We start from the raw sequence: 72,089 nt of genomic DNA, 5'->3' as shown, positions 1-72,089 counted from the left end.
CTTGGGAAAGTTTTGCTTTTTTATTAATAAGGGAAAAAATTCCACTAATTAACCCTGACAAGGCACAACTGTGAAGTGAAAACCATTTCAGGTGACTACCTCATGAAGCTCATTGAGAGAACACCAAGGGTTTGCAGAGTTATCAAAAAAAGCAAAGGGTGGCTACTTTGAAGAATCTAAAATATTAGACATGTTTTCAGTTATTTCACACTTTTTTGTTAAGTACATAATTCCATATGTGTTCATTCATAGTTGTGATGCCTTCAGTGAGAATCTACAATGTAAATAGTCATGAAAATAAAGAAACACATTGAATGAGAAGGTGTGTCCAAACTTTTGGCCTGTACTGTACAACATAAAAAAGTTGACACAATTTCCAACCTCAACGTCTGTGCGTCATTAAGAAATACCCAACACATTGACAGCAGCCTTTATGCAGTATGTCATTGTGTGAAACTCTTATGTTCAGCATGAAGCAGCTTCCTCAGATGACTTAAAGATAGCACTTACCTCATGTGGGATAATTTTCAGCTTTGAGCATGTGTGCTTGTGCTCGGCTTATTTTTATATCTTGCTCTTAAACTTCTCTCACAGATCGCGTGAGGGGAAACTTCCTGATTCTTTTTGGAGGTCAGACTGACAGAGCTCCATCTCCCTGTCTGTTGAAAGAAGTGATAAATGGCCATTCAACCCTGGCATGAAGAGACTTTATAATGCATAAACAGATTATTGAAAAGGGAATAAGGTGATGAAATAGAGAACAAAAGTAAAAGTAAGCAGTTGTAAAGTGAGCGCTGAGTTTAACAAGTACACTTGAACACATCTGCTCTTTGGTACAAGAGTCACCACAAACATGTGCATTGCAGGTCGTGATGTGTGATGATGTTCCCAAAAGCACACACGAAGGCTCACTTAATCCAAAAATGTATCTCTAGTTTACAGTTTCAAACCACAAAAACCCTTTCAGTTTGGAGCTTGTACTGTCATAAACTACACAGAATTATATTTAAAAGCTTTTTAAAAATAAACTTCCCATACATCCAAAACCTGCTGCAAGAAGAAATTGAAAATTTCAGTTGTTTCCACTTAGACAAAATAAAGAAATATGGGAGAAAACACCCTAAAAATAATTATAGTACACAATTCTTGTGATATACAGATGGTATTTTGAAAAGATGAAAGTCAAGTAAATTTTATTTATGAAGCCCAATGCCACAAACCACAAATTTGCCTCATGGGGTTTTACAGTCTGTACAGCGTATGAATCCCTCTATCCTTAGACCCTTGGTTCGGATTAGAAAAACTCCTTTAATGGGCAAAAACATGCAGGAAACTTCAGGAAGAGCAACGGAGGAGAGATCTCTCCTCGAGGACAGATCTCTCCTCGAGGACAGACATGTGATAGATGTTGTTTGTACAGAATAGGCCAAAATAGCAAACTTTCAATACGACAAAAGATTGTAAACATAATATAGCAAACAATATAATAGAAATGAAAAATATGATCCAGGAGGACGTCGAACGACTTCCTGGTACCGCCAAAAAGATGAGCCACACGACCTCTGATCCACCAATTCTGAAGTGCTTTTTTTATATAAAATCTGAAAAAGAAGGACTCCCAAATGTTTATGAGCTAAGTCAAAAGAAAGATGGCCACTGCTCAATGCTGGGTATTCAGCTGAGGGATCATTGTGATGTTGGTGAAGTGATTTGGGGTCCAAACCTGCAGGGGTTTCTGTGGTCCGTTCTCCACATCTGTTTGAATAAAAGCAAATGGAATACAGTAGGCTGCATGTAAAATGACCCCGCCTTCATGCTCTATTCAGTTTGAGCTACTGTATAAGTGTGTTAACTTACACCACCATCAGTTCAATATCTATTTTTAGCAGCCATCTCAAACAAATACAAAATAGACAAACAAAGGCTTCTCTGGCACTGTGGTTGGTCTGTAAAGAGAGCGAGCGAGAGGGAGAGGTTATTCTAACACGCTGTTTGGCCTTTCATAAAGAGAGTGATTCCTGTTCCCTTTTATAGGCATCACAGTAGCTCGTCCCAACAAGCGGGGGGTCGGATACATACGTATCAAGCAGTAGTTTGGTCTATTCTCTCCGTTTGTGCTCTCATACTTTCTCCTCTCCATATTTCAGGAAGGAATGCTTGCTTTGCACAGCTTTTGTTTATATATCTTGAATTTGCCTTTGTCCTTGAATGGCCCTCACAGTGTACAGTTTTTTTTTCTTCGTTTCTTTCCTGTAAAAGACACGATCATTACTTTTAGTAATAATCAAAAATGTGCTAGAAAACACATCTCACTCTATACAAACTAGTACTTCATGCTGCACCATTAAGGCATTAAGGCATTATTTTACAGTAACAATGAAAGGGATCCTATTTTATCTGCAATGAAAAATAACTTCTTAATACGTCTTGATATCTTCTCTTGATACTTTGTGTGATGTTCTGTGAGCTATGTGAGTAAATGGGAAGTTACAGATTGTTGATCATTCTGTGATGTCCCTCCATAGATACAAACTGTCCAGACACACCCGCAAACATGTTAACGACTCTCTGTCTTTCTCTCTCTCTCTCACTCTCTCTCTCTCTCTCTCTCTCTCCCTCTCTCTCGTCTTAGAGTCTGGTTTTACTGCAGAGGAAGTAACCCATTAGAGGTGGTGGTTTGATTTGAAATCGTTTGGGAATGTTTGTGTGGCTCTGCACAGTTTTGTGTAATGTTGAAGATATTGTGTGTGTGTGTGTGTGTGTGTGTGTGTGTGTGTGTGTGTGTGTGTGTGTGTGTGTGTGTGAAAAAATAAAAAATCCGTAGTCATCATGACTATCTATGTCGAATAACGACTGTGGTTTATTGTATTTCCATATAGTTTTTATGATACTTTTACATTTGAACTTTTCCACGCTTATGAAATCACTGTACCGTGTGCGTGCGTGCTCTCAGTGTGTATACGGTGTTTGCCTGTAGCTCTGTTGTGTTGGCTCTTGACAAAAGGACCTTGATGTTGTTCCAGCGGTGTTCAAGCTGAGGTCCAGTCGAGCTGCTCCTCTCATCTCTACCTCTAATCTCTAAAACACAATCTGACTGTTCTGTTTCTGCTCTGATTAGACTGCCTGGCTCCTCGCTGTGTGTCGCTGGTAGAGCCACAAAGTCTGGGCCAACACATGATCAAACTGGGCGCTTATTAATCTGTCGCCACACAGTACGTCTATGCTGCCTGGCTTGTGACATCTTGTGTTTACTGGCCATCAGGAACAATATTGTTAAATGTATTAGACAAGCGGTGCTGTTGTTGCTCCAACTATTTCCTATCTGCTTTTAAATGTGTTTTTAAGTAGATTTGCTCTTAATCATGTAAGTACCATTAAAGGGTCAGTTAACCCAATTAACTGAAAACTCACAGCAAGTGGTATTTAGCCATACAGGTTTAAAGTGCTTATATTATGCTCATTTTCAGGTACATAATTGTATTTTGAGGTTGTACCAGAATAGGTTTACATGGTTTAATTTTCAAAAAACACCATATTTTTGTTGTACTGCACATTGCTACAGCTCCTCTTTTCACCCTGTGCATTGAGCTCTCTGTTTTAGCTACAGAGTGAGGCATCTCACTTCTATTCCATCTTTGTTGGGAGTCACACATGCGCAGTAGCTAGGTAAGGACTACTAGCTAGAAGCTGGCGCTGCTAGCGGTTACCAACCTCGTTCTCAATGGCAAAACACTGCTACAACACTATAGAACTACTTGCATGTCCCTTGTCTGCAGGTATTCCACGCAAAGTTGGAAGTGCGCCCCCTGTTTTAAAGAAGTCTCCTAATCCTGCTTTGTACTGACCGAAGTTGGAGAAAGAGCTAGCTGATGTGGTATTAGCTAAAGTGGTTAACACACACCAAATGTTTGATGACATACATGACATAGACAGCCCTGCCGATTTTGACCAGCTCACCCGGAGACTGAAGGCAGGATACATTCAGAAGCCCGTATCTCACTCAAAACAGCATGGATGTGTTCTTTTCCAAGTTTGTATGTGTGGAAGCACCAGAGACACAACAAAAAACACCCCAAGAATATGGGCACTTTAACACTCGGGTTAAGGTTTGGTTAGGTTTAGGCACAAAAATGATTGGGTTAGGTTTTTGGGAAAGATCACGGTTTGGGTCAACATTAATACTTTGTTAAGATTAGGAAAACATCCTTTGTGTGAAATGACTACCAATGCAAGGGGACCTGTCAATATGGTTACAATAATAAACACATGGTTAAGGTTTGGGAACAAACGTGATCATGCTTTAAAGAAATCAATTTTCGCAGTTTAAAATTGAATACAAGCTGCCAACTCCTGTGTAAAAGTCCGGAGTTTTGTTGGAGTACAATTTAACATCATAGTGAAAGAATAAATGTACTTATCAATGGCTTCTTCTTCCCTATTTTCTTTTTTTTTTTTACAGTAGCAGCTGCTTTAAACGGATGCATGATGTATGTACTGTATGAAACAGATTTTGCATGTCATAAGCAGAAATAATTCACCAACCACAAAACAGCCTTTATCTTGTGCATTTTACTGCACTTATTACAGTTCACAGGGACACTAAAGACAAGAAAAAAGTAAGCAAAAGATGTACAACCTCAAGGCAACAGACTTAAGAATTTACTGTAACTGAAATTTCGTTTCTGAGTTAAAACAATTGAAAGCAAACTTTCAAAACGGAAAGGGTTTAACTTCACTGCGTCTCTTCCTGTGGTGAGTCACTTTTTCAACTGCCAGCAGTTAATCAGCGAACCCTTTACTCTATAATTGGGGTGATTTCAGGGAAACAGAGAATACGTTAATTGTCCTCTTTAAACACAAACAGTGAGGAAGTACAGTACTGCACAGGCAAACTTATTTTTAGTCACATATGTTATGACACCTGTGTTGCAACCTATGTTATGTATTTAATGGAAAAGTGCTGGTTTCATGTCTCACTGGATTTGCACTAGCATTTGCACTCAGGAGGCCTGTTTATGGGAAAATGTGTAAATGTGTTTGTTTAGCATGAAAATACTAAATACATACCACAGTGTCTGCTCCACTCAAGGAATGTATCAAGAACATTTCAGGACTGAAATAAATAGGAACCAATGAGCTGCAAATATTGAGACAAACAAACCTTAGCAAAGCTTGTCCAAGGTGCAGCGTAGATTTGTCAATGCATGGAAAAAGTTTGCAACTAAAACCACTTTACTATGGGCACAACATTTTTTGTAATTTTTTTTTAGCTGCCAATCATAAATATGTGTGCTGAAAGAGACCTTGCCCACTGAGTGGGATCCGTTTTCTCCTTGATTGTTTAGTCCCCAGGATTGGTCCTTGCTGAGGCAGCACTTGCTTTAAGCTAAATGCTAACATTGGCATGCGAAAATGCTTAACTGCTGATGTTACTCAATCACTCTCCTCCAGGCTTTTCTTGGGATTCAACTAGTCAACTTTCCAGGTCAATGTCCACCTGTGTGCCTGCAGGCTACAGCCACGTTAGCCTCCATGAACTCCATGTATGCATATCAGAGTAAATGGATTAAGGTCGAGGACAGGCAGCAGGAAACATTAGCAAGCCAACAAACGTTTTACTACACAGCATTATGGCAAGCAAGAAAGAAGCCCGGCTTCTCTCTACCATTATGTATGTTCCCCAGAGTCAGCATTTTCTTGAAAAGCATGCCTCGCCTTCTGTACTGTCATGCCCGGGGCAGTTTCATATTTCTGATTGATATCAGGCAGATTAATTGCAAAACGACACCAAGAGGGCATGTGGACCAGGTGGTAACTACATTTGATTTAGCCTTTTTTTATATACTAGTCCATTTATTTCTTGCTCTCTGCTTTGTCTTCTCCTTTTAAATAACACGTTCCTGTGTGATTACCAAACTTTCCTCTCCCTTACTCTTCTCCTGTTCTTTTTTCCACAAGTGTCTCTGCTTGACATATCATCTCTAAAAACAGTAGGCTAATATTACCACCTCTTCCCTGTTGTGTTCCAATTTCTATTTTTATCTAAGGCCAATGTTTCTCAGCACACTATTTGGAGCACCATGGTATAGCCACTAACTAGCAGCATTAGTCACATGACAGGAATATATTACCAGGAAACGTTTTGGAAACTTTCAGGACTTTCAGGGAAACTTTTGATAGTATTTTTCATGAGCTGTGTTGCATCACATTACATCCACTGTGTGATTAGAGCTGTCATGCAAACATATAGTCATGCATGCATCAGTTGACATGGTAGGCTAAATCAACTCTCTGTGTGCACTTTTTGGTTGAGTGGATGCGTCCTTTAGCAGCTGAAATGTTTGTGCTTTTTTGGCTGCGTTGAAAAAATGAAAATGAAATTTTAAAATTAAACTGAATGGCTCTGGAAGATTTATATAAGTCAAAATCCACACACTTTGTCCCCTGAGAGAGAGCAAGAGCGAGAGAGAGAGAACCCACATCTCTACATGTTTGTGTTCTTGTATTTCTGTGCTATGCCAGGCCTGCACAATTGGAACCAAATGTTCTCACAAGGAGAGAAAGATTAGAATCCAACAATTTTAGAGTTAAATGGGTGATAGAATGATTATATAGGGTATTTCACACTGTTCCTTTAAGTCTCCTAATAGGGTATGTAACATTGATTGGGAGGTCCACACAGTCTGACGAGATTTCGCTCCATACCCAGGGCAAAGTCCTGGACTACAGGGGCTCAGGGCTCCACGGAACTGTCCGGCTGCCGGCATAACTATAGTATATTTAGAATTTGAATTTCGTCACGCCACTTATATTACAGCTACTATAAGGTCTTACAAAGCTAACGCTTGTGTCCGATTTCAATTTAATGCATTTTTGTAAACGTGAGGGGTTTCGTTAGCTGCTAGTGTCCATTCAATCCTATGGGTAGCTAAAGATCGCGGCTAGCTAGCTAGCTACACTTTCGGCATAACTATAATATATTTACACTCTAAATTTTGTCACGCCACTTATATTACAGCTACCATAAGGTCTTACAAAGCTAACACTTGTGTCCGATTTCAATTTAATGCATTTTGTGAACGTGAGGGGTTTCGTTAGCTGCTAGTGTCCCTTCAATCCTATGGGTAAAGTTTGCGGCTACCTGCAGGCCCTGGAGCTCCTTCAGGGCCTCTGCATTTGGTAGTCCAGTAACCCAGAAACGGTGACTTTGCGTGGGTATGTGACGGAGATCCATCTAGCTCATAGCGGGCCTGTGAAGGATGACACGCCGGGCGGCGAGGCAGCACCAGCCGCTGTCACGTTAGCCTGCTGAGCTCCTGCTGAACTGCGACCATATTTGACCTCTACATAGTCAATTTTTTCGCATAAAAAAAGTCTCAGAAGCAGTGACCGACTGGTAATCTGGCATTTGGGCAGATTTCAGAGGGGACGCGGGCCCTCGTGGGCCATTTGGGCCAGCCGGCCAATCAGAGAGCCACATAAATTGTCAAAGCCATGCGGCCACTTAATTGTAAACAGCAGCCCATATGATTTCTCTCGGCCCCCTTTCAAGCGTCAATAATAGTGTTCGTTGGCCAACCGATAGGAATATGAGGAAGAGGAAGAACAAAACAAGCAAGAGGAGGATGAAGAGATAGACATGGATAACGAATCTATGGAACTAACCAACACAGAACAACAAGCCTGCTGTGGATTACCAGAAGCAACAGAAATGGAGACCAATGCTGCAGGAGGGAGTGTAGGTACAGTAAATTCAGGCTACAGAATATAATATTATTATGGAGCGGCTGGCTCTGATGATTTACTGTATTCATTTATTTTTTGATATGTCTATGCTTTGGTGCAGTTGTGTATAGCATGGGAGTTTACGTTCACCATCACCTGGGCTATCAAAAGTGCGTGTTCTTTCCGTACGTCAAAAGAAATCTGTGAGTTGCGCATATTTTCAAAGTTGAGTTTAGTTTGTAGGATTAAGTAGGTAGTGTGGTAAGTGGTAAATATAGGGTGACCAGATTTACGGGAGCTGAAATCGGGACACTTTGCGTGTGACCGTAGTGCTTGTGCATGCGCACACGCTTTTTAACGTGAACATGTGCCAGCCGAGGTCAGACATAGACAGTAACTTCATTATTTTGATCATAGGCTCCTCATCTAATAATAAATGTTTTTGTTTTTTTTCGGTAAAATTAACAAAATTGCAGCAACAGCCTTTTTCAGTTCAGAATGAGATTTATGTTGAGACTTTTCTAAAAAAGATTTTTGAAGTGTTATTTATTCCAATAACACCAAAAGAATTAAAATGATTGAAACTTTTGAGCATTAAACATTTCATTTCCTGCATTCTGGTGAATTTTTATGCACCTATTTCTACCTTTTTCTGAATCAATGTATGCTGCAAATATCGTTATGTAAAGAGAAAAATAGATTACAATCCAAATATAAAAACATAATGGAATATATTGAAGTAAGGCTAACAGGCATTATGTATTGCTTTCAAATATGTATTCTCCTTTGGATGGACTTTTCTAATTATAGCTGAGTCAGCACACATGTAGCCTAGGCATCATTTACTCCTCCCTCCTGTTTTGCTCTTTTGTTGTTAATGTAGGCCTATTAATAAACCCCTGGACTGTAATATTTCAGATGTGTTTGAGCAATGTCCAAAACTTTGTGCACATTCAAAATACAGTATATCTGTGTTCTCTGTGATTTGGAGGAGTCGTGATTTTGAGAAAAATAAAGTTATAATAGGCTATTACAAGAATAAAGTCACTATTTCAGAAATCTACCTGCACCATAGTCTGGTTTTACGTGATTGCTGTAGCTCTCAGACCTCCTGACAGACACAGAGCCCTGTGTGGGTGTCTGAATGAGACAAAGAGTTTAGCTAGGGAAGTGGCCGTACGCTGCTCTACATCGGAGGTGGAAACCGAATCTACTGCAGAAATACACGGAGCACAAACGCAACACATCTATCTACCGCAGCATGTCGACAGCAGAGCGCATCTGTTATAACCTGAGGCTGCGCTGCATTTTACAGAGAGAGTGGACACTAAGAGACGCACAGGTCTTCTTCAGAGCTCCGTGGGGTTGAGTCTGAACAATAGACTGTAAACATCACTTCACAGGAACTTCAAACTAAATCATTAGTATTGCGCTCCTTAACTTTGTGTTGATGGCATCAATGTATTATACTGATTTGGCTAGGATTCCTCCAAAAACTTCACCCGGCTTTCACAGCTTTTCCTCCACGTAGAGACGGTTGCTAGGGGAAAGCAACAAACACAACATGGTCGGACCCTGCATGTAGCTGCCCGTTCTATTCGCCTCGGAAGAATAATCTGGAAAAAGTTACATTTGGGACTACACTCAAAACATTCGGGGCTCAAGCCCCAGAAAAATCGTCTGACGTCGCTCCTCCTAAAACCGGGACATTTTAGCGTCCCGACAGGCTTTTGTCGGGACTCGGGGTTAGGGTTGCATGCATTGTCTTCATGTGTTTTGATTCTCTGGGTTAAAATACACATACAAAATGCAGTTTGATTAGTGGAAATGTAAATTCTAAATAACACTGATCCGTTTTTTTCACTATAACAATGTGATAAATGAAGTCAAGTTGAAAATGGTTGAGTTTTACCAAACAGGATGATACATACTTAAAAGGTCACAGTTCTTAGGTCTACAATGAATTGGAAGATATGAAAACCTTCTCCATTTGCCTCCCTCTTGATCTCCGAATTATATCCCAAAAACATATGTGATAACCACGGTGGAAGGCCCATCATGGATAATTACATAGCTTTCCAGAGAGTGGGAAGACCACAGATGCAAACAGTGACGTTCACTTAGTGGTTTGGTAGGTGGTGTCCCTGGCATTTCCTGCATGCGGGGGAATTCTAATGGCAGCAACGCGTTACAGTATGTACTTGTTTGCTTTTTTTCCTTAAAGAAACAGCACAGACTGTATGTCAATACGTTGAATGACATAAAAGAAAATGAATACATTTTTTTTAAATGGGGTTTGATTTCATGTAAATCTGATTTTATCTGACCTTATCATGTCAGTAGATCTTGTGCTTTAGTAGCGCATATTTCCAAAGGAAATTATAATTAACCAAATTACCACAAACGAATTGAGAAACTGGGTCTAGGGCCCCTGGGAATCTGGGGCCGCTGGGCACTGTGGGTGTTGCTGGTTTTGCTCGACAAATAAACCAGCCTTAAGTAAAAAAGAAGATTGTTGTATGCTTCATATGCTTGTACTTTTTTTTGTAATTCTTTAATGCACAACTGAAATACAGCTGTCTAACCTACCAAATCCATACACTAACATTTCATTCAGGCAGAAGTGTTTCATCACTGTTACCATAACCTCAACGGTGCTACAGCACAGCTAAAATAAAGGGTAACAAATGTCTGTCTGCTCAATAACAAAAAACAATTCGTTGTCTGAAGCTGATACAGTAACCAACCCTCCCTCATATATATAAAATCTCTATGAAAACTGTTACCAGTACACAAAACAGAAAGTAGGGCAAACACTCAAATCTTTTTACCTGCTTAAAGCTGGGTACTGAAATAATAATAATAATAATAATAATAATAATAATAATAATAATTAAAGCTGCGAGCAGCGATGGACGCTGGGGGTGCGCGCGTCGGGGTTACCGGCGGACGCCGCTCCTTGCGACCGCGCATTATTCAAAAGGGCGTGGCTTCAACATAGGGGGCAGGCCAAACCATCACCAATGAAGAAGGAAGTCTCTGCTGAGTTCATTGATACCTCACACAAGGGTCTAACTTAAATGGTTCAAATTTTAAGAAAGGGGGCGGGGCTTAAGCATAGGGGGCGGGTCAAACCATCACCAATGAAGAAAGAAGGCTATGCTGAGTTCAATGACACCTCACACAAGACTCTACTTTAAACGGTTCAAATGGTATGAAAGGGGGCGTGGCCTGAGTAAGTGGGCGTGGTCATATTATAGGGGGCGGCTCAGTATCACACGTAGACCACACATTCTGAGTTTCATGCAAATCGGATGATGTTTGTCATATAAGGCAGATTTCCTGTTGCCAGCGGGGGGCGCTATGACCAAAAGTCAATTTTGGCCTGTAGGTGTCCTCAGGCATGGACCCTTGTCCATTGTGAGAAATTTTGGAAAGACACGACAACGTACACTCAAGTTACAACAACTTCTTTGTTCATCGCTAAACACTCAAAATGGCCGCCACGCCCACACCTTCTGACGAAAAGTTTTTCTTTTAATAACTTTTCATCGTTAAGGTGTTGGGATGGTACAGACCAAGTTTGAAGTCCATCGGATGAAATCTCTAGGAGGAGTTCGTTAAAGTATAGCACCTTGACTTTTAGGCCTACTTCCTGTTGCCACTAGGGGGCGCTATGACTTTAAGTAAATATCGGCCTTTATTTGTCCTCAGGGTTGGACTCTTATGAATCCTGAAAAGTTTTGAGGTAATCGGACAACGTACACTCGAGTTACACCCACTTCCTGTTTCAGCGGCGAAACGCACAAAATGGCCACCCCGCCACGGCCACACCCTATGACGAAAAGTTTTTCTTTTAACAACTTTTCATCTTTAACTTCTTAAGATGGCACAGACCGAGTTTGAAATTGATCGGATGAAATCTCTAGGAGGAGTTCCTTAAAATACGTAAATTTTCACCAGACTTGATGCGACCGCCAAATTTGGTGAGTTTTTGAATATATTAAGCCCCTCAAAAACGGGAAAATAATAATAATTCCTTCAGTTTCAATAGGGCCTTCGCCGCTGTCGGCGCTCGGGCCCTAATTAATAAGATCCAGAACTTAAGATATAACAATACACAATAATATAAATAGTTACAGCATGTTTACCATTGACTAAGAAAAAAAGTCTTAAGAAGACCTTTAAAGTAAGAATCTGAGTTTGTCAGTCTGAGATCCTCAGCAGACCTTACACACGCAGACACACACACACACACACACACACACACACACATATTTTCCTATCCAAACGAAGGACATTTGTTGGCTCTACATTGGCACACTTGACTGGGAGAAAAAGTTCAAGGTAATTTGCATGTGATATACATATCAATGTGGTCTTCTACAAAATGAACATGGTTCAAGTTGCTTTGCATATAAATCGTGATGTTTATTTAACTTCAATAATGTACCAGATTGGTGTTGTGTTAAAGGCTTTTCATTTCTAGATAGTATCAGATACATTTTTAAGGATTTAAAGGATATCGAATTCATATTCACAAATTTGGTGGTAACACTTTACAGTAAGGGTACATTAATTAGCATTACTTAATGCATTAATCATTATTAATTATCTAGTAATTACAGTTAAATAAGGTGTCTAATAAACATTTATAAACAATGTTTATGTTTGTTCATGGTAACTAAGGTATTAATTGATGCATTAGTTACCATTAGTTAATGTCTTAACTAATTGTTAATTACAGTTGTAATTAATATAACTGTTTGATTATGGTTTCGTAATGCTTATTCAGTATTATTATACATTAATGAAGTGACCAGTTATGGTTAAGTAATGCTTATATAGAATGCACAATAATTTATATAGGTTGGGCTTTAAGTGAATGTCTACATGAAGACAAAGTAACAAGCAAAATGCATGGAGACTATGGAGTCTAATCATTGATCTCACCCTCTAACAAAAGTAAGTCATACATTGGAGGATGGACAAATTTTGTGGATAAAAGTATGTGGACAACCATATCCCATAAATAAAAAATAAAAACTGTTTTCTCATAATGAGATGGCTTGGCTGTGAACCTTAAGACATACATGCTATCAAACATCTTTATCAACCACCTAGTAATATTAGGAAATACCTTAATTAACAAGTAAACCCTTAGTTGATGTTATCAAGAGAGGTTTGTCAACATTTACCTAATGTTTAATATTGTATGATTAACTGTTAAGTGATTCTTATTATTGTAATAACTAATGTAAATAGCATATTACAAACCATTAAACAATTAATCAATCAATACCTTAATTAAAATTAACAACATTTGTAAATGCTAATTTAGTTAGCTTTTATTTCCAGTTTAGGCTTATTAGTACATTAACTAATGCTAAAATAAACACCTTAGTTTTATTGTAAAGTGTTACCAATTTGGCTTTGATTTCTGCATATACCCCAGTCCTCATCAGCAATAAACCTATACAATTTAAGTAAATACAGCTATTATATTGTTGCAAGCCTGACATCACAACAGGCTAAATTAAATTATGAAAGCATGAGATACTGCTGTTCAATGCACGATGCACCGAATTGTCTCTTCTAATCTCTTCATCTTTGTCTGCGTCAGTTATATGAGAACAAGTATCGTTTACATCATCAGATTCACTGAATTATCTTATTTCAATGCTTCTACCATCTTATCTGGTATTATAAAGGATCTGAGAGGATTAGTCACTAATGGCTGCAAGTGTAATGAGGGGTTTTGTCAGCTTTGTTTGTTTTTTCTCTCTTTTCTGACACATATAGAGTAAGCTTTATGGAAAGACACCACAGTATTGATACGGAAGAGAGAGAAAGAGAAGCAGAAATACAGTATGATAAGTCACAGAACATGCATGCTGCATTAACGAAATAGTCTATATAAAATGTGTTGTGAGGCATGATTCCTCCATTTGTCTGAATGTAAAATAAAAACTTCCTGCTGACTTGATTTTTCTCTTTGATTTCTACCATCCCTTTGCTTCACCCCACCTGACCAAATCATTAAAAAGGATGCATGCACCAAAGTGGAGGAAGGAGACAGACACATATACTTACACATGCACTTCAAAACTAAAGTCATGAGATGTTCCACATATCAGGGCATCCGATCATGTCCCATGACACTGTGGGTCAAATGTTAAGGATACAATCAGCAGTTTTTCCCTTGCAGTTTGGGATTTAAGCTCAGCATTAAGGAGATCTGAAACTGAGCTCACAAACACAGGAAACATAGCTTTGTTCTCTGTTTGGTCTGTGGCAAAAACATGGGGTGCTGAAATGGTTAAAAAATGGAGGTGAAGAAACATCACAGTGAGATTTCTGTCTCTACCAAATACGATAATACTTGCCCAGCAAGCAGAACACCACGTGTAGCTACTGTCATAGCTAATGATTAACAATTTGACCAGTTTTGGCAACGCAATTCTGCCTAACATATTGGCCTTGGGTAAATCTCCTCACTGTCATGCACACAGTCCAGCTGAAATACACCTTACTTCCTATTACAGCATACATTGATAGATACTGACCTGGAAAAGCCCTTATTACAATGATGCATAACACAATTAGCCTAATATGATTCATATTGATGTAAGATATGGTGCATTTTGTCATTATTTAAAGAAATATTGTCAAGGAAAATTCAATCCTGATCTACTTCTCCTTTTGTGTTAATAACAGTAAAGTTTAGTTCCCCAGCTTGAACTGAAGTACTGAAGCAATTTAAGCTCTTTACAGTTATAAAATGCAGAACATTTTGGCATTTCTCAGTTGTGTCAGGGTTTTATAGCCAGAAAATGTATAAATTTCTACTGTCCAGAACCTTTTCTCACTGACAACACACACGTGAAAATCTGTGCCAGCGTGTTGCTGGTCAAACTTTGATGAAGGCACAAATGTGAAAGTGTGTCACGGTTGCAGAACGGCAGGGCAGCAGGAGTAGAACCCAAATGCAGACGAAGGACTGGTGCTTTAAAATAATGTAATTACTTAGGGTTTACAGAGTCCAAAAACAAGCAGGACATAAACAAAACGCCAAAAATCAATGATGGTGACAAGTAGAAAGAACCAAAAAGGCAGTAAAAAACAGTAACACTGAAAACCAGCATACCATACCGTCCGTCTTGGCTCAGGGGAGATAACAAACTGACAACAGATAAAGGGAGCACACAGTCTAGGCCTAAATACACAAGGCAACAAAGGTGGTAACAAGGGACATGTGACATGAGGCTGATGAAAAGGTAAAACACATCAGGATGGGGCAGACAATCACAAAGGCAAGAAAACACACAAGGCAGGCACTCAAACAAGACACGACATATGAGAAGTGAACCAACAAAATTAACAGGAAACTTAAAGTGCTCATATTATGCTAATTTTCAGGTTCATGTTTGTATTTAGAGGTTGTACCAAAATAGGTTTATCTGGTTTCATTAAAAAAATATATATATATTTTTTTGTTGTACTGAACATTGCTGCTGCTCCTCTTTTCACCCTGTGTGTTGAGCTCTCTTTTTTAGCTACAGAGTGAGGTATGGCGCTTTTGTTCCATCTTTGTTGGGAGTCGCACATGCGCAGTACCTAGGTAAGGACTACTAGCCAGTCAGAAGCAGGGTATCAAGCTGTGATAGGCTTGCGACAAATGGCCGACCCTGATTGGTTTAACTAACAACGACACAGCTGCTCTGATTACTACTGACAAGTGACGTACCATGAAACAGCTGATCATTATGAGTGATGGAAAAGGTATATGAAGTCTTCCTTTAAGAATTTATGCTGAGCTTCATATAACACAATAAAGGAAAGTGAAAAATTCAAAAAGCATAATATGAGTACTTTAAAACCACAAGCTAGATAAAGTTGAGTGAATATGTCTGCCGTTTCTCAGCAACACATCACAAATTGTGCTGCGGAGTGTGAGGGTTGAAAAACCACAACAGCAGTAAATCTGAAATCACACCTTAAAGGTCATTCAAAAATAAAGGCTTCCTACGGATCAATTGTGATTCAAGTGCCTTCTGTTGAAGTTCAACACAAACACACACACATATAAACACACTTGCATGCTCCCTCCCATATTATGCTCATTTTCAGGTTCATCATTTTATTTAGAGGTTGTGCCAGAATAGGTTTATGTGGTTTAATTTTCAAAAAACAGCATATTTTTGTTGTACTGCACATTGCTGCAGCTCCTCTTTTCACCCTGTGTGTTGAGCTCTCTGTTTTAGCTACAGAGTGAGGCATCGCACCTCTGTTCCATCTTTGTTGGGAGTCTCACATGTGCAGTAACTAGATAAGCAATGCTAGCTAGTCAGTTGCAGAGTATGAGGGAGTGAAACGCTAGCAGCTAGGTGAGCATTATAACGTGTGTTACAAAGTGACGCACGTTTGTCACAGAAGGCTGGACTACAATAGAGCTGTTTGGAGCAGTTTGTGAACAGTGTTTTCTGGACTTTTGGCTTTTTCACTTTGTAAACCTATAATGTGCACAAAAATATATATAACACAATAAAGGGAAAAAGCCAAAAGGCATAATATGAGCACTTTAACAAAACACAGGATCATGACAAAGTTGGAGGAATAATCTAGTATTTAGGTAGTTAACACACGTTTTTTTGTGCTTGAAAAAGTGCATGAAAAAATCTTCCACTTTAAGCAAAATTGGAATTATAAAGATAATTTATCTTACGTTTGCTCTATTACTACTACTACCACTATTGAATTCTTCACGCTTTGATCCTTGTTCACTCACTATAGCCGTCATTTTTACCTGTCATCTCCACTTTCCCAGGCTGCCAAAAGTCTGACTTTTTATGCAACACCATAACTGCACAATCAGCTTTCTTCCCTTATTCTGTTAACCAATCAGGTGTTGGACACTGACCTTTAAATGTTTGTCATTTTAAACCATGTTCTTAACAGCTCTCCACTTTCCCCGCCACCTCCATAAATGAAAGCTTGAGGTTTTCAAACATCTTATGTGTTCGTGGAATCTGATATTGTTGTCATTTCCAACTGATTTAATTGGGATGTTAAAAACAAGTACACACTTATTTTGCTTAATTAGATCTCTTCGGGACAGTAAGCCAGTATGCACAATACGAGGACCCTGAAACTAAAGCACCTTAATGGAATTCATCCATCATTCATTTATTTATTTATTTATTTACCCCTGAGCTTTTCCCACTGTGATGTCAAAATGTCTTCTGTGAAAAAGGCTTATAGCTCCACCCAACTTCAACCTGAGCAGAAGTCTACTTAGCCAGAATAATTGAGCACACCTGCATGTACGTGTAAAGTTTTCACAGGAAGCCAGAGCTGGGAATGACGTCACACCGGAGATGAATGTGTTCCATTTACAAGTCACATTTTTCGTTGTGGAGTAGGCTCTAGGCCAGGTTAGCCATTGTGAGCAATACCAGTTGACAACAACGAATTACGCTGTTTTTTGTGCTTACAAACACTATAGCAACATGTCCGCAGATAGAAGTTGGACAGGACTGTGTGTACGACTGATTTGGTGAGACCCAAATGAGACAGAAGTGCTCATAATGTATGTTACTACAGCTTTCACAACTGTTGATGCACCGGGAAGCCATGTAGGATTTTTAGCTCGGGGTACTCAGTTGTTGTCCGAGTTCTGAGCTCAGAAATCCGAGGTCAGGGGGCGCGTTTTCGACTTTGACCTCGGTAAATCCGACTTCTGAGTACATATGGAACGCGTGTGTGTCATCAGCCAAAGGATGCAGGTAATGTCATTCTAAATGAATGGTCTGATCAGTGATGTGTTTTATAAACCATCTATGGTCAAAAAGCCTTCTGATTTGCCCGCACCAATCACAGCAAAAGAGGGCTTGGATTGTGTTAGAGGAACGAACAGACGGACACCCGGGACCCAAAGTCACAGGACCCAAGGACATCGCTGCCAGGATCTGGTCAAAGAGCTACAAAGCTGCTATTGTTCCAAGAGGAACCTCGAGGAAACAAATGACAAAGAATTTCAACCACCCCTCCCTTTACATCAAGAGTTACTGTAGAAGAAAAATAAAACTCTGGGTTTAGCATGTTAATCATTTCAACCATAACTTTTCCTAGGAGGGTTTATTTAGTTTGCATGTGTCTACTCTGCAACACAACATGTTGTGCATTCAATCCAAGAGCTTAATCCCAGCCACATTTTTAGTTTGTTGATGCAGAGGACAAATGTAAAATAAAAACTGAGTTACAGAGTTTATTCTTATGCAGTTTTATTTAACTATATTGCAAAAGCCCTGCTATAAGTTCTACATTTGTGAGAAGAACTAAATATATTTTTAAGATACCGGTTTAAAAACTGCCTAAACCAGGGCCACAGCATCATAATGGGATTGTGTGCTCATCTGGTTGACATTTAACCTGTATGCCATCGAGGCCAGCACCAGGATTTTAAAACTGAAGTTACCAAATCCCCACCTGACACCAGACACCAGAAATACTCTGTAAATATTATAGGTATTTGCATTATTCATATTATGTCTATTGAGTTATATGTTCAATTATATAGTTCTAAATTTAGTGTTACTATCCACACTGCCAGGAATAAAACTCCTGGAAGTAGCCAGATTTAGAATGTAATATTAAGTCTAAAGTATGCTGCACATTTCCATCTGTCAACACCCTCAGTCTTCTGCTTTAGCCACGAAGTACTCCAACATGGCCTTGAAGCATTAGCAATAGCTAACATTGCATGGCTGCTCGCCTAATGGGGTATGGAGTGGGAAAGTTCATTTGAGTCATTTGTCATGCAGCCTTATCCAAAGTATTTTCCCATAACTCTCACTTGTTCTCACCGCACAACTGAGCTACTTTTCACTTCAGACCTTCAGAGTGCTGTTTTGGTGTTATATGTAAAGGTTACATGATGTATCTTAAATATCTGTCAGTGTGTGTGAGTTTATGTGTGACCATGTAGATGCCACAGTTGATAAACAGGACTCTCTCCAGCCTGACCCAGAAGCACACTGTCTCTGCTGCTCAGAGACGTCTCAGGAATTTCCCATCATAAACTTGGATCCCAACAGCAGTTTGTTGTGGTTCAGATGACCTCAATTGCCCTGTGTGATGCTTTGTCTTCCTGTGTTTACAATTCACATTAAGGCTTTCTTTGGAATATGTATGGAGCTCCACAAAGTGTTCAAGATTGAATAAATAATTAAAGACATGACACAAATAATCATATAAATAAATTGTGTAAAATATCGGAAAATTAGCTAGTTTGCCACAGTTTACAAAGATTAGCATACAGGGGAGATTTGGACTTGAGACTTGGTGACTTGGACTCGAGTCGACTCACCGTTATGATGACTTGCGACTTGACTTGAGGCGTGAAGACTCGGATGACATGTGTGTATTCATAAGTTTAAATGTTAGCTGTTAAATATAAAATAATGTAATTTACTGTTGTCACGTTTCTGTCTAACTATCAAGTATGCTGTGCAGCAGCAGCAGCACAAACTGTGAATCATGATTGGATGACTCAAAAAGCTCCCCGGTATGTGATTGTCATGATTGGATGACAGTCCGTCGGTCAAACTCCTTTATAAGGACCAGATACTACAGATAAGAGTCCTTATCTTGGGTGTAAAAAAGTGACTTCATTTTGGACTTGACTTGCCTTAACTAAGGACTTGACTTGACTTGACATAACCTGTATTTTGACTTACTGTAACTTGACTTGCCCCCCCAAAAATAACTTAAGACATGCTTGAGACTTGGACCAAATTACTTTTTGACTTACTTGGCACTTGATCAAAGATGACTTGGTCACAACACTGGCATACAGTATGCTCAGCATGTGTCTATGCAACCTAAAAGAGTTTCATTTCATGCATGTAAGAGTGTCATTTTTAAGCAGTTGCATCATGGTTTACTCCTCAGGAGGTGCCTCATTCTTCATGTCAGCCATCATTCATCCTCCACATTGTTGTAGAAATTATCATCAGTCATTACTTCCATGTTGTTGGCGCTGAAATATTTCACAGCACTGTGGTTTAACTTTTTACATTGTTATCTCATGTTGTCACAATAACCATTTTATTTTGTAAACAAAGGGTTTTCTACACACTAGCTCTATATGAGAGCAGAGGACACACCTTTGCTGTACATAAGCTCAGTGTTTAACATAAGTGACTTCTGACTTTAGCAACGGTAATCTTTTATTTATGACCTTGTGTGTGTTTGTGTGTGTGTGTGTGTGTGTGTGTGTGTGTGTGTGTGTGTGTGTGTGTGTGTGTGTGTGTGTTTGTTTGTTTGTTTTATTTGGATCCCCATTAGCTTCAGCATCAGCTAAAAAGCTATTCTTCCTGGGGTCCTACAATCTATCATGTGACAATACAATTTACAATATTATATTACACACCGTACACACAAGACATTACTTCACATTTCACAACATTTGAAAATACAAATCATATTTTACAGTTAACACAGTAATCACACAAACATAAATAAATAAAGAAATTAAATGAAAATTACACTACTCCGAATAGATCCATTTCAAAAATAATATGTAACGGAAAAGCCCTGTATTGAAATCTTTTTTAAATTGATATTAAATATTGAATTCTCTTTGAAGGTAATATATCTTAAGTGATTTTTTAAAACCATACTGAGTGTTTTGTTGTTTGATAATATTTGGGAGAGAGTTCCATTCACACATTGCTCTATACCTAACTGAACGTTGAATTGATTTGGTTTTCACTTTAGGTAAAATAAAACTACCTCCTACTGCATGCCTCGTTGGATAATAATGTGCATCAATACTAAAAGATAATTTTGTATATAAAATAAAAGGTGTTTTATTTGTTGTAAAATTATATAAAAAAAACATTAGTGAATATACCAATCTATTTTTAACTTTAAACCATGAGAGGTTTTCATGCATTTTATCAACATTAAATTTAAACCCACATGAAACATCCACACGTGCCGCTTTATTCTGAATCACTTGTAGTTTCTTTATATTAATTGCTGAAGTGCTGGACCAAACCACAGAACAGTAATCAAGGTGTGAAAAAAATAAAGCATAAAGTACTTGTTTAACGGTCTGTGGTGTAAAGTGTTTTGCGCACCTTTTAATTGCCCATTTTAGTTACCAGTTTCTGAACATGTCTATCCCAACACAATCTGTTATCAATAATCACTCCCAAATGTTTAACCTCTTCTCTTTGCTCCACAAAATTTTGCTCTATACGGAGTTCAAGTTTCGGTTTGGAACGTAAAGAAAAATGAGTTCCAACCACTAAACACATAGTTTTAGATACATTAAGAATTAATTTGTTACTCCTTATCCAGTCCACAACTAACTGCAGCTCTCTCTGTAGTTTTATATTTAAATCACCAATATCAGATCCTGCTAAATATATAGTGGAATCATCAGCAAACATTGAAATGCTTGCTTTATCTAAAACAGATGGAAGATCATTGGTAAAGATTGTGTAGAGGAGTGGCCCAAGACAACTTCCTTGAGGCACGCCATGTTCTACCACCCTTACCTTCGAAAAACTTGAGTATCGGCCGATACCGAGTACAGATCTGATACCAGCGTGTTAAAAACTTGTTTTATTATGTTTTAACAGCTGTAGACTATACTATACTATCCCTGTATGGATGGGATATGATTGCTATCATTGTTGTACGGCCTGGCTCAGGGTAAACGTTTTGTAAAACATGAACAAACTAACAACGAACGCCACAGAACTTTCTTTTATTATCTAGTTAGACAGTAAGTCATAACAGAAAAAGAACATATATGAACTTCTTTAAAGTAGATTTTCTTATGGGCTAAATTATGTGGTGTCGGATCGGTCCATAAACTCCAGTTCTTGCCCATGCCGATACTAGCTTTTTAGGCAGTATCAGAGCCACAGCCTTCAACTAACTCCACAAAAGAACAGCTCACAAATGCATCTCGAGACACCATCCTCAACAGCCTCGCCCAAAGCACTCTCTCAGCCTACCTAAAAGGCTAGAATTGCTTCAAGGCATATCACTCCTCATACCAGCAACCATTTCCCAGTCTAAACATCGCGACGGTCTGCAATTTCATCACCCACGCTCAAAATAATTCAGAAAATTAGGTCCTCCACAATCCAGACCTACTTGGTCGGGTATCAATTTCTTCATCAAATTAGTCACCGGCCTCCCCTGTCCTTCTGCCTCCCATTTCCACGTCACTATGTTACTTAAAGGCAAAAAGGCTTGCTACTCAGATGACTGAGGCTGCTGGTCATCTCATGCGTATCGCTCTTATATTTGCAATAATCTAATAAATGCCCACATCAAGCTCACACACAAATCAGTACAATTCATTCTCACACTTGGTCTGAAATCTGCTCGGTGTGAAATTAAGTCAATGAATTAACTTAGGTTCGAGAGCTGGGCCATACCTCAACCACACCTCTAATCCCCTGACGAGCTTTTATATTCCTTGCCAACCCACTCAGTGCTGTTTGTCTCCGACTTCTCGACCCACCCACCCTTTCCCTTCGATACCTCGACCTTCCCCCTACCTCATTCCTTCATCCCCGTTTCCCTCATCTCTTCCCACTCAACCCATTACATACCTCTCTCATTTCTCATTCTAAGTACTGTCCGTGGGGTCCGAAATCTCCTCGGGTGAAAGCACCTGAGACGGAAACAAACACTGAGTCTCACTCCACCCGGTCTCCAGTAAATCCTCCCTGGACCAACCAAGCAGACGACATCCCCTTTTCAATCTCACCTCAATCTATTCCTACGTTCACATTCAACATAACCAAGGATTCAATAAATCTTTATACAACATATTGTTGTGGCGTGGTCCTTGCTAGTGAACCAGTCTTTAGTCATCAGTGCTACTCACATCATTTGTTCCATGTTGTATCCAGTGTCAGCAAAGTCTTCCTGTCAGTCACTACTGCGATGTGAGCAAACTTAAAGTGAGTAAACTCGATCCACCGTAAAAACCCAGGTGAAAACACTTCAGTCAGGCAAAACGTTTCTTGTTTAAATCAGTTGTTTCATCTGATCTTCTTGTGCGCAGCGACCCCAGCGATTCCTCACTCTCTTTTCCTGCACCTCATTAACAGCAGTGTGTGTCAGTCCCACTGTGATTAAACCTGATATATGAGCAGCTGGGTGGCAGCAGTGCCAGCCTATTCTCTACAGACACCCTTGGGCGATCACTACACAACAAACAACGCCTCACTGACCACCTGAGACTCTGGGAGGTGGACAGAAGAGACACCTGAGTCCTGGCTGTCTGCAGGCTTCCTCACACCCGCTGCTCCGTTTGGTCATCCTATCCTGTCTTGTTACGGTAACATCATTAGACTGGATTAGCACTCTGCCCTCGGTTCTGTTGACACAGTCATTGGTGGAGGGCTTGAATGTACAACAGGCAATTAACTCTAACCCACATCGGACCATATGCATGCATGTATTCACGTGTATGACATTAATCTCTGAGAAAAATGAGGTGATCCCCTCATTATATTCAGGACAACTGTGAGGTAATGTCAGTGTAGGCAAACTTTTTTTGTTGAGGGGAGTGGTGAGGATGTGATGGTGATCCATCATATCTAAGCCTTAAAATATTAATATATTTATTCTGCTAGCAGATAATCACATAGGAGGAAACGTTGGAAAATATACAGCAACCCAAGTGGGACAAATGCATTAGTCTGCTTCTGAAGGCTAATGGGGTTTTCTCTTAGCACTTTAATATCCATTACATTAGAATAAGACTGTCGTTAATTTATATTTTTGTTATTTGACCAAAACCAACAGTCTCACGACACTTTTCAAATTCCCTATCCTGTGGCACGCAGCCCCAAGCCCATTGGTTCTCGCTGTCCTGTCACAAATGTATAGTTTCAAAAAAAATTTGAAGGCTCAGTAATTTCCTAAACAGCTGGGCACTGTAGCTTTCTTTAGGGACTAGTTTCAAGTGTTGATTAATAGAAATTTGGGGCACTAGTGCGTATTTAAATCAGCCAAATGGTGTATGTGGGATTGAATAAACTACAGTGTGCGTTGCGTGTTCATGGTAATGAAGGAACATGTCACCCAGTGCAACAGTATGGGTCATTGATGTGTTTTTAATAGTTTTCGGACAACAAAGGAGCTCTATGGCACAGGGGACAAGTTTTTCTCTTTATCAGACTTTTGCTACACAGACAATACAAGAGTCAATGAATTGTTGGTTTCCATCTTTTCCTGGGATTTGTTGACAATAAGAAAAATATAGAATATCCTTATCTTTAGCCCTGCAGTAAAATATATATATATATATATATTTTGCATGTTCTTGACATCACTAATAAATACAACACTCTCTGAAAATGGCTGCTGTATATTTACTTATAGCAGCTAGAGGATTAATGAGGAAGAAATGCCCGGAGGAGCCTGTGAGGCAAAATGGAAAAAGACTGTAGTTTCCATTTTGGCTCACCAGCACTACTTCATTTCCAGCATCTCTATACAATTCTTGAAAACTCGCCTGCTCCTTAAAACAAGAACTGAAATCCATTAAGGTGCAGTTGAAAGATGTTACAGTAAAGAACAAAACATGGCATTCTTGACCAAGTATAGGCAAGGATGTAATGGATAACAGTGAGACTGACTTTATGAAACTATTTTGCCTGCAACTATGCCATGTGACTAGTTTGTTTGTTTCTTCACTTTACTTCCATAGAGATTGTGTAACTCTGCCTGTTCTTTTGGGGAAATATTTAAGTCATATCTGTACCATCAAGAGAACACACTTGGAGTTTCAGTCATTACTGAACATGAGTCTGAAACCAAAAGTTTGGTCTCCTCTGCTTTGTTGAGCAGTTTGGGGTGAGCAAAGAAAGAGACAACACTGAAAGCATAACTTTCAGTCAGAGTTCCTGAGTGTGTGCATGTACAGCATAATCATATGCGAACCTCAGGATTATTATTATTTATGAGTTTAGGCTTGGTGTCCATTGTTTCCATGGGGTGGCCAGCTGTGGGTCTGTTACACAGAGGGATGTAGAACCTCCGGTCTTGTACACAGCAGACCCCCTTTTGTCTTGGCCTGGGTCATTAGAGGACAGCCTGGGGACTGCCCCCCTGCTGTTTGGAAAACCCTATATCCATCACACACACACACACACACACACACACACACACACACACACACACACACACACACACACACACCCACAACACACAACACAGACCTTTGACAAACTGCCATCTGGGGGCCTCTTGTTTGGACCCTTCAGTAAACATGAAGTGAAACAGGAAAGAAAAATAAAAAGACCGAGACAAAGAATTGGCATATTACGTAATGGGGATGGAGCAAAAGTGTGATCTGGATGACGACATATGAAGCAATTCTCAGTTCATCAATTAAAGGAGCTAAACAAGACCTCTTTGCCTAACTAGTAAATGAATAATATTTAAGAGCAAACACCTGCTCCGTCTCAATAATTCTCTGTACTATCTTCTTTCATTGTATCTGTGTCCCTCCCACTGAACTGTAACAGGTGTAACTGGTCTATGTTTACCGACTGACAACGGTCTGACAGACTGTTTGTGAGTAATAGCAAACAAAGAGACAAATGACTTGTCAGCCTGATCACTGTTATGATAAAATAGATGAGTGGAGGGATACTAATATCCAGACTTGTAATGGTGAGGTATCAATCTTCTCATTTAACTCTTGGTGGATAAAGTGTACTAGGTGTATTCCCCACAATGTTAAATCGCTAATGTTTCCCAAAAAAAAACCTTTGTGGCCAGTGTCTTCAGACAAATCAAACTGTGTGTGCTACTGTGATAACCCTGCTATTAGTCAGCAGTGTCTGTCTGGTCAATTGGTTGATTATGTGATGGGCTACAGTAGTTATCAATGCCTTCTGCCGGCACCAGGGCCTGGTGCTCCAAGATTATAAATTTGAGCTCTGATACGCTCTCACCCAGACAGGCACTCGCTGGCGATATGGCGAATTTACTTTACCCTTGGTTCTCTTTTTTCTCGTTTTGTACACCCTACCACATGCACAAAAGCCACAATGTCATCCATACACACCCTACAATACTGATCTTAGTGACGTTCAAATTACATTTTGGTTTATTACGGGTACCTGAAACAAGGCAATGTTTGGTTTTCAGGCCCTTTGACATTTTGAGAAGTATACACGGATCCTTGCCTAGAGTTGGAGAAAAAGATTGATACCACTGGCATATATTCAGCTGGACCCAGCAGTCATTTGCATTAGCATTAAGACCATACTGCAGCCTGGCTGTGTCTTAAGGTAACAAAAGTTGCCTAGCAGCACCTCTAAAGCTTTATAAAAAGCCTAATAAAGCCTCATATTAACTTCAGATGAACTGAGCAAGACATGTTTGCACAGACCAAGAACTTTGGTCCCCCATCTCTTCCCTTGGAAGCATGTCAGGAAGGGATCTTTTGATGGCTACTATGAACATGAGAAAATGATTACAGCAAGTAAAATGTTCATATGAGCCTGTGAGTATTACACAGACTATTAGACAGAAAATGTGAATTTATAGGCCTAAGTATTGTCATCAACGCAGTAAACACATTTGAAAGCATCATAAATTGGCAACACAGGTGGTTTCAAGTGTGCCTCATTGGAAAGTAGTGGAAAGTAAGCAAGTATTTAAAGTACTGCACTTATAGTACAATTTTAAGGAAGCCTACTTTTTCCTTATTTGAGTATTTTGATTTTTGGCTTCTTTATATTTCAGTATACAGTTAATTGTATTACTTTATATACTGCAGTAAGCTATATAAAGTAATTCAAATTAACTCCAGCTTCACCAGGTGCAACATTAAAGTGATGAACACATGAATCAATAAATATACTCCAATAGTGCACACAATGATGTTTCAGTTAATCAGAGACCATTACAGTCAGTCAAACATTTATAAAAAGAAACTGACTTATGTAAATTGTGTGTGTGTGTGTGTGTGTGTGTGTGTGTGTGTGTGTGTGTGTGTGTGTGTGTGTGTGTGTGTGAGGGAGGGGGGGAGAGAGAGAGAGAGAGAGAGAGGGGAGAGAGAGAGCGCCTTGCTCCGCCCAGAATAAAGAGCTCAGCGTCATCATCAACATTGAGAGCGCTGAAAGAAAGAAGAGAATCCTGAGAGTCTTCAGAGTCTTGAGTCGTCGGCGGAGTGAAAACAGCAGCAACAACACACGGTAAAAAGGAAAAGACGGTTCTTTTTTTTTTTTTAGCCGCCGAAAAGACAGTCGCATGGATTTAGTCAACTGGTCCGCCATTGTTTGGGTGACGAAGGACGGCTGAAAACAAGTGAGTTAACCAAGCCCCGGAGGAGTTTTCTGTCAGGACTTTAAAGGAGAAACTGCGTTCATGTCACTGGCGACAGTCTAACCGCTCACAGAAGTGACGTTAACCTAACTGAGTTTACGTTAGCTGACTTATTGCATCAAAGCGTGATTTAGGAATACGTTTAACGAACATGTTAATGTGGTTATAAGGTGCATGCGTGTGTAGCCTACTTTAATTTTGGAAGATAACCAAAACTAAAAAATAGAGTAACGACAACATGAAACGTGAGAAACACGATTTGCTACAGCAATATGAAAGCAGTACCTCATCATTGAAGTTACAGCCTTAGGCTACACTAAAAATTTAGGCGAGGTCTAGTGCTGTAAGGAGTAACGTTAGTGAAAATGGATTAATTGATCGATATAAATTGAATCAACAATTCTGATGATTGATTAAGGCATTTATTAATCCAAAATAACAGTCACTGGTTCCTGCTTCTCAAATCTTGAGTATCTGCGGCTTTTCTCTGTTTTTGTATCATTAAAAATTACAATGTAGCCAAATAATAGTTTGTCACCTTCGGCTCTTGGAAGTTGTTGGCATTTTCCAGATATTGATGTATGGATATAGACTAAAAAATAGATCATTTATGGTAAAAAATAAATAAATAAAAAATCCTTAGGCTAGTTGCTGTCCTGGGCAGGGTAACATTTGCAAAGTGTACCACACACAAGTGCTAAGTGACCCTTAAACCTCCTACACAAACAATAACATTATGGAGGCAGGAAAGCAGGCAAACGTTAATCCAATATTTGAAGGAGATAACCGAGAGAATGTTTTCTGAATGGTGCTTTTGTCTGCCCACTGATTGGTTTCAGGTAGCCTAACCTACATTTATAATCCGGAGAATTAAGCTACTACTCTAGACCTATATTCATATTTCCTCCGCCTATCCTCTCCTCTCTATCTCTCTCTCTCTCTCTGATGCCATGTGTTCTCCATGATAAAAGTTTTTACTCACATGAGCAACATTTTCCAGAGGTGTGTGTGTGTGTGTGTGTGTGTGTGTGTGTGTGTGTGTGTGTGTGTGTGTGTGTGTGTGTGTGTGTGTGTGTGTGTGTGTGTGTGTGTGTGTGTGTGTGTGTGTGTGTGTGTGTGTGTGTGTGTGTGTGTGTGTGTGTGTGTGTGTGTGTGTGTGTGTGTGTGTGTGTGTGTGTGTGTGTGTGTGTGTGTGGGCCATTCAGACACAACCAACACTGAATGATTGTCATTTCTCCACACCATGTGTAGAATCCTTACTTTTTTTTCCTTTTTCTTTTAAGATTTTTTTTTTTTTTTTTTTGTTGCCATTTTAGGCCTTTATTGGATAGGACAGCTTAGACATGAAAGGGGAGAGAGAGGGGGAATGCCATGCAGCAAAGGGCTGCAGGTCGGAATCGAACCTGTGGCCACTGCTTCGAGGACTGAGCCTCTGTACATGGGCGCGTGCTCTACCCAGCCACCCAGGCGCCCAGAATCCTTACTTTTAGACATTTACTGATGTCCTCCTCCGGCTCAGTGAGCAGGCACCAGCTCCAGTTTCTTGCTCAAGGACACTTTGACCGTCACAGGATGTACATTCACCTGTTGATTAAAGTTTCCTCCAAATGTGTTCAAGAACACAAATGTCAAAGGCGGGTCGACTATTTATTTGATGGATCTGCCCTTGACTTTATTTAATAGCAGAAAACAGGCTGCTTCAGTTGCAGGCTAGGCCTAGTTGAAGGAATTTGGCTTTCTCAAGTGTTGAATGAAGTACTGCATTGCACTTGAAAGCTGCAGCTGATTTAAAGATCTGCTTCTACACCAGCCAGCCTCTCATTTCAAGGTCAGTAATTCAGCACATCCCAAATGGGAGATCTGGAGCTACCCAGAGGTGCTGCTTATTACGTAACCTCCCATCAAGTCTGTACTATAACCACATTGTCATTCATGTTGGCACAGAAATAAAATGAATGAAATGAAAATGAAGCCAATGGGGAAGCTCCAAAAAAACTGCAGTTTTGAGTATCCACTTGAGGTTGGCTCCAAACGGGAGTAAATCCCCATTGACCCCCATGTTAAAATTCACAACTTTACAGCGATATAACATGCCTGGTACAAAAAACAACTGTATTGGTCTCTATGACCAAGTTCTCCGTTCATGAAACTATTGTAACTCCCTTTCAGTGTTTCCCACACATAGACTATTGTGTGGCGGTGCGCCTCACTATCAACACTGGCCGCCGCACATTGCATTTAGTTATTAATTTTTTTTTTTTTTTTAAACCCTATGTAAAACACGTTCTTCTGCATTTCCTTTCCCTGCTCTCCTCCGTCTCTCTGTCACTTGTGTCTCTCACACACACACACACACACACACAGCCCCTCCCACCATGCGGTGTTCTGTGTTTTTAGACCCCCACGTCGCCTTCCAGGCAGCGCAGCAATGGTTATGTTTAAGGTTTTAGGTGACTGTTAGCTGCCTGTAAGGCGACGTTGGAAGCTTAAAACACCATTGAGAGCTCCTTATAGACAAAATGGGCACTGTCTATGTGATTATGATACATATCAACAGAAACCTGTCTACAGTTGAGCAGATGGAACAGCTAAATAAAGTAATGAACATCCCCTTGTTAACGCTGCTCACTAGCTACCATCTGCAGATATTTTGTTTTTGCTTAGCAATTACATAAACAAATGAAAGCTGGCTATATACAGTCATAGCATTGGTCTACGTGAACACTCCGTAATCAACCAGCTCTAGTGTTCCTCTAGAGCAGCAGCTTCAGGCTCATCAAACTTCATTCAGAGACAAAAGGCTTGATGAAACTTGTTAATTTTATAAAATGAACTTTTCAAAAAACCTTTTGTTTGCAGCATAGTAAGAAAATATACAGTATTTCGTACACATGGCAGCAGATATAGTTGACAGAGATCTGCAATAGCAATACTTTAAGATGCACTATTTACCTGCTTCCTGTGCTTGTTACCATGATGTGAAATAGGCTTAGTCATAATTCCAACCACACTCCTCTTTCTAGTCCACCCGTTAACTTCTCGTCTGGCTAAAGTTATTACTCAAGAGGAGTACAGAAGTCCGGAATGACTACTCTTGATAGAAGTCACTTTAGCCACTTTGATCTCCAGACCTACTGTGTCATTCTGATAGGAGGCTGAGTCTCTGATGAGACACTAGTTAAACCCCAGAAGCACAGTAAAAGTCAGACTACACAAACCAAAATTGAAGCTCTTTTAATCACTTGTCCATCCAGATTTCATTTAACCCTCAAAATAGAGCCTAGGTTGAAAGGCCAGGTTTTGGTTATTTTTCTTTATTACCAATAATGCTTATAATGAGTCTAAACCCAAATGTGTAGGCTGTTTTACAGAGTCGGATGCAGCTGCTGCTGCTACTAGAGTGCTTGGCTTCCGCTGTTCTCCGAGATCCATTAAAACCAGCTTACAGGGATATGCTGCTGCATGAACACAACTAATCCATAATGTTACAGTAAATGTTCCGGCAGCAGTAGCTCCTGACAATGGCAAATACATCAGTGGGTTTAAACGCTTTATAGGCATTAAGGGGAAGCTGTAAACTGACATCAGTATTACCTGTAATGGCCTTTTATGTAAGTGGTACCTTGCATGGATTCGGCACACTGAGCAAACTAAATTTTCAATTAATTCTAAGTAAATGCATTTAGAAGGTAGGACAGTGACACACGTTTGTTTTGTTGGCTCTGTACTCAAACACACTATGAGGTGACTCTCTGCTTTACATTTAGTATATAACCCTGTCTGTGGGTGGATGTCTTTAACCCACAGACTCTGCCTTGTCTGTGTTGCAGCAATCTTTGCTTCTTGCGTGTTTCACAGTCATTGTTCCCTAAACACTATCAAATGACTGAAGAGCATTCAACAATTTGGCCACCAGAGGAATTCCTCAGTCTGACTCTGTGATGTTCAGTCACTTTTTGTTTAGTTAATGTACCTGGATCAGCTTTGGGAGTAGGAACATGACTGTAGAAGACAATTTGACTGTAGAAGTGTTAAACACAGTATGACACAAATATAAGAACACAAAGCCACACAGCAGAACAATCTTTATGTTATTTCATTTTTTGTATTTTTATTGAACGCAGTGGTCAATTTACAATCAATACGCACTTATACAGTTGCTGTTTTTCATTTTCATAAAGAATAGCCCCAAACACATCTCCTATTACAGAGTCCCACCCCCTGTTCCTACATCCAACCCCTCATACCCCCCCCCTCCATGATCTATAGAAGCCAGCTATACAGGCTAAAAGTGTAGCCACTAGTTTGGTGTGGCAAAGTAGGCTGATCATTTTGTCCCTCCTTTCTGTTAACGGTCTGGCAATGACATTGAGATGGGTAAATGAGGCAACCCTCAGTGCTTGTGCAACAGAATATGACCGTTAGGAGTTAGGCTAAACAACATGTGAGCAGTTGCCGTGACACACCCACAAACGCACAAGGATGCAACACAGTCACGAGGAAAATTACGTTTTCCGGTAATCTTGTTTGCACTATTGTCACACTTCCTCTCTCTCTTCCCCATGCCCTCTTCCTACCCCCAGGCCCCAAGGATGTGTAACATCCTTATTTAGCCGTTGGTAGTTTATAATCCAGACGTAATGCTAGATATGATGTTGGGGATCCCAGTTAGACTGTCTTAACTTGTCCTTAAAAGGCTCTTCATTTAGATTTTTAGATAAGATTAAGCGCAGTTGAACAAACACAATGTGATTGCTGCACCATATACTGTAGACACTTCAGTATCCTGTTTTGAAATGTGCTCATGTGTCATATCATTGTCATGTAAGAAGATAGGAAGTGCACAGGGTGAAGCAGAGTCAGCGCTTGCTCAATGACATAAAATAGACATTTTCAGAATATTATCAGGAATCCAAAGAAGGGTGGATTTAATACAATAGCTCACAAAGTTTGAAGTTTAAAATGCATTTTATGCAACTGCAAAATTATATTTATTAAAATATTGTTATTTATCTCTGTTCGCTTGTAGCAACTTCAGTGCCTCATTTATTATGGGATTTATCTTCAGCGTTGCAAAATACTCCATTACTTAAACAGCTTCATGAGAATTGTCTTCCTGGATGCAGCATTAGTTGCATTATAACTGTAAACAAAAGCCACAAAGTGTGTTGTTTTAGTATACTGACACTCACTACTTAGACTGCCTCACCTTATCTTAAAAGCAACCAGTTTGTTTTCTTGTGGTTCTGTTTTCATTTTTGTTTTTTCAAGATGTACACTGTAATACCCAGAGACTGTATTTCTCTGGGGATTTCTTTGCCTTCCTGTAATAACTGCTGTCATTAGTTGCAATTTCCCACTGAAAAGCTTAACAACCACATCCCCCGTATCTGTAGTGAGGCTTTTTGTCAATCCATTTCAATCTATAAAATTGCAAAAACTCAGCGCAGTGGAACAAGAGTAAAGCCAGAAGTCATTCTTTGTAACTCTTCAGAGTTCCTTTATCATCCCAAAAAAGCAAACCGTAAGACTGGATACTTCATAAGAATTCTGACTTCCATTTTTTGACAAATTGTGCCATTTGTCTGCTTTTTGAAGAAGAAAAAAAAGGCAAGGCAGCTTTATTTGTATAGACCATTTCAATTCAAAGTGCCTTACATAAAACAAAGGGCAGTTCAATGTATAAAAAAAAAAAAAATGCTAAAAGAAACTTGTATTTGGGTCATTCTCACCACTATCCAGCCACATCAAGCTACTGTTTTCAAGAAAAAAACCTTCCTGCCCAGCTCTAGATGACAGACAAACAGATGTCGGTGTGTAGCTGATGAACATAATGGAGCATTTAAAAGCTAAATAGCCAAATATTATTCACAGGAACTGGTGGAGACCAGTGTGAAGCTAGAAAGATTAATGATATTTGCTAAACATGTAAGTGGGAAAGTGTTCGCTAACAAGTTTGGAAAATTGTTCCTAATAATTCAGAGCCTGATGACGGTGAGCGCATGACGGTGTAGTTTATTCGAAGCAGCTGCATTGGGACATGCAGGATAATTATAAGTTTTAACTCTATTGCTATTGCATCCATGTAACGCTGCTTTATAATGCCATTAATCTTAATCCTGACTAGTTGATGTAGGGTATATCACTACTCTTACAGTTATTTATCTTGGAGTAAGTACAATCATAACAGTATTTACTAGTACATGATTTTGCAGCCTGAGATATGTGCACAGTGTCTTTGCTCATCAGGTCACGCTGTGAGTCATGTGTCAGGATTAAACTTGGCGTGTTCTGTGTACATGTTTTATATAATGCATTAACTGCGCATCGGCATAGACCACAAAAGTGTTTGTCACTCCGGACACACACACAAACGCCTTAAGTTTAGATAACCTTGAGTGTAAGTGAAGGGGTCACGCCGAAGAGAGAGGTGACCTTGAGGTGTATGCGTGTGTGCATGCATGTCCACAGCCGTCCAAACAGCGAGATATTAACGGACTAGTGCAGAGAACACTCTTGTATACTTTTTATAGCCTGTTTGCATACAGCGTTTCACAACAACTAAACCCCTTGTCTAATTCAGAGTCCTGCCATTATGTTAGAAAAGCAGGTTGTGCTAATCAGTTTTGCCTCATTAATTGTGTTCTCAGCTGTGTATGCTGAATATTATTTCCAGTTGAGAGTTGCTGTGTTTACCTGATGCTTTATCGACAGCAGTTATAAAGTCCCTGTGGCAGTGAAACAACCCTGAAAGGATTTGAGATGTCAGGAAACCCTACACATCCTACATCCTTTGACATTTCTTGGTAATTCTTTGTGTCCTGTAGTGGTGTAGGTGGTGGAGAAGGATTGCAGCTTGTTAAGTCGTTATTCTGAAGTACAACCCGGCAGATCTCGATATTTGAATATGATAACAATATATTGGCCTTTTGGAGTTTTTTTTTTGTATTTTTATTTTTATAGTTACTTTGTATACATTTTGTTTTTTCTGTAGTTGTTGTTTATTTTATATTAATGTTTAATATGTTTATGTTCACCTTTCACCAAGGAAAATTCCACACACGTGTTATTGTGGCAATAAAACCTTTTCTGAGTTCAAAGAACTGTGAACATGATACGTGCTAAGTGGGACTGTTTCTAAATTACCTCACTCCTTGAAGGTGGATAGGGCTGTGCAATTAATTGAATTTCGAAATAGTATAATCGAGAAAAAAAAAACTATTATTTTGCCATGTTCTGTTTTGCAAGAACACTCTTATTTTGTCTTGTGTTCTGAATGACATGCGCACATCCGCCCCTCCCGAAGCCAGTCAGGGAGGCAGGTCGTGTGCATATCATCCACTCAGCGCGTGTAAAGATGGCAGCAGCGTTTGGTGAGCAAAAAAAGGCAAAACCAACTCGGTTGTCTGGGAACAGCTAATGTTAACTAACCCTGCGGTCCCTCTGCCTTTGCCCCACCCCCCTCCCTCCCCCGCTGTAGTATACTGTCCATAGATGTTGTATTCCCCCGACACGCTGTATTCACTTACTGTTTAAAACTTTTTCCAGCTTACTGGGGGTGCATGGGCATACTGCTCAAAAACAACATGAAAAAAACATATTAATGTTCCCTCAGCATTTAGTTTTGTTGTTAAACTCTATGTAAATGAGCAGGGACGTTAAATCACTTGTTTCACGTAACGTTACTCTAAGGTGCCGTCTATGTGCTGGATTTTTCCTAAGGTTAACTAGCAAATAAGCCCACTGACGGCGACATTATTGTTGATATTTTGGCACAGTGTTTCGTAATGACAGTAGTAGTGGTCATAGTGAGTGAACATTAACTTACAATTGAACTTAACAGATTATACCCTGGACACTATCCATTATATCCAAATGTTAATGAGTAATCGTGTTAAATAATCATGATTTCAATATTGACCAAAATAATTGTGATTATTATTTTTTCCATAATCGATCAGCCCTAACGGTGGATCACTTGTTACCGGGTTCGCGAGCAGGTTATGTTGGAGATCAAGCGGTGTAAAAGTGCCGCCTACTGACCAATCAATACTCGATTGATAACTGCGTCACCGTTCTTAGAAGATCCGGTGGAGCTCGGTGCACAGAGGGAGAAAGGTGCGCTCAGAAAAGTTAAAACATTAAGTGACCAACAACCCCGTTAACATTCCCTGATGGGAATTTTTATGAAAGATGTACTGTAGATTTTCAGCGGACGGAATTATGTATAGGCTATTTGTTGGCTTTTTGAGCCGTGTGTTGCCAATTTGTTTGAATTATGTTTTTACATTATTTGTTTGCTCTCACGATCGCTAACCACTGCCAGGGTTGCATATAATAATATATAATAATAATAATTGGCTAAAGCAACGACAGTTTCTGGAAATCACAAGTGTAATTATGGTCAGATCTTGTACCTGACAGATGGGGAAGTGATATTTGTGATTTACGCATAACAGCGTCAGCTTTTTTGCCAGCTTTCCTTCCTGTTTTAGGAAGCAGTGACTGTATTGCGTTTTGCCTGTAAATCCATGTCTGTGTTCTTCATATTTATGTAGAATTATAGTTTGCTCTTGTGAAAAATTTGCGGCTCTGGTAGATGTTTGCGATTGGTCATGCTGTGCAAACACCGCCTCTTTCATGTGAACGCGTGTGTCACTAGTTGTTGACCACCGTTGTGACACAGCTTATGCGGGACCGTGGTTGTTGGGTTTGGTGAAGCCGGGTAGCCTAAATAAATAAACCTAAATCCAGGGCATGTTGATCTTGCTTTGTAGTGCAGGCCTCTGAACTCCTCCGTCTATCATAACAACTGAATGTTTAAATAAAAAAAAAAAGATACTGTAGCTATTTTGCAAACAGGATTACATTAAATGTTCATTCAGAACCTGTAGTGTGCGTCTGACTAAAAAGAATAAAATGACCATAACCAGTTTTAAAAGCCAAATAAATCGTCAGTCAAGTCCACGTGTCTGTGACTAGCTGTAATAGCTGAAGTAGGACCTTTTAGCCCTTGTTATATTGGTGTTGACTGTCGATATTTGGTGGGTAGACTCCAGCTCCACACGGCCCATCTCTCAGTTTCAGTCCTCCAGGCTATTTATGGTGCTCTCTCTTCGCACCATGTCGCTATTAGGCCCACATTCCCTCATGTGGTAACGTCCTCTTGTATTCTTCAGACCTGGGTTAAGTATAGCGCATACACATTTCCTTTGGTAGTTATAATATACACAGGTGCAAGTGTGCAATGTGTGTGGAAACAAGGAATTTATTTATATAGCATGAATCATGCAGAAAGGCAAACCAAAGTGCTCTACATAATGTGTAAATACATGAAATAAAACGGAGAAAAATGGCAATGACATCCAGGGCTCAACAGTACCGGTTGCCTTTGGCAACCAGATTGAATATTTGTTATTTAAATATATAAAAACAAATAAAAATTTACAAAACTGGAAAATCTTATTTCACAAGAAGTTAATATTTCATTTGGTTGTCTCAGTAAAGTTTAAACACTACGTTCGTGCATTAACACAACATTTCAGCTGTTGTGCGACCGCTTTCCACACACGCGCATAGGCAACACAATTTGCTGTTCAAGATTAACGGCGCATGTTAATATCTGGTGCTAATATGGCACCTGTGCCTGGTATCTACCGGACGGAATATCAACGCGGATTTCGGTGCCTCATTACGGTAACTGGATTTAACACGCTTAAAATGCTGACAGCTAAATGGTGTAAACTGTGTCTGTATTTCACTGTAGGGGATTCAAACAGCGGGACGTACATTTTTAGATATAATTAACCAGGCTAAAGGGAATAGTAAAATGATTTGGAAGTGTATTAATAATCTTTCGGGGAAAGAGCAGATTAAAAGAGGACCGATCGAACTTTACATAAACATTGACAATAATGAAATCCTTACACCTGGAACGCAAGTCACTGTAAAGGACAGCTTAATGGTTGCCAATATGTTTAATGATTACTTCATTTCCTCAATACTGGAATTAAGTAACCCCTCTGAGCTGCTTTTAACACAGCATGCAGCCATTGTTGGGGCCACGGCTGGTGGTACCAAAGGAGGATCACAATCCACCGTCGTGGAAGTACTGGACTTCAAATGTGTAAATGAAGGCAAGGTCAACGAAGTTATTACATCACTCTCGATCTCGAGAACAAAGGACTCATGGGGATTTGATTCGCTGTTATTAAAAAAATATAAAGAGGTATTTGCTGAACCAATTGTGCACATAGTTAATCAATCATTTAGAGAATGTACTTTCCCTTCTTCCTGTAAGATGGCAATTGTTACGCCCATTTTTAAATCAGGAAACATAAAAGACATTAAAAATTATAGACCCATAAGTATACTTCCTGTAGTCTCTAAAGTAATTGAAAAAATTGTTGCCGAAAAGCTGATTGAGCACCTTAACTATGGAAATATGTTACACCACATGCAATTTGGCTTCCGATCCAAACACTCTACCAGCAAGGCTTGTTGTTATTTCCTTGAGGTGATCAAATCCAGTCTAGATAAGGGAGGAGTGGTTGGGGCCGTTTTTTTGGATCTACGTAAGGCATTCGACACCGTTAACCACTCAGTGCTGCTAACAAAATTGTGGAATTTTTATTTTTCTGCAAACACTATTAGCTGGCTGCAATCTTATCTAGCAGACAGTTACCAGTGCGTAAGAATAAATGATAAAACTTCACCGTTTAGATCCTGTATTACAGGGGTACCCAAGGGGTCTATTCTGGGGCCATTGCTTTTCAGTTTGTACATCAATGACCTACCTTCCATTTGTGAGGACGTGGAGGTATTGATGTACGCTGACAACACGGTTTTATATACACACGGTTCCAATGTTAATATTGTTGCTGCTAAACTATCTGAGGCAATGAGTAAAGCAACAGAATGGATGAACAAGTCGTGCCTTACGTTGAATACGGAGAAGACGGTAACAATGTATTTCTCAATTAAAAAAATTCAAAGTCCACTCCCACATATTTATGTGGATAGTTATATGATCCAAAATGTGGAAGAAGTTAAATACCTGGGAGTGATCTTGGATCCTGTACTAGATTTTAAAAAACATGTTAAAAGGGTTTGTCGTGTTTTGAAATTTAATATTGCTAACTTCAGGCACATTAGAAGCTCTTTGTCATTGGAAGCAGCAAAATCTTATTTTAATGCAATGATTTTATCGCATATATTGTATTGTGTGTCATCATGGTCTCAAGCCAAACAAACTTTTTTAAATCCTCTTAGATCTTTACATAATCAAGCTTTGAAAATCCTAGACAAAAAACCTAGACGGCACCACCACTGTAGTATACTGGAGAAGTACAGTATTTTGAGCTTTGATAATTTGATCAGGTATTCTAATATCCGTTTGGTTCACAAAATTCTTAATGATGCCGCTCCACCCCCTTTAAAAACATATGTACAGCTACGCTCTAAATTTACAAACGGAGCCTTGAGGTCTGTATCCAGGGGTGATTGCAATGTTCCCAAAAGAAAATCAGTTTTTTCTCAATCAGCCTTTTCCTATAAAGCAGTCCAAGAATGGAATGGGCTTCCTAACAATTTAAAGAATATCTCAAATTTTAAAAGCTTCTCGCGGGCAGTTAAATACTTCAGACCTGCTCTCACTAACGCTTTTTATTCCATTGTTGTGTATATTTGTGTATTGCACCTTCGGTGTAAATAGTCTATTTATATTGTCTTAACTCTCTTGTTGTATAAAGATGTTATGTTTATTGTTTTTGTCATGAACTCAACTCTGTTATGTCATAATTGTGGAGGACTACAGATGGAAAGTAGCATAATGCTAAATCTGGTGCAGCCATCTTTTTAATGTAACTGCACATTGTCCTGCTAAATAAACTAAACTAAACGTAACCGTCTGCCGCTAAAGCTATGAGCTAAAAGACACAAACTAGCACAATGGTCACTGCTGTTGTCGGAAAAAACAACACAGACAGGACTAAACGTTTTGTTTACTTCAAACTGGTAATACTCGTGGTGCATTCAAAGTTATTGTAAAATACCCTTTTCTTGTTTTTGTTTTTTTGTCTTTTAACAGCAATTTACTGGTGAAAGAAGTAATTATTGTTAAAAGTTATTATTATATAATCATTTAAATTCCCCCCTTTTTTGTGCCGATCAGTGAGTTTTGTGATCCGTTGCACCCCTATTTGAGAGGGATGGGAAATTATATTTTAAGCCATTATCTCATTGTGTCATTATTCAAATGTGTGGTATAGTTACATAAGAAATGAATTGCTCCAAATATAGGCTGCTTAAAACATGGCAACCGTATTGTCAATTTCGGCGACCAAAAGCTGATGCCTGGTTACTCTTCAAAACAAAAGTCTTGGTGAACCAGAGTAGTAAAATATCTTATTTATTCCTGATTGGCATGCAATAATCATCTTATATATGTGCCATTTGTAGGACACCTTAACGCTGGCAGTGTTTTTCACGTAGAGGCATTTTTAGCATGGCATGCATTAGGGTTGCACAATATTTTGTTTCGTGAATGAGAGTCCCATCGCAGGACATTGCGATGTTGACGCTAAAACTTTTTTTGCTGCTTGATAGAAAAGTAAACTCACCGTCCTCCTTTTTACATGATAGATACCGTCCGACCCTTCCCCTTTTAAGACCGGTAGCCATGTGGGCAGCGTGTGTATGTGACGTAACGTTAGTCCGACGGGGTTTATTGTTATGGGAAGTGATGCTCTCCGTGTGTAGAAATGTACCTTAGGCGGCAGCTGACACAGTGATGCGCTTACTTTTCGATGGGTAGTGAAGCTACAGTAGTCAGTGTTTTATGTTCACTGCCGATACAAACTAAATCACCTGATTAATGCAACGTAATCCCATCTCCCAGCCATCTTTCACCACAGAAACTGCTACCAGCCAGGCTAAAGCTAATATAGTTAGCCTAAAGAAACAAGGCGTCTGTCCCAACTAACGTTATGGTTCAGAGCTGCGACACTGGAAACATAACACCAATCTACAACAGAAGTCTGTGTCTGATATAACGTCATTTACACTGATTTAATTGTTCTAGGATACACAGTTCGTTGCTAGCACGCGTGACATGCAGGTCTCCATGCACAGGGAACTGCCAATCGCAATCAATGTTGATCAATTTATCAAACAAACAAGCAGTCGACCACAACCTGAAATTTAGAGCAAGCAACATGCAAGCATTTTTAATATCATACACTTTAGCCTGGATTGATAATATTGTATGAATAGGCTACAATGGTGTCATGTCAGTCAACCAGCGTATTTCTACCTAATTTCCCTCTTAAAAATCACTTCAGAAGAGTAGTCACAGCGCTTACATGCTTTGGTGTTTGTAAAGCTTTAAAGTTCAACAAAGAATGGTTCACATCAGAAAAGATCCTTTTTGATTTTAATTTTCTATGTAAATGTACTCCCCCTATAAAATCACTGCAGTAGTCGAGAATGATTTATTATTTCCAAATAGAGCTGTAGGTCATCTTGTAAAAATTAGTTTACTTTCTTTTATTCATATCGCTATCTGTCTATCTATCTATCTATCAATAAAAAATAATCGCAGGGAAAAATCATCTCGCAATGTCCATTTTTTTTCCAATATTGTGCAGGCCTAGCATGCATGGGTGGCTTCCTTTTCTATTTCACACTGAGAACGTTGTATTGAATTTGGGAAGTGGAACATGACAGAAGTAGATCAATTAAAACATGGCTGAAAGATACGTTTATTGGTGTTTTTTGCCCCCAACGTCTCTAGAATTAGGCGCTGGTTAGAGTTAGGTGCCTTGAAGGCAACGGTTGCAGCGCTGCCTGAAAGGAGACATTGGGGGCAAAAAACACCCATCAAGCGAAAGATACAGTCTCTAGTATCGTTTGTCCCTCTTCCTTGTGTTCTTCTCTGGTTGATTGATTCCCCACTGCCAGTTTACAGTTGAACTTTGTCCAGAGACCTGACGTGGCCTCAGTGGACACTTGTCTGCTGCGCTGCCTCTTTATCTGCTATTACGCACATAAACACACTAGACATGGGCCTGTTACCGGTTTCAAGGTATACCGCGGTTTTTCAAAACCACTAAAATTTTCCGTCATACCATTCCTGTGGTATGAGCTGTTTTTTATGAGTCGTCAAGGACAGACGGTGCAGTTTTGAAATCCATCACCCTGCCAGTGTGCAATGTATTTAAAAATAAAAGACATGGTGTTCAAGGGGGAAAAGAAGTTGTATTTGTTTTTTTACCCAGACATTTAAAATTAATACATTTTAAAGCTGTGTGTGTGTGTCTCATTTCAACCGTTAAACTGCACTATAAAATCACATGTAGCTGAGTGTTACTACTATTCATTCAGTATTGCTTGCTGTTTCTGAATCAACATCTCAAAATGGAAAGTGTGTGTGCAAACAGCGAGATATTAACTGATTAGTGAGAGAACACTCTTGTATTCTTTTTATAGCCTGTTTGCATACAGCGTTTCACAACAACTAAACCCCTTGTCTAATTCAGAGTCCTGCCATTATGTTTGGCTAACAGAAAAGCAGGTTGTGCTAATCAGTGTTGCCTCATTAATTGTGTTCTCAGCTGTGTATGCTGAATATTATTTCCAGTTGAGAGTTGCTGTCTTTACCTGATGCTTTATCAACAGCAGTTATAAAGTCCCTGTGGCAGTGAAACAACCCTGAAATGACTTGAGATGTCAGGAAACCCTACACATCCTTTGACATTTCTTGGTAATTCTTGTGGAGAAGGATTGCAGCTTGTTGAGTCGTTTTTATCGAGTTTCTGAAGTACAGCCCAACCTATGCTGGATTTCTTTAGGCAGATATTGATATTTGAATATGATAACAATATATTTGCCTTTGGAGTTATTTGTTTTTTTCTGTGTTATTGTGGCAATAAAACCTTTTCTGATTTCAAAGTAGGGCTGGGCGATATGGAGAAAATCAAATATCACAATATTTTTGTCAAAATACCTCAATATCGATACCGCAACGATATTGTAGTGTTGACTATCGGTGCTTTCACAAAATATTTATACAATGAGATTTTTGATAAATAATCATCAGTAATGTGGATATAATGACTAAGTATGTAAAGGAAAATAATAGAACAGTTACAACAGTCTGGTAAATTCAGAAAATGACATCACTTTGCTGTAATGCAGCCTTTAAAACCAGGAAAAGACAACACTTAGGCCATATTGTGATATCCAAAATCTAAGATGATATCTAGTCTCATATCATGATATCGATATATTGCCCAGCTCTATTTCAAAGAACTGTGAACATGATACATGCTAAGTGGGACTATTTCTAAATTACCTCAGTCCTTGTTTGGTGTTTCTGTGCTGCATTTTTGTGTGGATTGGCTGACATTATACACCAATGTAATTACGTCTGCAATAAGCAGAAGCTCTAGCCTGAATAGGGACGTACGTTTCTTATTTTGCTTAGGTAGGTATGTTGTGAATGAAGTGATGTCAAGTGATCGACAGTGTGCAGGATTATTTGGTCTTTCAAACACTAACATTAAAACACTTTTAAAAGAAAGGGTTAATACCAAAAAAACATTTACAATTGAGAATTAGCAGCCAGGAATTGAAGGTGTAATGTCTCTAAATAATTCAAACCGACTTAAGTCTAAGAAGTAGGCTACTTTTCTTTTGTAAATGAAGAAGCACAAACCGAGAGTGAACTCTAGACTACACAGTATTTAGATTAGTCGGTGAGTGCATTCAGAAGCTATAGACCGAGACATTCCATTGTTGATTAACTCCATTGTTTTTTTGTTTTTTTTTAACATTTTTGGGTGTTGGATAATCTTGAAGTAAATATTTCAGACGGAACACCACACAGCATATAACAAAGCCATATCCCATTTCACGGAGTGCTGACCCCTCATATCTGACCAGTAGAACCAGCGGTTTAATGATTAACAAAACCTAGTTGTGTGTATTAAGGGAGATTTCAGTGCCTTTGGCAAAAGCTAAAGATTATGGATATTAATTTTTAGTGTGTTGCCCGTGTTTGACCATTTACTGGGGGTTGGTTTAGTACTTGACTGGTGTTCATTCCAGATTTCACAAACTTCCTGTTGGTGTAATTAATCCTTACCGTTTTACAATCCGTTGACAGCAGTCAGTAGTGTGACAAATATACAAAAGGGATATTTATACTTGGTTTGCAGTCAGACTCCAAATGCATGCTTCATATGTGAGTTTACAAGCGTGGTGTGTACCCTGCTATTGTTATTATCCCTTGTGTATTTGGCTTCAACCATGTTTACACACCTGTTGTTTTTTTTTTTTTATCACAGCATCATGAGAAAACCCCTTGAAAAAGGAAAAAGGTTTCCATGTTGAGTAAAGGTACCAAAAAGCCTGTCTAGCAGCGTGACTAAGTGGAAATGTTTTCTGTTCCCATATGTAAATTTAAATGTGGAAAAAAATATCACAAATTTTCATTTGAATTTCAGACCCATTTGTGGTGTACAAAACTCTTACCTGCATATCAGTCCCTCCAGGAATTCGCGATGTCGCGATCGCAACAGTTCATGCAAATTCAACCTATCGCCGTGAATTCAGTGCGACTAGCAATTCTGACCAATCACCCCAACTTTACCGCAAATTTGACCAATAACCGGAGTTTCCCGCGACTTCAACCAATCACAGCAGTCCCACGTGCCAGGCTTGGTGTCACTATGTGAAGCTGAGAGCCACTGACCAAGCGGGAGTGAGAGGGGGTTGACGTAACACACGTACGTCGCAAAATTCATTTCCTTGTTTCTGATATGAAGACGAGACGCGTTTGACTCAAACGTACAGCGATAGACTGCAAAACATTTCAGACCGTCCTGCCAACCTGTATAAATTTTTACATCAATGTACGCTGTGACGTTTTTTCACTCTAAAGTCGCTGAAAACTGCTGCTGTTTCCTGTCGGCTGTCTGCAGCGGGTGGGGCTGCTGCTCAGTTCCCCCTGCGACTGGCGTGCGCACACACACAAACGGTGGATGCCAGAAAAACTGGAGATGAGACGACACAATGACCTAAATTGAGAGACAGCTACGCTCGTTATTGTAAGTGCAATGATAAGTTAAAGTCCAAGAAGTACTTTATCAAACCGTACGTGTGGCCCAGGCCAGGCCAGGATAGGAAATTAACTAACAATGTAAAGATCAACAAGCCACTGACACATATGTTCAAATTTGATTCATTCAATACATTTCTTTTTTTTTTTTTTTTTTTTTTTTGACTTAAATCCACCAGCCTTTTTCATATACCAATATTTGCAGCATCCTGAGCCTTTTTGGTAAGGTTACTAAGAAAACTCAGCCCAGAGTAGTTTTATTCTCCCTGAAACAAGTGTCCTTTTATTTTTAAGGAAGTATACCAAAAAAAAAATCACAACTTTTTTCCATTTTCACAGTTTTTCTTTTTTTTTTACAAAAGCGGTCGCAAATTCAGGCATTTTGGTCCGCAACAATCTTAAAAAAAAAAAAAAAAAAAAAAAAGGCAGCGAAATCCTGGAGGTACTGATATAGACATAATCTAGATTGATCTGGAAACCCGATGCAAGGGCTTAAAAGGACCTGACTTCAGAGAAACGCGAACAATAGGAATGATGGGAGTTATAAGCCATTAGTAGGGATGTACCGATGCCAATATTGGGTATCTGTCCGATGCCGTGCGCATGTACTCATACTTGTAGTCCTAAAATTACTCCCATGCTACCACACCCGATACCATAGCAATACCATAGCAATGTGACAATAACTTCTCCGTCAAGCAGGTACAGGCGACGGAAGAGGAGCAATGCCAGCCATTTGGAGATTTTTGGCTGTAAAAAAAAAAAAAAAAAAAAACTAGGCTCTTGCCCAATGCACGATTGCTCTTGGCGATCAGCCATTGTCAGTCGTTAATAATACTGGGTTTCGACGTCTCTTCGGTGTACTGGAGCCGAGAGATTCCCAGCCGTCACCACATCAAAAGAAACAGTGTTTCCTAAGCTGCTTTGTGAAAAAGTACATCAGCAGCCTGTTGCCCGTAAACTTCACCACTGATATTTGGAGCAAACCGGCTGATACGAAAGCTCTGTGTGTAGTCTAACTGTTTTAACTGTTATAGTTTGCCACAAGTCTTTACATTTGTGAGCTTAGCTGCTGGTGTAAACAAACCATCCTCTCCGCTGGATCGGTAACTCCACATAGGTACTTAATATGCACGTGAATGACGTCAATGGACTTTGCGTTCTTCATTCTTTCTAAACTTCACTCAGTGTTTTGATATTAGGAATTCTATGATTTATTTTATTGACACTAGCCTGGGGAAATGCCCAGGCATTGAGCTTTGAATAGACAAAAAGGCATGGTACTTAAAATACTGCTTTGTTCTATTTGACAACAATATCTGAGAAGGCCAAAATCATCGGTGTGTCTGAAAACACCCTTGGACCCCAGAGGGATTATTAAAGGAGAATTCCGGTCGATTTCAACACGTAGCTCTGTTGTTTGTGTTCCGGGAGTGCTGTCAGTAGCGAGGAAAAACGGAAAATAATCTACTACAGAGTTATGCTACTGCTAGCTTTTGCGCCCATGCGGCTGAAACCGGGCAGGTTTCAAACGTGCTTTTAGCCTCTTAACACGTTTGAGATGTCATTACAAGTGCCTTGCCATGTGAACGGATTCCTTCCGAGTGAACACAGTGAATATGACTGCAGTAGATATGAAAGAAATGCATAAAAGTTGCACATACCTCTGTTTAGTTGCGGTGAAGTCAACACAAGTCGACTGTCGAACTCATACAATCCAATATTCAAAAAAAAAATGTCCACCAAAAAACGATGCTCACGAATTGTCCAAAGTGATCTTCACCTGACTTTACCAGAGAGTACGCAGCTGTCCTGCTTTTCTTACAGACGTGTGAACTCACCACAGACTCGTTTACAGACAGACAGTGAGACGATCAACTCAATAAGTGTGTTTTATTGTCATTTCAACGATATACACGAAAAAACGTTTCACCGTGGCTAAAGTGGTGTTACACATTTAAAACATGCTTTTTTTTTTTGCCACAGCTGATACATTATCTGGACTTCTTTCAGCGGATTGATTGATAGCTCCAGAGTAAACAGAACTGTCCATGGCAACGCTCTGCTATGCATGGCAACGGTGTGTTATCCTTAGCAGCGGTCTGTTATCAAGAAATAACAGACCGCATTCTACATTAGAATTCAACCAAGCCATGTAATAAAAGAAGGCTAACTCATAGCTACTAGCATTAGCTCTTGGTGGGCTGTGGTATAAACATTGAGTATAAACACAGCCGTACATTTGCGTGGGATGTAGCTAGAATTGTCGGCATTTTACAGTCACAAACTCCACCAGCAGTTAGCAGTTCTGCAACAGGCAGTCCGGGGTAACACAGCCCACCTCCACTAGTAGTCTTACCCGGTGACAGCAGGCTGGATTGTCCACAGCAATATTTCCACACCAACAAAAACACAGCACAGCAGTCTCTGAACTCACGTTGGGAGTTTTGTTGAAGTTGGATGTAGTCCAGTTTGTTTAATGAGCGGTCACTTGCAAGCAGGACTGGTGGAACAGGTGGCCGGCTAGCATTAGCTTTCCACCGGCACACTCGTTCAACGCTCCCCGCTGATGAGGTCTCCTGACCGGCCAGAGGAATAGAGCACCACCGCTGGTCTCCGTGCAGGCAAAGCTCGCGTAGTGTGTGGAGTATTGCGTCCGTAATAAAGTGTCCTGCATATTCTCCGATGTGTTCCAATGTATCCCGGTGGTACACGTGTGTGGTAGTTTGAATGCACATAATCGTTGTTCTAAAATTTCTGCAAAAAAGCCTCAGATGACGCAAAAATCGTCATTTTGCGTCATCTGAGGTTTTTTTCCAGACACACAATACAGAGATCTCTCCTCTCAGGGGGACATGAGGGAGGGAAGCATGGTCATAAAAAAATACTACCAGGTTTCTACTGATACAAAGCTTAATGTTAATCGGTGAAGATTCCCTTTTAAAAAAAAAAAAAAAAAAATAGGAAAAAAAAAAGTGGGATCGGTGCATTCAGCACACTTCCAAGTTATATCGACGTTGTTCTGGACATGCTTCACAGAAAATGGCACAGGTCAAACAATAGTCCCCTCAGCATCCCTGATGGATGTGCATGCAGCAGCGTGCCTACATGAGTAAGAGAAGCTAAAAAATAAATGGCTCTAAGCCTGCAGGGGGAAAATGCAATGGGTGGGCACAAATTTCTGTAAACTGATAAAATCTCTGAAAACAACTATTAGATATGCCTCTGCTATCTGTGGTGGGAAGAAAATATCTGACTGTGGGTCTTCAAGTAAATGCAGCAATTCCTGTTGACACACAGGTTGTTTCATCTGTTTTCAGCTCCCCTCGCGCTCACCTTTCCTGATCTCCCTCCCCCCCCCTCCCATTGGCTGTGGTTTCCCAGAGGGCGGAGCCAAGTATGGGGTAAGAAAGTTGAGAGGAGACACCTAGACGACACAAGCTGAGGAGGCCCTCTAACCTGCAAAGGTAAGATGTCTACTCACACCTTCAGAAACACAGGCAGCATATGATTAGGTGACAAATTCCTTTTGTCAAAGAGTGAGTTAAAGTGACACATGCATAGAAGTCATATTTTACATTTAGAAACACCCTTCAATCTGCAAAATTGTTGACCATAAAAGTGTTTCAACTTATCACTAAGTCTTGGCATTCAATTTGTGTGAAGATGATTACATTTGGAACAATGTGTTCAAGAAAATGTCCAAATTTCATTTAATTTCATCTTGTACCAACCAGGGATGATTGATGCCAGTATCGGTAAAGTCACCCGTGTGGCAACACGTAAACAAACAACGAACGGTAAAGCATGTGGGCACCGACTGGACTTCGTGGTGCATCAGGTGCAAATATAAAACATGTTTTCAAAGTCATTGTTGGAACTGTAATGCTGTTATCACACATTATAGTACATGTATGTACTCTGTATTGGTCTGGATTGGTATCGGTGCATCCCTAGGACCAACCAACGCCTGACTCCATACAGAGGTATTTAAATGTGTGCCTGAAAACCCTGAAACTCATTTAGATCAATGCTTAAACTCAGGGACACACACACACATGCGCACACACACAGAAACCGGTCCCTTTTAACCCATCCCCCACACAGGTAAGATGCCTTACCTCACTGAACCTTTTATCAGGTGGAAACCACATTGGTAAACACAGCCTGCCATTGTCCAGTAAATTACTACCAGATGTAATCCGTGTGCCACAGACCTGCTGTCTGTGCTGATCAATGGAACTTAAAAACGGCATCAAGGTGACTTCCTGTGACGTCATGGTCGTGGCAGCAGCCTGATTTTTAAGCTCCCGAGGAGAATTTGTAAAAACTAGCCAAACCTTAATTATAAACCTTATTTTCAGCAAAAAACACTCACATTAATCCATTGAAATGGCCGTGATGAAATTGCTTAAAGAGAAGAACATCAAAGCTCAATCGCCATTTCCTGCCAAGCTGAAAATTCACCTGAAATCCGGAACGAAGGCCTTCACGACCCTTGCAGATGCGCCCGCTACGCTCGGAGAGTTGGGTATCCAAGTTCTACTGAACGAACGTGAGACTCTACAGGCGGAACTGTTGAAAAACAAATGGTCCGAGGCTTCAAACAGAGCGAATTTAATGACCAACGCGGACTTGAAGAGCATTCTCCATGGTGGCCATCGATGAACAAATGAAACATTACTGATTGTGAGAAAGTTAGTGATTTATAAAAAAAAAAAAAAAAAAAAAAATACGATTTACCCTGTAACACATAATTGGCTAGTTTTATTATTTAAAGATAACTAATAAGAAAGAATGGGTTCTCCTTAGCTGAGTGGTTTAAATTTCCTTTTTTTTTTCTTCTTCTCTCTCGTCGGCGTTTACATTAGGCCACATTACAGGCAACTTATCACGTATAAGCTATACGTTAGTTGCAACAGCACTGCGTGCACATCCCCAGAGAGACCGGTCACAACTCTCTGTCCTTGTTGAGACTGAGTTTATGCTTGTTAGATCAGTCGGGTTTTTGGAAGTTGTTGTTTTTTTTCTTGTTCCATTTGTGAGTTCTTGTTCACCACAATGGTGGAAGTTGTTATTCTTACAATAATGCAGTCACATAAGATGCTTTGTGAAAACACGTGTACGGGTCTACATTTAGAAAAGTAATGTCTACTATAAAGGTCAAAATCATAGGATACTTTTATCCACATGGAAAAACTGATTGTAGTAAGTTATAATGTCCATGGATTAAATCATCCTATTTAGAGGAAGAAAATACTCAATCAGCTCAAAAAAATGCAAAGCTCTATTGCATTATTACAAGAAAACCACTTATCAGAGAGTGAGCATATAAAATTAAAAAGGGAATGGGTTAATTTAGTATATAGTGCCTCAAATGGGGAAAAAAAAGGGGTGGCTATTTTAATCAACAGAAATTTGTCCTTTAATGCAGAGAATGTGATACAGGATAAATGAGGCCGTTATGTCATGGTGGTTGGGACTGCTGGAGGAAACAAGGTATCCATACTTAATGTATATGCCCCAAACGAATATGATCCAATCTTCTTTAGAGAGATCGCTAACATCATTGCAAGCAATGCAAAAGGGGTATTAATAATAGGAGGGGACTTTAATGCAGTGCAGGATGGGAAGCTGGATAGGATACCGACTGAGAAGGGATCTCAGTGCTCCAAAACGAAAACCTTAAATAACTTTATGTCCGAACTGGGTCTTACTGACCCATGGAGAGCTAAAAACCAAAAAGGGAAAGATTTCAGTTTCTTCTCTAATGTGCACAATAGTTACTCAAGAATTGATTTTTTTCTGTCTCCCCCAACAATACATGCATAAAGTAACAGACCGTTTCATTGAACCTATAACCCTGAGTGATCCTGCACCTATTGTGCTGAAAGTAGATCTAGGCATGCACTCTTTTTTTCAGATACTGGAGGTTAAACGTATCACTGCTGAATAAGTCTGAAATAGTAGAAGATTTAAGCAAAACCATAAAAGAATATTTTGAGATCAACGATAATGGTGAAGTTAATCCTTCAATTCTGTGGGAGGGAGCAAAAGCAGTTATAAGAGGAAAAATAATACAGATATCATCAAAAATAAAAAGACAGCGACTCAAGGAACAACTAATTTTGAAAAATAAAATAAAGCTTTTAGAGACAACACAAAACCACAAGAATGAGCAACATTGTTACAGAACTTAAGGAGACAAGAAAAGCCTTAGACAAACTCCTGTCATATAAAGCGGAAGGGGCTTTAAGATTCTCTAAACAGAGATATTACGAGAAGGGGAATAAAGCTAGCCGCCTTCTAGCATTCCAACTTCGTAAAGCTCAAGCTAATCGTACTGTATCCAAGGTCTGTCATCCTACACTGAGTAGACCAGTATCTTAAGGTAGCAGATGCCTTTGCAGCATTTTACCAAAATTTATATAAAGAACCAAGAATACAAACATCAGGAAAGGATACTGATACTTTCCTCACTGGTTTAGATCTCCCCACATTATCAGAAGAAACATCTAAACCGATGATAACACCAATTACAGAAACAGAAATAAAAGAGGCTATAAAAAGATTGAAAAGCAACAAATCTCCAGGAGTCGATGGGCTTCCTGGAGAATTTTACAAATGTTTCATAAATGACCTTGCACCTGTACTAACCAAGGTGTTTAGATACTCTCTCTCTAAGAACAATCCTCCGAAGACATGGTCACAGGCCATTATATCCGTGATTCATAAAGAAGGGAAAGACCCAACACTTTGTGAAGGATATAGACCCATCAGCCTGATATGCAATGATCAGAAAATACTGACACGTATTTTAGCACATAGAGTTCAAAAACATATTACTACTCTGATTAAGCCAGATCAAACAGGATTTATTCCTAATAGACAGGGTGCCAATAATATAAGAAGAACCCTAAATATAATTACTTGTGCTAAAAGAGACAAACATCAATGTTAATAAGCTTTGACACACAAAAATCATTTGACACTGTAAATTGGGATTTTTTTATACAAAACATTATCAGTAATGGGATTCCAACCAAAATTTGTAGACTGGGTCAGAGTTATTTACAGAAATCCAAAATCTTGTGTCAGGGTAAACGGATGCTGTTCTGAGTTCTTTGAACTACAGAGGGGGGTGAGGCAAGGGGACTGTCTTAGCCCTCTGCTCTTTGCTATAAATATTGAACCCTTGGCAGCATCTATAAGACAGAATGAGGAAATAAAAGACATGGGAAATAAGGAGCATAAGATATCTCTTTATGCGGACGATATCCTGACCTATATAAGGGACCCAGTTCTTTCTGTCCCTGCACTGCTAGACACCTTAAAAAAATATGGAGAACTCTCTGGACATTGGCCAATCCAACTATCAGAAAGGCTTGATTTCCACTGGTCGCAAGGATTTAGATATTTGGGAATTATTATAACAACCGACCTATCAAAACTGTTTAAAGCCAATTACGGGAAACTGCTGGGCAACATAAAAGCGGACCTTACTAGATGGGAAATTCTTCCACTCTCTCATGCCCAAATTTCCCATTAGACTCAATCCCATTCCTAAACCAAGACATATGGGGGAAAAAGAAGATTACTAATGTATAGAGTAAAAACACCTTAAAAATATGGTCAATTGTGAGGAAAAAACTACAGCTTCCCATGACTATTTCTAGAGCTATAAGGATAGCAAACAATTGTGAGTTCTCCCCAGCTAGGCTGGACAAGGGTTTTCTGAAATGGACAGAAAGGGGTCTAGTGGTTTTGGACCAGCTGTTTGACGGAGCAGCCCTGAAATCATTTGAACAGCTCAAAGAGAAATATGATTTACCAAACCAAGATTTCTTTAGGTACTTACAAATTAGACATTATCTCCAAAACCATCAAGAACGGGAAAAGCTCTGCTCCCTACCAACAGAAATAGAACACTTATTCATATCAATAACAAAAAGATTAGTAAAGTCAAAATTCATTTCACATATTTACAGAATATTGTAGGAAGAATTTAAAGGACATAATCTAGATATTAAAGAAAAATGGGAATTAGAAATGAACACTAATTACAGATAAGCAGATAATCGTGCAGTCAAGGACACAGGGTAACCAATAGTCCTAACTGGAAGGAATTCGGATGGAAAATTAAAATGAGATATTTTAGAACCCCATTCATAACATCAAAATGGAGCAACAATTCAGACGGCTGTTGGAGGGGTTGCAGCTTGGTGGGAGATCACACCCATATATTTTGGGACTGCCCAAAGATATCAGAATATTGGAAAAGTGTACAAAAAGAAATAAAAAACTGTCTTTGTATAGATCTACCTCTCGAACCATCATACTTTGTGCTAGGGATACTGCCAGCTGACATTGAAGAGAATAACCAAACATGTTTTTCTGAGAATCCTTCTTTTAATAGCCTCTTGGCTGAAGCCACACCCTCCAACAGTTGCACAATGGAGGGAAAGAATCCAAGATGTTTATAACATGGAGCATACAACAGCATTATTACAACTGAAAGTAGATGTATTCCTAAATAAATGGTCTTCCACTGCCCAACATTTTCATTTGATATGACTATTATGCAGACTATATCTTTCTTATTTTTATTTTACTTATTTATCATTTATTTTGGTAATTTGTATTGTAAAGAATTCTGTATTATCTACCAAATGCATATGTGGTATTGCAGAGATGAGGATCTTTCCCCTCACATATATTTTTGTTAGGATGGAAGACATCTATGGACTGCTATTCTATTTGTAGACTTGCCCTTGATACCTTACTGTACCATCAATACTGTATCATCAAAATGTTAATTTGCGACATATTGTATGACTGCACTTGATAATAAGAAATAAAGGAAGTTCAAAAAAACAGCATCAAAGTCCATCTGGCTCGCTGTTGTTCTTACCTGCACGATCTAACCTGTAATATGTAAAATGTTAACCTAAAAATATAATGTCTAGATTATTTTAACATCAGTTGATTGGTTGTAGAAAAATAAGACCATCACAGTTGAATTTGATATTTGGTTTGTTGCGCTCTGCTTTTTTTTCCCTGGGTACCATTTGCTGCAAAGTCTTTAGTACTGATTCATGATGCAAAACCTCAACCAAACAAGAAGATTCAACACATTGTACACATGCTTTCTAGTCTCAATGCATCCATCTACGTTGTCAACTGTAGCTGACGTTGCAGTCTGGAAATAATCAGGATAACCACATGCAAAAAAGAAAAACAGATTGACTCTATTACATTGATTTTGTCCTGCAGATTTACACCATGAAGCTTTTTAAGCTAAGTTCACTCCAGTTGGAACTTAATGTATTTCATAGGCAGGAATCTCCTATATACAAATCACACATGGCCTGCACGAGGATGCTGCTCAATTTATAATTGGATTAAATTAAACTAATCCACCTTTTGATACAGGATGTTCATTAATGATTGAATTATTTACAGGATATGTGATTAACATTTGAATCTTGCAGCTCATGATAGGGTGTATGGTTCTTTACCAAGCTTGTTATTTCATTACTGAACTGAGTTGTGTGGATTTGAAGTGAAAGAAGCTATAGACTGTAAAAAGGAGACAGGGGATATAGTATGGTTAAAAATCTATATAGATGACAGGGTAAGGTTTGATTTCTGCAAAATCCACTGTACAGCACATAAAAGCAAGTTCAGCTAACCTAACATTTTCTAATTACCATAATCCAAATAACATCATAGTCACTATAGGCAAAGCCGAATTAAGGTATGTGGAATATTCCTCATTTAGTAAAGGACATTTAAAACGTGCACTCTTATGTATTTTAAGTAGCCTGGCCTGTATTTGACTGCAAATAGCAATATTGATGGTTCCACACACTGATGCTAAACTCACTTACAGATAAGACCACTAAAGTTTGCTCTGGTCTGCCTCCTCACCGCTCTCTGGTCCTTTTTTTATTTTCCTGTATCTGATTACCCTTCCTCATACATTATCTCTATCATGCATTACCACGTACATATGAAACTATTAGCGTCTCCGGACATTAAAAAGTCAATCCAGCAAAAGATGTTTCCCTGAGCAGACTTCTCCCTCTTCCACTGTAATGTCATTTACGAGCGCTCTATACAGCTATTAAGTACAAACGTGCCGTGCTTCCTGTTGGGCTGCTTTTTGACTCGTATGTCTTTTCATGGCGAAACAGTGCTTGTGTGCTCTGCATCTAAATCTGTGCTGTATAAAGAACACCTTAATGCAACATTTTAGAATTTTTTGCAAATGTTGTAACAAGACGACCAAAGGCGTAAACCACAGCAGCAACAAAACTGAAAGACCAGTGTTTCCTTTAGGATTTTTTTTTAGCAGTGGGGGCAGGCCCTATTTCTGATACAGTGGGGGGCAGAAATGTTGCTGTGAGGGGGCCGCCACGGTCAAATCAATACAGAGGAAACCCTGGAAAGGAGTTTGCAAATGAATATTGGAGGGAAATCACTTTAACACTTTTTTATTAAATGTGATGAGGGCTCCCTCAGTCGTAAATCTGCTCTTTTCTTTGGCATTAAAACTGGAATGTGCGTGGAATAGTTTCCATGTAAACCGTTTCATCGAAGGCCAGATTTTAGATTATTACAGCCGTTGTAGTAAACGTACCTGATCCACTGATGGGAGCATCAGCTAAAACACCCTTGTTGCAACATTACGGCTGAAACAAACCAGCCACAGATGTTCCATCAGGCAGGTAGGCGCTACTGACGGTTAATTAGACGTACGGAAGCTGTGGTCTTATCAACATGTTGTTCCTTTTTTAGAACAGAATCCCCCCCTCCTTCCCCTTCCCTCCGCCCACCCATTTCCCCAGAAGTCTCCTTGTTTGTATGGGGATACAGAGGACAGGAAAGCTTAATCATCCATGAGAAAAAGCGAGAGAGAAGGGGGCCCAAAAGAAAAGGCTATGTGTGTGCTTGTCCTTGTTGGTAATATAACACTGATATACCTTCAGGATTATGTTTCATCAAACTGTGTAAATGTGACTGGCCTTTCTCTCGGTTTCCACGTAAATGTGAGCAAAATTCAAGGGAAAGGAAAGAGCATAAAGGGGAGGATAGGAGAAGGCAGGTAGAGGAGGTGAGGATAAAAGGGGGTAAACAAGGAAAGGGAGGAAAGAAAGCAAACGGGTTGCGCAGCAGTGCAGAGTTGTTGCTAGGATGCCGAGAGAGCAACACGATGCAGAAGGAGTGAGGATGCATGCAGAGGACGATAAGCCCGCTGAAGCACGAGTCAGGTATCCCATTTTAACTTAAAGGTAAAGTTTGTACACCTGTATAAGTTGCCACTTTAGTGTTCTTCATATTTATAACGGGGATTAGAGAGCTAACATTTAAATACATTTTCTTTTTGTGTACATCTTTTAGAACATCTATAGCTCTGTCAGGCTGTGTTGCATTTCTCTTTCCTTACGTCTGTACCTCCTTTCTTTGCATCATGATGATAATCATCCATCCATCCATCCATCCATCCATCTATCCTAACCTGCAAAGCTAATGACATTCCTATCCGCCTCAGCTGTAGTTTGGTGCTAATTTGCAAATGTTTGCATGCTACTACGCTCCATGATGATGGTGAACACCAGCATGTTAGCATTGTCATTTTAAGCATGTTGGAATGCCAATGTTGGCATTTAGCTTAAAATTCCGCTCTGCCTAACAGAGCTTCTAGCATGTACTGCCCCCAAATGACTATAATATCTCCCAGATGCTGAGACTTTTGTCAGACTCCCCCTCTGGCCTGTTGGCTCAAAAGCTGCACGCTTTTTGCTATTTATCAGTTGTTGTTTTTTATATCATCCAGTCATCCGTTTGTTTTATGGTTTCAAAGTGTTGTTTATACAGATATGTGTAGTTTGAAGTTTACATCCTCAGAATTAAAATTGGAAAGTTAAAGTAAGGCGTCCTGGTGGCCCAGGGGTTTAAGCTGTTGGCCATGCAGTCATCTGTTTGGCTGGGGATCGTGTTGCATGTCATCCCTCCTCTTTCCCCTTGTTTCCTGTCACTACTCTACTGCCAGCTATCAAAATAAAGACAAAAAAATGTCATTTTTAATAATAGTGGATTGTTTTTGTCATTCAGTGTTTTCTGGCATAGAAAAGTTACTAGCACAAGAATTTCAAAGGCATAGTTCATCAATAACTTAATGAAAACCCTGCAGTGGCTTGAGCAGATGTACAGTCAATGTGGCTGGCAAGAAGGAAGGAAAAAAAAAAAAAGAGGGGCAGGATACAGTCGTTTTCAGTAAAAAAGAGAATGTATCAGCTAGGATGTGTGAGCATGCCAAAGCAGAAACCTGAGGCACACTCTAACCTCCTGAAAGGCTGTATTGTCCGTTGGAACTGTTCAAACCCTCTACTCACATGTTGTCCTCATTTCTTTTCTTTTTTTTTTTTTTTTTTTCATTTGACGCTGGTCAAGAAGGACAAAACCAAGGTGACGATACATCCTCAAATATTTGGCTTTATTGAAACTGTCCTAACTGTCCTTGCTTAAATAAAGTAAGCAACATGTCATCATCACTCAACAAAAGACCCAAAGCAGTATGCTCGGGTTGTAGTGCAAAAAGTGATCATGTTATATATATACACACACACACACACACACACACACACACACACACACACACAGGATTCTACGATATTATATATATATAACACTCGCCAAATGCGGGTACATTTTCCGTAAGTTTCAGAGGGCTGTGTGCCACAAGGCGGGTAATGTTTGTACCAAAATAGTTCTCTTTTTCAGTCTTCATTTTGGTGAAGCTGTAGCTACTTTCTTCTGTTCCTCTGCACGTCGGAGCTTCGCACACGCAAACATACACCGGAACGCCAGCCACCACCTCACTTAAGTTTACTGACCTTTGTTTTTTTTAGCATATGGTGATTTTTGGCGTCCGATAAACCAGCAGGACTTGCAACCCCAACCAGAAAGTTTTTATGTGATGCATGTTACAAAAAACCCAGCAATTTTATATTTTGGCCGGTTAAAAAAAAAAAAAAAAAAAAGCTTGGCCAGTGGATTTTTTTTTTTTTTTTTCATCTACCCGCCAACTTGGCCGGTGAGTCAAAAAGTTACACACTGCTTGGTAACCTGAAGGACATATCTGTTGATTGTTGATTTGCAGAATGATTCTCTGCTTCAGTGTTGTGCAGCGGGTAATAAACATCCCAGCTTGCCAGACTAATAAAGGATTTGTGATTTGACTTGTGGTTAACCGGTTTAAGCTCTGTTGTGTATTTGAGAGAGAGAGAGACACTAACTCTTGTTAGAAGTGGAAATGTGATATGGATTTCAAGATATTCTTAGATAGAGATCTTCTGAAGTTTCCTCCAGCCGTTTGTAATAAATAAAATGTTTGTGCATATGCATGTGACTTAGTATCACATTGGTCTTGTGGTTGAAAAATCTTCCCATAAGTTCCTTCTTAACAAAGAGAGAAGTGGCAAAACTACAAACTTCACCATTGTGCCAGCCTTAACTTGCCATAAAAACTGTGACGATTATCTTGTTTTCCCTGAAATGGAAAGCACATGATCATTACCATTTCCATCATAAATTCCTGTCCAGACTGACCAAGCTCTTAAAATCTTAGTTGCATGAACTATCTATTACGAACATGTTTTCAACAGCAGTTGCCCATTTATAGACTTATTTGGTTTGTTACAGTGAGATTAAAGTGACTATTTGTTAATGCTACATACGGTTTACACATAAGCCACACTGTAATGTATAGCAAAGATAATTATTTATGCTCCCTTTTTAAATTTTAAATCTCTGGAGCGACAGGTTACTTAGATGTTTGATGGCTCTACAGAAAGTTGTATGCCTCCTTGTGAAATGGTCATCGTCCACTAGTTATGAATCTCCTCGCAACATACATATCTAAAGGACGTATTCTGTGGCTTGCTTGTTCAGCAGCTGCTTTCCCTGAATTTGCATTTGAGCTGTCAATCTGCTTTTTTTGCTGGGCTGTCACACTGTTGTGAAGTTGTATATTTTGTAAGTACATCAGGATTTATCCCTATCTAACTACACAGACTTTGAATATAATAGTCCATATTGTCTGTGAGCAACTACATAGGAGTCCTCCCCAGGTTGTCCTTTCTCTCATATGGTATTCAAATGCAGCTTATGAACAAAGTATTTTCCTATCCTTGACATCTTTATTTCTTTCTCTGTGTGTCTGCTCAGGTGCTGACGGGGGAAGGACGCTGTCATGGCGCTCTTGTGGAGGAGGCTGAAGCTTGTGGTGACGGTGATGATGGTCAACCTCTTCATCTTCATCATCATCTCCCGACACAACAGTCAAGACAAAAACGGTCACAAGGTCCGCATCCCCTCCAAACCATTCTGGAACAAACTGGTTCCCAGCCCTGCTTACTGGAATCGTCAGCAGCAGATTATGGACCTTCACAACAATCCCATCCTGGGGGCTAACTACAGCGACGCAGACTTGCCTGATTGGGCTAACGACAACAGCTTGACCTCTGACCCCTGCCAGCCTAACTCCAGGGTTACCACTCAGGTGAAAGACTACAACTCCCTACCGGAACGCTTCAAGGACTTCCTGATTTACATGCACTGCCGCTCCTACCCGATCATGGTGGACCAGCCCGACATCTGTAGGGAGCCGCCGTTCCTGCTCCTGGCTGTCAAGTCCCTGGCACCGCACTTCGACCGCCGCCAGGCCATCCGTCAGTCCTGGGGAAAGGCTGGTGTTATAGCCAATCAGACGGTGGTTACTATCTTCCTTCTCGGCAACGCCACAGCCGGGGACCACCACCCGGATCTGTCCGAGATGCTGCGCTATGAGAGCGTCCGTCATAAAGACATCATCCAGTGGGATTACAGGGATTCGTTCTTCAACTTGACTGTCAAAGAAGTTCTCTTCCTGGAGTGGATTCAGACTCGCTGCACCGGTGCTCGCTTCATCTTCAAAGGCGACGACGACGTCTTTGTCAATACCTACCGCATCCTGGACTTCCTCAAGGGCCTCTCGGAGCCCAAAGCCAGGGACCTGTTTGTGGGTGACTTGATAACCAACGCAGGGCCCCACCGAGACAAGAAGGTAAAATACTTCATCCCAGAGAGCATGTACATCGGGACGTACCCTCCATATGCAGGAGGTGGTGGGTACCTTTACTCTGGTGTCGTCGCTGCCCGTCTGCACAATGTGTCACAACATGTAGCGCTCTACCCGATAGATGATGTCTACACGGGTATGTGCCTTCGGAAGCTAGGGCTGGCCCCCGAGAAGCATAAAGGCTTCAGGACCTTTAACATAGAGATGAAGTACAGGTCAAACCCCTGCGCCTACAAGAGTTTAATGCTCGTTCACCCGAGGACCCCGCAGGAGATGATCCAGATCTGGGCCTGGCTCAGCAGTCCTAACCTGAACTGCCAGTGATGGCTCCGCAGCAGGCAGTTGTGACTGAAACTGCCCTAGAAAAGAAGACATTTTTCAGGTTGTTCCCAAGAGGTCAAAGTGACAAATATTTAATTGTGAACAGGGTCATGACTTAAGAGTTGGCAGCTTTAAGTTAAGATATTATTATAAAAGTCGCTTAGAGAAGTTGATGCATTCTCCCTCTAAAAATGAGGAAAGATGTGTCGTTAACTCTGGCCACCATAGTATTTTGACTTGATGTCAACTTCCGTAGACAAGCTATCTATGCTTTACTGTCGATCGAGCTCCACCAAAAGTGTCCGTGTCTTTCTCTGCGTGCACATATTTATATCCAAACTATTTATATGGCCTTATTAATGCTTTAACACTGTGTTTCAGCTCCGTGGTGGAGCGTCTCAATGCTGTATTATATAAATAAGGAGACTAAGAACTGTCCACCTGGGACTCTGTGTTGTTTGGTCAAGGGAAAAGACACTGTCTTTATTGGCAGTGGTGAAAAGAACAATAGTGTTCAGCAACTTTCAAAAGTAAATAAACGAGTGAAGTTCTTAAACTTCAAACCTTAGAAACAACCAGTGGTTCCCACATGCAGCAGTTTGCTGCTGCTGGCTTTAAAAGAGTTTCCCGGTGAACACTCCCTAGTAATTGTTGCTGGAGGCTTAGTTCGTGCTGCTATTCCCATCCACACTCCCCAAAGTATTTACTTGTAAATAGCTCAATTTAAACTAAACCAGTTTTTCTAAATAGAAAAACTCATACCGTCAGAACTTCACAAACCATTCATTCATTTTTGAAAAGTAGCTTTGATTTATGTTAAATTCATCATTGTCACTCTTCATTTTATTGCCTATAGTTCCTCTGAGTTTACTTTGTAGATGAATCATGTTACGACAAAAGTTGCTCAGAACGTCCATAGAGCTTCAAAATGGGGTGTTTGGTTGAGTGAATACACACTTTGCTTTCAGGAAACAGGAATGTGAGTCCAGCTCTGTACAGCTCAGCAGGTCTGGGCTTGTTTCGACTTGGATGGAGAAATCCAAATGCTGTCTAATTCTGCTTCAGGTGATCACTTTACACGAAAGGATAAAACGCTTATATGAACCCTAAGTGCATTTTCAGATCTTAGTTCAAGCTGCCAGCGTAGAGCGTCTGTCTGAAATACTCGCTGTAACTTGCCTCATGAGTGTCTGCGGCTGTTGTGTGGAAATGTTGAATGCTGTTAAATGTTTTTACTGTGATGTCCGTGAATCAAAAGTGCTTTAAAACAGGTTGATCATGGTGGAAAATCACATGTAAGCTAACTAAGACTTTGTTACTTGACAAATTCTCAATGTTCACTGATCATTTTGAAGGTTTCATTTCAAAATGTTACATATCTGTTTATGGAGGAAATGATTTCTTTTGTCTTTGTTTTACCTTCTTTTCAGGACTTTGTTGGCGGTGATTTAAAATGGTGTATAACTAATTTTGCAACGGAAGTCTTCACATTATTTGAAAGTTAGTGCTCAGCTCTCTACTGTATGGCTTTAGGTTTCATGAGAGAAGTGCTGCACATATTTACTTGGCATTTATGTTACGTAATGTTCCTTTTCAGCTGTATGTGAGACAGTCAGAGATTTCAGATGCACCTTTTGTAATATGACATGTCTCAGTGAAGCAGGTGCTCTCTTGTTTCCCTCAAACTCCGTTCAGAGAAGTGTGTAACATGAATGTATATCCATGAACCATATATAACCAAGGTTTTGGGGGCAATCCACTTTGAAGTGGATTTTCGTCTGTACTTAGTATTTATACTCAGAATGACACTGACCTGATCCATCGATTCAACACTGGTGATAAGTTTCAGTCTGACTCTTAACCCTGGTTGTTCCACTTTTGATCTGACAGAAGGGTGACATTCCTACACCTCTGTTAGAGCTCCCCCTGCTGGTCAGGATGGTGATCTGTCAAGACTCAGAGCTTTATACAGACATTGACAACTCCCATGACTTAAAACTGTGTTCCAAGACCTAATATATTATCTCAGTCTTTGACTCTTCAGATGCTCCAAACTGTCACTTAAAGCAACTCCTCTCTCAGTTGTTTTACCGTAATGTAACCTTTTTTGGTTACTTTTAGCCTACATCGGTGTCAGGTAGTTGGGGTTTGACACAAGAAAAATAATAAAGTAAATACCGTCACTGTGGTTCTTTAAATGTTAATTTTGTTAGTTTTTTTTCTCGGATTGCCGACTTACTGGACACTATTTTTTAATTACCCTCATGCTAGAATCCATCCAACTCCATGTAGGATAAAACAAACGCTAAAAAGATTAAACAGGTGCCAAGAACCAAGTGGAGGCTTTTTCTCTTCCATTTCTTCTATTTAAGTCCAAGCACCAGCTACTCTATTCTTGTTCTTTGGGTCACGTATCGCCATCTTCACGTGTACCAATAAAATGTTACATTCTGTCCTTGCAGCACACAGTTTATTACTACTTAAAATGTTTACATGTTTTTAAAAGTCAGTCAGCAGTTTTTTTTTTTTTTTTTTTAATTGTTACGGCTGTGTGACGATTGGCTGTAGAGGTATTTTCTAGTTGTCCACACTGATGAGCAACTTTTTCTTTGTTTTACTCTCTGACCTTTCTGTCCTCTCACACTTTTTATTTTATTTTTTTTTTTGTTAACTTTTATCCATCACTGCGTCCTTATTTTGTAATTTTGCTTGACTGTTTTTTTTTTTTTTTTTACTTTTGACACGCACAACTTGTGTTTATACAGTCAGTGTTTTTCTGGTCTCAGTAGCCTGGATGTGTCATTGTCTGAGCTTCTGTAGATGTTGTTTTCTAGGCAGAACCGCAAGCTAGCGTGTATAGAAAAACATTATTTTACCATCAATATGCAGAAAACCCTGTACTGTAGCTCCAGCTCCATGATGGTGATACACAGGGCAATGTATTAGTCAACTCGACAGGGAAACCTTTAATAAACATAATTGCCAACCAGAGGGATAATATCCAATAAAATCTAACAAGAGCAAGAAGTAGTTATGTGATTTGAATGGACAAGTGTTTGGACATTCAATCAATCAGGATTTGGATCAAATATCTGTCATTACCTTGGATGAAGCCTTGCATTTCACAAGCCATTAACTTATATTTCCATGTATTTCAGACTCCTTGTGATTTGAGATACCAGTCGCACTGTTACAGCTGCACTAGTCAGAAGTGATTACCAAATATGTGCCTGATGTTTGTATGTACTGTATGTGTAAGATAATCCTTCACTCATGTTAAGCGTGATTGCTTTTTTTTTAATACCTAGATTTGAGTATTTCAATAAAGTTATATTTTGCTGTTTTTGTAAATACTGTTTTTTTATGCATTCTTTTTGGCTCAAGTTTCTTGTAAAGCACATCCTTTCCAGTTATGTGACCAGTTTCATGTTTCTAGATCATTCCAGCGCTCTGAAATTTGAGCCGCGGCATAAGACATCTAATAATAAACCCGCACAAACTCAACAAAATAATTTTGTGTCTCAAGGCATACATTTACAGCTCAGGTGGTAGTCTGCAGTGCAAAACCTCTGGTTGTATCTTTCAATTTGATCCCAAGCAGTGAGGATTTAGACACTCTTGAAAGTAACTAATTCTGTGGTAAATGCTTTAGTAAAACATGCAGATTTACTTTCACTGCTGATCGTGTCAAGGCAAATTTCAAAAAGTGGATTTGTCTTCTTGCATTATTTTATTTGAAGGATTTTTAGAGGCTTGAAGAGGTGAAAGTTTTCAGTATTTTACGTTTGTATAAGAACAATGGATTTAGGTTTAGTACAATGGAAACCATTGTACTAAACCATTCCAGCCCATGTAACACTAGAGATAAATCGGGTGGTTACTGCAGGCCATATATCTAGTTAAAGATGTAATGCGGAAATTTTAAATATTCGATTTTAGAACAATTCATTGGATGTGACCTGTAAATGGAGACCCCAACAATCTCTTTCCTATTGGCTCATGCAGTGAAAGTACCTCAGCAGCAGAGGGCAGCAGAGTATCAACTGCCTGAGCACTGATACATACGCTGTGTCCCAATTTCCCCCTACATACCAATTATAAGCAGGTTTTAAGTCTGTAAAGAGACTAAGTATACTCAAAGCACACAGTTTGCATATTAAATACGGTTGATTTTTGTGTGTGCTGTTGATGCACACTATTCTCCCACAATGCAATGCACTAAGGATTTTGGAGGAGCTGCTCACTGCTGGTAATACATTTGAATAAAACTAAGTATTGCATTGTAAGAGGAACATTTTGACGTCTCTGTTAAGTTTAATGGACAGCTTTTCAAAGTTGCAGTTTGATTGACAACCAACATATCATATTGTTAGTGTAAAATTATAACAACAAACAATCTACAACAGTAAACTGCTGATAAACGCACAGAAATTCAAACGTTCTTGTAGCAAATACATGTGCGTAAATATGGTGAGACTGAGCCAAAGAAAGACTACATAAGACACAAGCAGCAGCAGCCCCAGAGACAAACTCATTGCCCTTTCCTCTCACGGGTGTTGTTTACCTTCCACTTCTTCACATGGGGATAAGGGAAAGATGGGACATGGTTGTCATGACAACCGTATTCCTAAAGTGGTGGCAGTCCTCATCTGGTGCAGGTGTGGGAGAGCAAAGAGGTTCACAAGAGGGATGTTGTGTGTGTGTGTGTGTGTGTGTGCGCTTGTTTAACTATATTCGTGGGGTCCAAAAACCGGGAGTCCAGTAGTGGGATCCTGACAGCTTTGTGGGGCCAAAATGCTGGACCCCACAAGTTTAAAGGGCTGTTTGTGGGTTAAGACTTGGTTGTAGGAGTAGGGATATAATTAGGTTATGGTTAGGGTGAGGATAAGGGTTAAGGTTAGGCGTTTAGTTGTGATGGTTAAGGTTAGGGTAAGGGGCTAGGGAATGTATTATGTCGAGCATAAAAATTACAACCAATAATACCACCACAGATTATTCAAAATGTGAATTTTCACAAGTATGGTTGTATGTTTGTGTATTTTGAAATCTCCACCCTTGTTGCCTTTTCCTCTATAGACGCCATGTTGCATCTGTTGGCAGGGATTATTCTTAGGACGATAGCAACACATGTAGCATCTCATAACTTACTATTCTCTCTTCCTCTATCTTTTGTTTGGTTTTATTTTGCTGTTTAGTTTTAATTTGATTTACTTCAGTTTAAATCGTACTCTTATACTTGATGTATTTCATTGAAAATAGAGAGTATATATCTGTATCAATTTTGGGGAACTTGTTTTGGTATTCCTTCATAAATTCTCTATTTTAGGATGGTTGTTGCTGATGGGTAATGCAGACAACATAATATAAACGTATGATTTTCATCTCACTTCGAGGATTAGTGTACTGAATGTTCAATAAAAAGGATACTGGAAAGCAGCAAGATCACAAGTTGTGTGTATGTGTTGTGGGACAGATTTGGGGACCAAATGTGGACTTTAAACCAGCTGAGACAGACATGGACAGTTGATCTGATCTTGGGCGCAATTTGACAAAAAACACAATTACAATCTCCATTTTAGTGAAGTAAAGGTTAAGACTAGTTTAGAAAATGACATATTAAATCCTCAAAAGTCTATTAAAGCGGTCTCTGTTCACTCAGCCAATCTTGGGACAGGATTTGATTGAATACAACAATCTAATAAATCTGACTGCCCGATGAGATCATCAAAGCTGACCACATCCTGACTCATCGATGGCATCAGCAGCACGCTGCCAGGAAGATATACCGAAACTTAAGTTCTTGGAAATCGATGGGAGCATCTCTCTCTCTCTCTCTCTCTCTCTCTCTCTCTCTCTCTCTCTCTCTCTCTCTAAACAAAGGCTCAAAAAGGAATGGAGGATGCAACATATATAAAAAGAAGGATGCTGCTTGTGGAGAAAAAGGAAGATGAGGAGACAACTCCTCACTAGTGTGCTGCCAGTGTGCTCTCTCCATGTGCTCTCCACTCCCTACCTTCTTATCACCTCCCCCACTCTACCTGAGCACTGATTACTCTCAGGTGTGCAACAGGTAGAGAGGGAGGAGGGCAGAATAGGAAACAGAGAGAGAGAAAGAATCAAGACACACAGAAGAGGCACATGTAACATCCCCACCCTAAAAATAGTGAATGGGGGAGCGCCGCGGACCTCATTCACGCATAACTGCAAATTAATCGCAGCGCGACAAAGCGTCAGCCAAAACATTATCTTGACCTTTAATGTGCCGGATCAGAATATTAAAAGACTGTAAGAAAAGCGCCCAACGCATGAGCCTCTGATTTGCATTACGCATCTGATTAATAAATACAAGAGGATTGTGGTCAGTGTAAATGATGAGTGGAGCACTAGCAGAACCCACATAAACCTCAAAGTGTTTCAGAGCCAATACAAGCGCAAGCGCCTCCTTTTCAATAGTGGAGTACACAAGTTGATGCCGGTTAAATTTCTTGGAGAAATACGAAACTGGGTGCTCCACGCCATCATCTCCATCTTGAAGAAGAACCGCACCCGCCCCTGCATCACTCGCATCAACAGACATTTTAAACGGACGGTCAAATGCCGGAGCAGCCAGGACTGGGGCATGAGTCAGCAAAGCCTTTATGCAATCAAACGCCCGCTGACAACTCTCAGACCAATGGAAACGTACTTTCGGACTCAACAGATCGGTAAGTGGGGCAGCAACTGCGGAGAAGTTTTTACAGAAACCTCTGTAATACCCCACCATCCCCCAAAACCGACGCAGCGAGCAACGCGAACCAGGAGGAGGAACGAAGGACAGGATTGCTTCAACTTTTGAATGGAGCGGCTTGACTTGACCCCGACCCACAATTTCCCCCAAATACTGTACAGTAGCCTGACCAAATTCGCATTTCGCCAAATTGAGTGTGAGATTAGCGTCACGCAGCCTTCCAAACACTGCATGAAGCTGCTGAATGTGGTCATCCCATGAACTGGAGTAGATTACAATATCGTCCAAATAGGCTTCACACCCCGACAAACCCGATAAAACTAAGTTTACCAAGCGCTGAAAAGTAGCAGGCGCGTTACGCACGCCAAATGGCATCACTGTATACTGCAAGAAAGCGTCAGGGTTCACAAATGCAGAAACCTCCCTCGCCCGAGGAGTTAGTGGCACCTGCCAATACCCTTTTAACAGGTCGAGTTTTGTCACATAATTGGCACTGCCAACATTGTCAACACAATCCTCAACCCGGGGAAGAGGATAACAATCTGGCTTCGTGACCCCATTTCAGAATTTTTCAACCGTCCCCCGGGGGGAGACATGTAACACACACACATATGAGCTGATGTGTACTTCAGGGTCTCAGGAGGTTTCACTTCCTCATCGAAATGAATATAATATAGAGATATATAATATAGCTCTCTGGGACTAAAGAAGCAGCATCTTATTGTGGACCACGGACACACAGAAACCCTGTCCCGCCTTCCCTTTCTCACCTACCATCTGACACACACACACACACACACATGACGCAAACACAGCATACATTTTTAATGCTTGTAGAGGCTAGTGAAAGCCTCAGATCAAGACATCAGATCCTTCAGGCTTAATGGTTCTGTATTCTGCAGCAACTTTGTTGAAGGAAGTGAGCCAACATTAATCACACTTCAGACTTTGGATCAGTCCTGCAGCAGTTACAGGTAATACAAGGAAATAAAAAGAAGTAAAATTACATTTTCATGCCTTTGTGAAACCTAAATAAGAGGGTGAAATTACACTACCAGTGCTGCTAAAATACATTTAGTCTCGCATCTTTATATAATTGCATGTATTTTGTACTGTATGTCACATTTAGTAGAAAGGCTTTAGAGCAAAAGTTTGACATTGAGGGAATACACTTTTATTTGACAAACCTCTAATGGACTGAGTCTCATTCCTACAACCAAAGACGTTGGAAACTTTTTTTTTTCTCCAAATTGGAACAAGTGAAGTGGAGGAAACAGTCGGTCACAGGTTTGCCTGGCGAAGGATGTGACATGGAGGGAGTGAGTCACTACTTTGATCCAAATCTCCACTTTCCAGCTAAATCTCCCACATGCAAGAAATTTCTGTTTGTTGATGTTTAAATGCCACAATACGACATGTAGTGGTTTTTCAGCCAAGGGATACTGTGTTTGAGATTGTTTCTGAGATTGTCTGCCTTTACCTCCCAGTACAGTTGTAATGAAAAATAGCATTTAAAACCAGCAACATGTCTTCCCATAATCAGTGTGAGTGAGAAGTTTTCATTGGAACTACTTTCTACTAAATAAATATACATTTCTTGTTCGCGCTATGGAAAAGTTTGCTTTCTTTTATTCCAATATTTTGTCTATTTATATGTACAAACTATATTAGTAGCAAACCAAGCCGTAAACAAAAGTGACATAGACTCAAAATGAATTGTATATAAACACCATGATACACATGCACAATGCATGTACATTACAGACATGATGCTGCAGATGACAAAAGTTTGCTTCATGGCTTCATCTCACTTCCGTTACAATCTCTCTCCAAGACTTCTGTGTCTTTGTTGGCGCGTCATGATGTATCGCACTAAAAGCGATTGAAAAGTCTCTCTTTCTGTTGCACAAAAAGTGATAGAAGACACCTGGCTAATTGCTGCATAAAGTAGCCATTATTGTCAGATTGTCTGTTTTGGAAAGCCGGAAAGGGTTTTCAGATGCTGTCAATTCGACATGCACTTCATTTTAAGCATACTGAGGCTTCCAGTTTGGATGTGCAGTAAACCAGTTGCTTTTCTTCTGCTGCATTTCAAACAGAGTAGCCACTTAAGGTGTTGAGATGTATAAAATATGAAATAGTCATACTTTGCGACAAACATATACAACAAATGAGCATATAACAAAAATCAAGAAAAGAAATAAATATATATATATATATATAATTTAGTAGATTCTTTGTTGAACTTCCAGTTTTGGTGCTTCTCTACCCAGGGAATCAAACACTCAACTCTGTCAGAGCACTGATGTTCAGTGAGTTACAAAGAAACACTTTAAAAGGTAAAGGGGAAGCTGCCAATGTAAATCTAAGATGTATAATGTTTTAATGTTCTCTATTCTCTCAATAAAACACAATCATTAACAAAAAAGAAACACTTATCTAAAGAGCCACTGATTACTGTAATAAAAATAACGATCCTGCTTAAACACAAACCCTTGAGACTCAGTGTTTACCGAACACTGTCGGCCGAATGGTACATGACTCTGAACATGAAGCACTTTCTGCTCGCGGGAGGGAAAGAAGGGCAATTTACCGCAACAGTAAAGTTGAAACAGTGTCCTGAAGGGAGGGAGTTATGATGGATGAGCCACCTCCTGGTTTTAATGATCATATAGCTTACAGCTCTTCCAGTCTGTGTTTCAGAGGGAGGAAGTTGTGCTCTAATTCTCTGCATACTTTGGGGAGAAGAGAAATGATGAGGGAAGGGAATCAAAAGGGAGGCAACCCAGAAGAAACAGAAGCAGCAGTGTAGAATAAGAAATTATGGATAATTGTGAATATGGCATGAGAAAGATGGAGAAAGAAAGAAAGGCAGGCAGGCGAGAGAAAAGAGAAATATTTCATTACAGGCTAGAGAGTGGAGAAAACGTAAGAGAGAAGTGTGAGGAGGGAAATGATGGTATGAGCAGAGAGGCCCTGGAGAGTCGTAGCTGAGGATATCATTGCCCCGACTCATGGAAGAAAAGAATATCAAAATGCAAAGATTGCAGTTCAGAGTGTGGCTGCTGCAGCGTGCAGACTTACAGTGTGCTTTTAATACGACTCCACCCATGCTGCAGTACACAGGAGTGGAAGATCTTTACCTGCATTTAAACACTGCTGCATGTCAGCCACATTGTTTTCATTAATACTGAAGTTAACAGCACAAGGGCTCATTAAACCAGACCTGTGAACATACACTCATGATCCAGGATCCATGATGTTCCCCAAGAGACTAAACACAGGTCAAATGTTTTATTACAATGCGTGTGTGACCTCTACAGTGTGATGAAGTGCCTGGTGCAGCAGCCCCAACGTCCCCTCCTGTACTCTTGAATTATAGTGGCTTGAAACAGACTCAAATAATAGAGATATTTTTGAAAGAGAAAGGAGTAAGAGTGCAAATATCCAACAGAAATATATGTGTGAGTTGTGAGGGTTTTTTTTTGGCTGCAAACACGTACCACAAATTCTGCTTCATTATTGTCTTATTCTGACAAGGCTGCGCAGGCGTTAGTATGTTCGACAACCGTCAAATTTCTCCTACAATATCTACCAGAATTGGTTTCTGAACAAATTAGAGGTGTGAAATTGGCAATCCAGTGTTCAGCAAAAAGAATGCTTTGAGGAACATAAATAGGCACCAAATATGAAGAAGAATAAGTAGCTATGAAAGACGTCCTGTAGCCACTTCATTTGCTGTTTGGTCCAGACTCGAGGCTCGTTTGATTCTCAGTCGATGTTTTCCAGACCAAAATCATACAGGAAAATCTTTAGAAATAGAAACGCTACGGTGTTCACTCTCGTTAATATAATACTAACTGAGACATTCCTTGCCCGAACCCTTAAGTTGTTTGTTCAAGCAGCAATTACGCACCATATTTATTTTTTATTGTGGGGCGGCGCCTTCTAGTGGGTTAGTAATTATGACGGAAGCAAAGCAGGAAGTAAGGTGACGAAGTATACGAGCGCCAAACTCCGACTACAGAGATAGGTTTGGGCGGTGGATGAGTCAAACAGACACAGGACTTTCACCCAGGAACCTAGGGTTTGTGTCCTGTTTGAAAATAAAAGTACCCTGTGAGTGTTTTTTAACTTTACCGAACAAACAGAACTACGTCACATTCTGTGTCACACGCGTTACCAGAAGTGAAGTAACGTAACAGATGATTTTAACCCAAACCAAGATCTTTTATTGAAACGTAAAGCTATAGTGCGTAGTTTCTCTCGCCCCCATGAGGAATTCTAAGTAATGACAACAAAACTGTCGGCGCGTCCACATGATACAAGCCCCCGCCCCTCCTCCACGCAGTTGCTGGTAGCCAAGGAGGACACGGAGGATTAAAAAAAACATGATGGACTCTTCAGCGGAGGTCATTATCTTCACTCGAGCTTCTGCGCGGGAAACTCGGCAGACGCCACAACCTTCTGAACATGGCCATGCTGAGAGATACAGAGAGAGTCGTGTGGAGCTGATAGTCTTAATTAGCTTTGTAGCAACTCATTTAGCAACGGCTTGAATGTAACGGACATTTATTAATATCGAAAAGTTACGCACTAAAGCTTTAACTAAGTAGTTTTGGTTAGTAAAACCTAACCAAATTGCGACCATTTCACAACATTAACGACGTGTTTTGGTTTAGATATGAGGACGGAAAAAACGTTCCTGGGGGATGTATTTCCTGCCGCCGCTAGGGACGCTAATTTATGAAACGCTCCTGTGGGTTGTATTAGAGGTTAGGAATAAACGAACTATATCGTCGTATGGTTTGAAAGACTTGTTGGACTAATTTGTTTTAACTCAGTGGTAAGAAACATCATCACTGGATTAGGATGGATAAAAAGTTCAACAATGCTATAGTTGCTACCAGTGGCTATTGTCAGAAAACAAATGAGATTGTCACTGTCGTTTCAAGTGATACACTTAGTGTCAACATTATGCGACTGTATTCGCTGTATTCTATGAGACAGGTTGACTTCTAGCCCAATCTTTTATTAACAAGCAGCTGGAAATGCCAGATTGATGGGAATGCCTTGAGACTTCTTCCTGTGTGGGGAGTTTGTGTTCCAAAGCAGAGCAATAGAGTTCAAGACCGGACATGTCTTCACCTGGCTGATCAATGGTTTATTAGCTGGTTCTTTTGTTGCTTATTTCCTTTAGATGATTTTGATGTAAAGTTGAGGAAAGGTGTTTGCTAATCACACCATCTTTTAATGTCCTTTCTATAATGTCATATTTATTAATGATAAGACACACCTCAGGGGAATACCCCTACCCTCTAAATCACTCATTTTCATCTTAATTCACAATTCATCTGGGCGTTCGTGACGCTCCCTCAATCGGTCTATGTCTTGTTTTCTGTGAACCTTCTCCTCTTTCTTCTCCTCTCTTCTACCTTTTATCTCATTCTCTCCTCCTTTTGTTGAAGCGAGTGAAATTCTTTAAAACACTTCAACCATCCTCTGTTTATTTCCACTCTGTGCTTCTCCCTTCTCTCCTTTCCTCTCCTTCCCTCAGACGATCTGACCTGCTGCGTGTGAGGACTGTTTGCCATACCGTTGCTCTCTCACCTGCGTCAAACAGCCTTCTCACTGTATCAAACCAAACAAACAGTAAAGCAAACTGTATCTTTATCTCCCTCAGTAAAAGCAGA

The 72,089-nt window shown here is 39.8% G+C and overlaps 1 protein-coding gene across 2 annotated transcripts; it reads left to right on the top strand.

Annotated features, from left to right (window-relative positions):
- Nucleotides 1–26,880: 26,880 nt before the first annotated feature.
- On the top strand, nt 26,881–60,863 carry b3gnt2b (UDP-GlcNAc:betaGal beta-1,3-N-acetylglucosaminyltransferase 2b). 2 transcript variants are annotated; one of them, XM_028604176.1, is made up of 3 exons: nt 26,881–26,975; nt 47,545–47,691; nt 58,457–60,863. In XM_028604176.1, the coding sequence occupies exon 3, from the start codon at nt 58,482–58,484 to the stop codon at nt 59,670–59,672; it is 1,191 nt and encodes a 396-aa protein (XP_028459977.1). In that variant the 5' UTR covers nt 26,881–26,975; nt 47,545–47,691; nt 58,457–58,481; the 3' UTR covers nt 59,673–60,863. The 2 variants fall into 2 exon arrangements, with proteins under 2 accessions (XP_028459977.1, XP_028459976.1); XM_028604175.1 differs by having other exon boundaries at nt 26,881–27,087.
- Nucleotides 60,864–72,089: the final 11,226 nt, after the last annotated feature.

Source organism: Perca flavescens, chromosome 17, assembly GCF_004354835.1.
Source record: "Perca flavescens isolate YP-PL-M2 chromosome 17, PFLA_1.0, whole genome shotgun sequence".
Lineage (NCBI taxonomy): Eukaryota > Metazoa > Chordata > Actinopteri > Perciformes > Percidae > Perca > Perca flavescens.
Note: the sequence above shows the minus strand (reverse complement) of the source record. Positions and strands in the feature narration are given on the sequence as shown.

Bases quoted from the DNA above. Each gene is read 5' to 3' on its own strand.
- b3gnt2b (XM_028604176.1), top strand. From the start codon at position 58,482: ATGGCGCTCTTGTGGAGGAGGCTGAAGCTTGTGGTGACGGTGATGATG.